General features: G+C 36.2%; 2 protein-coding genes across 4 annotated transcripts; one reads left to right on the top strand and one right to left on the bottom strand.

Annotated features, from left to right (window-relative positions):
* Positions 1–9,812: 9,812 nt before the first annotated feature.
* Positions 9,813–16,024, bottom strand: PHB2_1 (Prohibitin-2, subunit of the prohibitin complex (Phb1p-Phb2p)). 3 transcript variants are annotated; one of them, XM_051212217.1, is made up of 6 exons: positions 15,871–16,024; positions 15,752–15,833; positions 15,640–15,719; positions 14,333–14,643; positions 10,840–11,025; positions 9,813–10,795 (listed from the first exon to the last, which is right to left on the bottom strand). In XM_051212217.1, exons 1-6 carry the CDS (start codon positions 15,971–15,973, stop codon positions 10,787–10,789), a joined length of 771 nt encoding a protein of 256 aa, XP_051072370.1. In that variant the 5' UTR covers positions 15,974–16,024; the 3' UTR covers positions 9,813–10,786. The 3 variants fall into 3 exon arrangements, with proteins under 3 accessions (XP_051072370.1, XP_035586083.2, XP_051072369.1); XM_035732646.2 differs by having other exon boundaries at positions 9,813–10,147; positions 15,871–16,009; XM_051212216.1 differs by having other exon boundaries at positions 9,813–11,025.
* Positions 16,025–25,354: 9,330 nt separating this feature from the next.
* Positions 25,355–50,624, top strand: MS3_00004308 (uncharacterized protein). The gene is made up of 12 exons (XM_051212214.1): positions 25,355–25,620; positions 25,663–25,754; positions 26,032–26,259; positions 26,298–26,425; positions 32,034–32,396; positions 35,467–35,663; positions 37,606–37,876; positions 41,407–41,628; positions 43,588–43,814; positions 45,966–46,152; positions 47,180–47,497; positions 49,710–50,624. The coding sequence occupies exons 3-12, from the start codon at positions 26,112–26,114 to the stop codon at positions 49,935–49,937; spliced, it is 2,289 nt and encodes a 762-aa protein (XP_051072368.1). The 5' UTR covers positions 25,355–25,620; positions 25,663–25,754; positions 26,032–26,111; the 3' UTR covers positions 49,938–50,624.
* The last annotated feature ends 7,823 nt before the right edge of the window (positions 50,625–58,447 follow it).

Raw genomic sequence — 58,447 nt, 5'->3', positions numbered from 1 at the left:
TCTATTTATTCTGATTGAGTCACATTCTGACTTTGTCAATTGTTCGCTTATCAATCTTGACTCTTTTTATATTAGCGCGTAGGTGTGTGTACACATCTTATCCCATTACTCATCACATGTTTGTAATTTATTTTTGTATCCCTATAAATATTGATTAACGTTTGACTAAAGGGGAGTTGGCTTACCCGCCATCTCACCTACGCGTCATTTTATTTTGTTCTATTACATTGACTTTGCATATAAAAATATATGTATTCAAAGGCCATTCTCGTTAATTGACTTATCTAAATTCCGTTATTGACTAACGTGATTTAAGTCAATGATTATATACAAGGATAGGTGATAACAAACATTAATGAGATCTACTTGGAGTCAGATCTCGGGCCACTAAAGTGGAGATCCCTTAGACGAAAATCCCCCAATTTAAATGACAACAAAATAAAGGGTTCCTTAACGGGTACACAAGAGTTGTGAAGAAACCATTTCGTGTTTCTTCACAAGTGCAATAATACAAAAGTTTCAATAATGTTAGCATTAGATTTGTCATATTTGAAAAAGAGAGTAATGCTTACTAACTTACGCCTGTTACTCCCAATGGAGCATAGGTTGCCGACCAGCATTCTCCAACCCACTCTGTCCTAGGCCTTCTTTTCTAATTCCATCCAATTCCTGTCCATTTTTCTCATGTCTGTCTCCATTTCTCGGCGTAATGTGTTCTGTGGTCTTCCTCTTTTCCTTTGGCCTTGAGGATTCCATGTGAGGACTTGTCTTGTGACACAGTTGGGTGCTTTCCTCAATGTGTGTCCTATCCACTTCCAGCGCTTCTTCCTACTTTCTTCCTCTGCCGGAATCTGGTTTGTTCTCTCCCACAGTACGTCGTTGCTAATAGTGTCCGGCCAATGGATCTGAAGTATTTTGCGTAGACAATTGTTAATAAACACCTGTATCTTCTGGATTATGGCTTTCGTAGTTCTCCAGGTTTCTGCGCCAGTAAACAGTAGAACTGTCTTGACATTTGTATTGAAAATCCTGACCTTGGTGTTGGTTGACAGTTGCTTTGAGTTCCAGATGTTCCTCAGTTGTAAATATGCTGCTCTTACTTTGCCTATCCGCGCCTTCACATCTGCATCAGATCCATCATGTTCATCAATGATGCTGCCCAAATATGTGAAGGCTTTTTCATCTTTCAAGTCTTCTCCGTCATTTGTGATTGGATTGGTGCATGCTGTGTTGTATCGAAAAATCTTGCTTTTCCCTTTGTGTATATTGAGACCTACTGCTGCTGAGGTTGCTGCTACACTGTTCGTCTTTTCCTGCATTTGTTGCTGCGTTTGGTATAGAAGAGCCAGATCATCTGCGAAGTCTAGATCGTCCAACTGCATACTAGATGTCCATTGTATCCCGTGTTTCCCTTCAGATGTTGACGTCTTCATCCTACAGTCGATCACCAGGAGGAATAGAAAGGGTGAGAGTAAGCAACTATGCCTGACACCGGTCTTCACTTCGAACGACTTTGTCAACTGTCCTCCATGCACGATTCTGCAGTTTAACCCATCATCAGTCAGTCAGCTACAACTTAGGACCAGGCACATATATGCATCAGTCTAAGTTGCCATACCGCATTAGCACAGTAAGATGAAAACCGGATTCATAGGAGTGGTTAAGTCAATGGTGGTAATATATAAAAGAAAAATTGCATATAAGGATATAGTACAGGAAGAAAGAATTAGTTCGTTGAAATAAAGATATGAAGTTTAAGGAAAGACATAGAGTGTATACACCTACCCCATTGTAATCGATTCTGAGCCATGTCACACAGAGTCTCCAACCATTGGTTACGATAGTCACGTGGACTCCAACCAAGTGGTCTGCATCTACCAATATGGCTCAGACTAGAAAATAATGTCTTCAAGCACTGATGCCACGTTTTGGTTTGGCCGCCCCTGACTTTCTTCCAACCATCCCCAACACCGATTAGCATTACATCTCGTGGTAATCGGTGTTCATCATAGGAATTCTGTATGATATTGACTATCTTCTAAGGCACACCGTAGTGTCGAAGAAGCTTCCATAGTGTTGTTCTGTCCACGCTATCAAATGCTTTCTCTTAGTCAATGGACTTGACGTAGAGTGATGAATTCCATTCAATTGATTGTTCCACAATGATCCGTAGAGTTGAGATTTTGTCTGTACACGATCTATCCTTACGGAATCCTGCCTGTTGGTCTCGAAGTTGGGCATTTACGGAGTCCTTCATTTTGTTTAACAATACCCTGTTGAAGACTTTTCCCGGTATTGAGAGAAGAGTGATGCCCCTGTAGTTATCACACTTGCTGAGATCGCCTTTCTTCGGTATTTTGACCAGAAGTCCTTCTTTCCAGTCTGTTGGTACTTGTTCCTCACCCCAAATCTTGCTGAAGAGAATGTGGAGTATCCTTGCAGTTACCGCTACATCTGCTTTTAGTGCCTCTGCTGGAATGTTGTCTGGTCCTGCTGCTTTGCCACTCTTGATTTGTCTGATGGCCATGCTGATTTCTTCAACTGTTGGTGGGCCAACATTGATTGGGAGGTTCGTGAGTGCTACTTCGATGTTGGGTGGGTTCAGTGGAGCTGGTTCATTCGAGAGTTCTTTGAAGTGTTCTAACCACCTGTTTCGTTGTTCTTCAATGTTGGTGATAACGTTACCCTCCTTGCTTTTTACTAGTTGTTCTGGTTTGCAATAATTTCCAGCGGGTTTCTCTGTTGTGTCATACAGTTGTTTCATGTTCCCTTCTCTTGCAGCCTTTTCCGCGGTCATTGCTAAATCCTCCACATATTTACGTCTGTCGATTCTCATGCTCCTCCTCACTTGCTTGTCTACTTCTGTGTATTCAGCTTGTGCCTTGCCTTTCTCTGATCTTGTTCGACTGGTATTGATTGCTGCCTTTTTGTTCCTTCTTTCTTGAATCTTATCCAGTGTTGGTAGGCGCGTATCATTGGATGATGTTCATTGTAATGCCCTCTTTCTTTGTTTTGAACGAGGCTTTGATGATCCTTGGTCCATGAGATTCCCATCCTATAAGTGCATTTTGCGCTTGTTTGGACAGCATCAATGCAACTCCTTGTGTATGTGGGGCATTTTCTTCTTCATGGCCGGAGTATGACAGAAGCTCCCCTGAAGCTAGTCGTTGTTGTCCAATTTGCGTCCAATGTGTTTCACTGATCCTAAGCATTTCTAGGTTGTATCTCCTCGTTTCTGCAGCAATTCGGAAGACTCTCCCAGTCTCCCATATTGTACGAGCATTCCATGTACCCAAGTAAATGGTTGCTCTGGTTGTCAGAAGGGGCATCGGCCTCGTGACTCCCGGAGGAACTCGGCTTTGATCACGAGGCGTCATAACTCTTCTAAATGAAAACCTAACTCTCAGGACAGAGTTTAAATGGTTTTCTGGTTAGCGTTTTTTTAGCGATTTAGTTTTCTACGAGATGGGGTCGCTAACCCCATGCCCAACCCATCTCCTTTATCCGGACTTGGGACCGGCAGTAGCCCCCGGAGGGGCTCCAGGCGGAGTTGTGTAATTGAGAAGAATATTGAGTTGAGTTTAAAGAAGGAAACGGAAAAATAAGGGAATAGAAATAAAGGAGAATTTCACTATGGTGATATTTATTCACGATTATAAATTCACCCTATTGAAAATACTGTTATCTTCTTATGCTTTCTTATGTTGGTGTTTTGAAACTCTGCGTACCGTGTTCGTAGAGTGATTAATTTAAAATATAACTGAAGGTGATCAGATAAAGAAATGGAATCATAACGTGAAATCTTCAGACAGTAGTTTAAAAAGTGGTTAATCACTCGAACCTTTATTTATTTCTTCATGTGAAATGTGAGCTCTGTAGTCACGGTCTTGGATTAGCAAAATTTAGTGTATTTGGAAATAAAATCAGTAAATCTACAGTTCTTACTAAATTGGACTTAATATACCTCAGGATTCCACATTTATTTTATCTTCCGATTACATTAAAATGCTTTTTATTGTATTTTGGTGCTTTTAGTATGCTTTGGAGATCACTTGAGTAATAATTCTACTGAAGACCTTTCTTATATAAGGCATCCAACATATGTGCAACCAATATTATTCTATCACTTCAATCCACTGAATTCCACTTGGAGCCACTTTATTATCATAATTTCATTCATTTATGTAGTCACCTGTTTATGATTATCGTTTACGGTCTTTGTTTCGCTTGCTTCGTATAAATTTTCCACGTATATGAATCCAGTATTTTATCAACTACACTGTGTAACATTTTCTCCGTTTTGTCATAATTTGCTATCCAGTTTTAAACTTCAGCTTTAATTTTATGCACTAAATTATGTTAATTTTTTTGTTTCTTTTATTTAATATATATATCAGCTATTTTTAGCTGATGAAAATTCTTATGGCTTGTTGCTCTTACCTTGTTTGAAGTACTGGATATCACTTGCTGTTGACTACAACGTTTCCCACAAAATCAACATATTTGCCCCACTAAATTATTAGAAATCGATTTTTGTTTTATCCCATTCAGACCTATGAAATAGGCTGTAAGATGCTAGAAAAATAAACTAGGATAATCACCAACCCATATATAACTTTAGCTTTTAAAGTGATCTAACTTAAGATCTATGTATGTGTGCTTTATTTACAGAAACGTTTTTTCTTGAAGTTTTGTAAGCATAAAAATGGAACAAAGGTTAAGCGCTAAGTCGAATTTGTCAGTGAAATCTTAGAGCATACTTTAACAACCACTGGAATTACAAATGGTTTGTTTTCTACTTGTTTGGTAGGTTGATTGTATTTAGTTGTAAGTTAACTAAACAAACAAAAATTACGATTTCATTTGATGTATAAACTTATTCAAGTTAACATTACATACTAGTCATCGCAACATTAACAATTTTATGTTATTTTGCATGCAATCCCGAATTCATTATATGTGGAAATTATATTTGAAATAATCTCAGCTATTGAAATTTAAATAATTTCAACGTTTCGTCCAGCTAACTTGTCTGGACTTCTTCAGGTTAATAATCAAAATCATCCCGAATTCATCTGTTATAATTTCAAACGATGTATTTACTTCAAACCTGGACACTCTTTGCATTATTATTTGGAATGTGTAATTTTAGAACCTGAAGAGAATTTATTGCAGAGAATGTTCGTCGTTCATATATCTATGTTTTAATATATTGGGGACTTTTCAGTGATTAGAAGAAAATCTATTTGTCATTTGTTATCAAGACTAGTTTTTTATTGTTATACATTCAAGTTAATTTTATTGAAAATTTCTTAAATAGGTAATCATGTAAGTTTAGATATCACTGTTCCAAAACATTACATTTCGATAAAGAACGAAGAAATCAAAATAATCTCGATAACAGTGATGAAATACATGAAGTTTGTCGTAACAGCGGATTTCTATGAACGAGAAGTATATGTGTGCAGTAGTGTACTTCATGGGCGATAATCAATGTATCATACAAGAGAGATTGAGAAACCGGAAAGGAAGGTCAAAGGTCAATAACAGTAATCGTACAAATCATGAGAATAATAACAAAAACTAGTTACAAAATAACTATGTTAGCTATCCCCACATTACTCCCACCAGTGTCTGGAGGTAACACTGGTATATACAACAAGTGAGGAGGTAAAAGAATACATGCACACAAAAACAAAGTAAATGCAAAATAATTATGTAATGCTTTTTGTGGGGAAAAATTGCGCTAATAGATGTATGTATGTTACAAAATATGACATGCGTGTTAGTCCTGTGAAATATATTGGAGTACAGAGTTATGTGTATTTAGTTAAGCACTGTAGAAGCGGAAATATAATTGATAATGATGTCTTAGGTTGACAATGATAATAATACATTGAACTATTGGTATATTCACAAGAAAATATTTTTTAATTAATTAGTGAAAACAAATTGAAAATTTACCTGTTTATAATTAGGACAAAAATTTAAAATGTTGCCAGACGAGTACAAGTGTGACTAATTGTATATACATTGTGTGGTTTTTATTAGTAAAACAAATGGATTGAGTATTGTATAATATGCCATTTATTACAAATTTTTTAATTCACAAAATGAACATAGCATTTAGGCTTTCTCGCTGCTCTACCTGAACGCATTGAGCATGTGTGATTATTACTTAGTTTCTCGTCGTTCTCCGATTTCGTTCTAATTAACGGTGTAGGTTGTATATCTAAAATAGTTTGAATTATTTTTTCTGGTAAGCGTTTTTTTAGCGAGTTAGTTTTCTACGGGATGGGGACGCTAACCCCATGCCCAGCCCTCCTCCTTTACCCGGGCTTGGGACCGGCAGTAACTCTAGAAGAGCTACAGGCGGAGTTATCTAAAATAGTATTTTATTTTTATTTCTGGTCATCGTAAAAAGCAGGTTTTACTCTATCTATCGAGACAGTTTCCTTCTTTCCACTTTTGTTAATAATGAAGTGATTGGTTGCCCGTTTAACGACTCGGTATGGTCCTTCACATGGTTGCTTTAACGGTTTTCAAACGGCATGGACTTGAACAAAAATAAATTTACACGTTTCCAGATATTTGTTGAGCTGTGTCTAACGTCTATGTTCACGTTGAAGTATTGCTTTTTATGTGATCGTGTGTGCGTATATTGCCTACCCTATTCATCATATGTCTGTATCTTATCTTTGTTTGACTATAAATATCAATTTACGCTTGGTTAAATCTAGTTGATACACATACCATCTCCGATTAGTTTCTCTGTTTCCTCTCCTCTTCCTTTCCCTGATTATCTGTTCAGACCAACGATTGCATGAAATATGTGTACTCAAAATTTATTCTTGTGTTTGACTTATTTAATTTCATTAGTTACTATACGCAAGTTGATGAGTAAATACAAGGGTGCGCTGTATGAATATTTCAATAACAATCATCCAATATCGACCTAATTAGAGTCAGATATCGGGTCACTAAAAAAACAATATGATGGTTTGATGAAATTATGTTGATATTCTTAAATATTGACTCACTTTTAAATCTTTTCAAACACTAAATCTTACAGAACCTACTTCGAAAGTCCACATTCCAGAAACTAACTTCATGAGTTAACACAATATATCTTGATTAAATTACTGGAATTTTCTCTAATCTACATTTTTGATTGAGTTAGTTTATACACTGACAAAATCAGTTAGTAAATGTATCTTACCATTTAAATAACATCTACCAGTTACGAATTTAAATTACTAATATCTCGCTATTGTTACTAATGGTAATTTGGTAAATTACTATATATATATATATATATATATATATATATATATATATATATATATATATATATATATATATATGCTCAGATAGACATGAAGTAAAAATATTTCAGCAAAATAATATGAACTAATAAAAGCAACATTTTAAAGAGTTTATGTTGTTCATTGAACAGATGCCCCTGACTTATTCTTAAATGTATTAACCAGTTATGCAATAAATCATGTCTTCTAGGGATGAGATGTTATAAACTTTTACTACCAACAAATATATACATTCCGAATTGTTAAATGAAATGAGACACTCATACAGAATTCGCAAGTAACTTGTTTTCAAGTTTTGTATGTTTATGGAGGAGCGAAGATACTTTCTGCTCCATACATTCTACATGGTAGCTAAATACTTTTCCCTGGATTGGATTTCATTACAGTTACAGTGTTAGCTAAAATACCTCTCTGTTCTGTAAATTCTTGACTGACTGCTCAATTAGAAGTTCTATATAAGGAATATATGCATGTTCACCCATCATTTCACTATATTTAATCATAACTTGCGCAAACATTTAGATCTTGATATCCCCTAAACAATGTCAACACAATCAATGGTGATTGTGGAAAATGTCGTCATTTATAAAAGAAAATAATAATAGTTTTGATTGTATCAGTGCTTCAATGAAGAAACTCACAACATACACCCGAACCGAATCATTATGCCTTTTCAAAACGGTATGACTGAGAATTCAGCTAAATATGGTTGGGCTAACTGATGTTTCTTGGATACCCTTCTAAGGTCCGGGCAACTGAACATCAACTAGACCAGTTCCAATCACTTTAGATCAATAAAATTAATGAGCTTTTGCCCATGTCTTAACCATAATTACAGACTTCATATGTAGGTCTGAAACTTCCAAACTGAATAATGCGGGTGGAAAATAAGTTCAGAAAAGCAGAATAATATCGCATATACAAAGGTACTTGTTCATTAAGATGTTTATTTGAGCCTCATTGTCCCCGTAAATAATTCAAACCAAACAGTAGTTACAGCATAACATCATTCTAATTAAAACACAGCAACCAATGAACAATGTTGATACATACAACACTTGATGATAGTTTTCATATTCTACTACCTTTTTCTCCAAGTCTGATCTGTCCTACGAAAGTGAGACACTACATCCGCTGAATGCTTTTAACCTATTTACGCATCATTGAAGCCATTTAGTATAGCATCTACTAAAAAGTAGCAAAATACTTAGTTTAGTTACATTTATTAGTTAAACCAGCAAACCTGGTGATTCCGTGAACTGTATGCTTACACCAAGTTATTAACTAATTAGTTTTAACTAATCGCAGTTCGACACATTCAAATTTGTCTATTGACAGGGCATTTAAAATATATTTCCTTTTGTGTATTTTGGTGTCGTTGTGATCAGTGTTTAGTGCATAAACGAATTTTCATCTATAGCCTTACATTCTGCTTAGCATTGAGTCATTTCAATCTTGTTACACTGATCAAGTAGCAAATAGTAATTTATTCCGTAATCATAACAAACGGTTATACCAGCAGCGAAATCAACATTTTAACGAATCATTACAACGCCCAAAACTGACTTGTATTTAATGAGAAATACATAAATATTCCGTGATCTGAGCCACTTAGATAAGACGTTTTCTACAATATAACATGATCAACCTAGTAGTGGATCACTCCTTAAAATCCTGATCTTAATCGTTTTTCAAGAGCGTCGATCCAAGAATGATAGCAATTACAAATATGAAAATGTTACGAAACTAAACCCTACTTTTCAGCGTTAGCATAAACCCGGACATTGAAGTATTGATACCATATTATAATACGCAAACGAACCATCCGGGGAAAAAAGTCCCACTGACTTTACACAAATCAATATTTCATGAATCCCCTAATTTGCTTCGATTTTGATAAGTTCATTACAATCATATTTATTTGGTCTTGTATAATCTGCGATTACCACAAATGCAAGAATTTGACACTAACATGCATTATATCGCACACATTGATACGTTTTCAAGATCAAAACATAGTTCTGTTCTTGTTTGGTTGGGTATTGATAGTTTTTCTAAATTTGATGGATTTTCATGTACCAGGTGATACGTTTACAATCAGAATAGTAATGGTTTAAACCACACCATAAACGATATATTGTAAACCAGTTCGATATGCAACGCATGCACAAACAACTAGCTAAATTAATTTGGATAAACTCATTGATTAGTGATTAGAATACTAGGTTATGTAGCAAACTTAGTACAGTATCAATTTAAAATACTGGGTTTTTGACTTTTTGAATCTAATTGGAAATTACTTACCATCATTAATTGCCTACATACTTTCCCGTGCACAAACACATAAAGTGGTCAAGAGCTTTTGTTGAAGTACTTTATTTGGTATGTAATTAAATTAAAAAGCTGTTGTAGTAAATTTTAGTCACAACTACTGTGGGAGAGTTTATGAGACTACCTAGTTTCATAAACCCATAATAGATGAAGTGGGTTCTCAATTCCTAACGCAGTGATTGAAACTGAAAATTTAATTGTCAACAACGATAAATCAACAAAGGAAAAACTTCAAGATAAGATTTTTATTTTACTTGCTTGTACATCAATCGTATTCACAGAAATAGTGTTCAATTAAATTAAGGAACGTAACACAGTACAAAATACATTCGGAAATGCTAGTCTAAGACTTTTTTAAAGATGTTAATACTATCCAACACTTCAATTTATTTTTTCTTCAAAACATCCAGACCAGCGTCGAATTTAGGATCAGCAACATTGAGGATTAAAGAGCCAGAATGTAGAAATGCACGGTTTTGAGACTGAGCAACCTAAAAAAGGAAAATTTAACTCTATTGTCACAATTGCAAACCTTTAGTTTGAACACATTTGACCAGAAATATGAAAATTAATTACTATTAACTACATTATACAGCTTTAAATGAAAAAGGACAGACAATTAACAAGTTTATTATCATGGCTATATATACATAAGTTATGATCCGGAAAATATGTTGAACAAACCTAAGCAGGACTTGTTTGACTGAAATAACAGATTAGTTTCCAGACATTTAAAATGATCCTAAGTTGTGTGTATGTGGCAATCAGTAGATCACATCGTCATAATTAGAATCATGAGTAGTTAAAGTGCTGCGAAACTTTGGACAATAATAATAAAGGAATGAAAAAAACACCTTACGTTGTTCTCAAAATAGCACAGTGTTTTCAGAAGATAGTTAGAAAAAACACGAAAGGTGTCTACTGCCTCAATGTTCTCAGTTAAGATTCGTGAATACGTCTCCAAATTAATTCAGTTCAAAAAACAGTAATTTTGCATACATTTCAAAAGCTAGTAACTTCTAACGTTGGAGAAGAGATTATGATAATGGGTTGCGTAAAACTCAAAATACGGAATTTGAGTTATCTTTGATATGTTGATTTCATGAGTTTACTTTCTAGGAACTTACTGGTTAAGAAGACTGAATAAGTGGGACATGAGAAGCTAATTTAAAGTAGGTCTTACCGTTCGAGCAATTTGCGTAGCCGCTTTTATTTTCCGAAGCTTAAGATATCCGGGATTTTGAGAAAGGGCATCACCAATCAGTTTTGCCGCCTGAGCTTCACCTTCAGCAGTAACTATCTTCTGCTGACGTTCTTGTTTCGCACGTTCTACGAGGAACTGCGCACGCTGTGCTTCTTGTAAAGCAATCTGACAAATGAAGTTATAACAATATACGGATATTTAAAAAATAGGATATGAAATATTTATGAATGACTAAATAGATCCGGACAATAAAAAGTGGATGGCCTATTCATTGGAATCGGAATAAAAAGGTACTAGACAGTACATCTTAGTTAGAACACCGAATTACAAATAACGTGCTAAGAATAGGTTGATGTCTAAGCTTAGTGTGAACTGTTGATCATGCTGCAGAGATAATTTGGCCCCTGTTGTATTGTCATGTGCAACATAGAACCTGGCACATGGATTTTTATTTTATTTGAACACACAAATATTGGTACAAATGGGCACCGAAAACATATGCGCTACACAAGCCACTTGATTTATGTGTGAGCGGTGATAATGCCAGGGTGCCCAGACCGAAGCAGGTGGTCTTAGGGGGTCACACCCGGAGCCCTCGACCTAAAGGCCTGATCCACAAGGCAGTGGAGCAACGCCGGGAGATGCAGTACCATGGTAGCCGGCGATCAACGATTGGTTGGTACGCCATTTGTTCCTCCAGGATACTGGAGCCATTGGTTTGGAATCAGGATTTTCCAACTCCGCTCGGTGGACCCTCCATGCACATGGATGCAGTCGTTCAATTTGCCATATCTCGTTAGCACAGCAAGATGAAATTGTTAGGGCGAATCCCAGAGTAGCAAAGGTAGCAACAATATGAGTGATAACAGAAAAGACTAAATATCAAGGATGCGAGTTGAGAAAATAAGGAAAAGTAATTTAGGAACTTTGGATCTATGAGAAGACAAAGAAGGAATTCACTTGTGCCATCCCAAAAGATTTCAAGTATCTAGCTATTATCATCACTGTGCACATCCCAACCAAGTAGTCTGGACCTACTTGAATGACTCTGTAAGTGCCTCGATAAACTGGTTCTGTTTTGATTTGGCCAACTCTATCTCCCTTACAACTTACTCCTACACTACCCATCATCGCCCGTCAAGGTAGGTGGTAGTTAGGGGCACGTAGCATATCTCTCAACCACCTAGGTTGATGAATATTTACTACCTTATCAATCGATTTGCCATTCTTAGTACTTTGAGTCTAACCTTAGGATTGCTGACTTGATGGTCCCTTAATATACGAGCAATGGTCCGAAGACACCTATGATCGAGCTCTGCTGACCTACGAATATCCTCCATTATCAATGGCCATGTTCCATATCCATGAGGTAGAATGGAACGAACTGCCGGTCGTTAAAACTGTTCTTCAATTGGCAGACGGATATTACGCCTAAGACAATAGTGAGGAAATTTTGCAAACGTTGGTCGAGATTTCTGAATTCCAGCCAACATTCCGTGAGACAAATTACGCCTAGCGAGACTCGGAAATACGTGGAGTGATAGGTAAGGTTGACTACTTCACCCTCTATCATAAGTCCAGGCGTTAATGCAGACCAATCTTGAAGTAACACTGCATTTGGAAGAAAAGAAAAGCATGCAAAATATGCTTTAATTGTCAGAAGACTCCATTTTGTCGACGTCTTTATTGAACAGAATTATATCATCTGCATGTTTCAAGTCAACAAGTGAATTCCCTGGTACAAGATAAAGTACTGAAAATTAAAACGATGTGTTACCTCTAAAAACATGTCTATGACAAAGTTGGAGGAGAGGACAACCCTGAAGAGCACCACATAAAGTTATCGATTTTGAAAGTTTCTTAGAATACCAAAAATCTCCATATTGTGGACAAGAACATATATTAGCGGAAAATATTGCTTTCAATTAGACCCTCGTCACGGTTTACTTTAACATGCAGTAATATTTACATGTACATACGGAAATATTAAACCAATTGAAGCAGTTTATCAGTCAATGATAACAATCGAATAGATTGCATGAGTAAAAAGTACAAGTAGGTAGTGTGATGTCAGGTGTACTAGTAGGGAAAAGAATGAAGGCTTGAACCAATGTTTCATAATACGAGTAGGTCAATGACTTGGGAAAATAGACATTGAAATAACATTCATTAAGAATCACTAGGTTACGTAATAAGAAGTGTTTAGGTAACTAGACAGTGAAGCATATGCCTGAAATCCAATCACTTTTGTGGAGCATACATATTTTGGTACTCCTTTGTGCCAATATTTGTGTCAAAATAAGCAATTAGACTTCAAATTAGTGTCAAAAGTACAAATGCTGAGGTTCATAAGGTGTAACATTATATTACACGAAATGAATAAAAACAGTTGAAGTTGCATAAGAGATATACAGGACTATTTGATGTGCTGTTTCAAGTGAGCCACTGAAATACTTTATGGGCATAATCTCAAAACTTTAAAGTCACGATTCGAAACAAACTTTTGTCAAACTATGGTGGAAAGTTTATTTAGAAAAAGCACAGAAAGTAAATACCATAATACAACGTGTATTGCAATATCCACAGTTTTGAGACCCCAAGAACTTTGAAGATGTCACAAATCAGCGACAAAATTGAGCTTCGATAACTAGTCACAAATAAAATGTGCTAAAAAACGTGTATTGGCTTAAAATGTCAACTGGACACCAGAACAGTGAAACAAGAAACCAATAAAATGGAAAGATAATTGGTGGCATTATTTTTTGCATTGAAAAGTCGAACATACGGAATGTAGCCTGAGAGGAAGGAGCTGGATCTGAGGATTAAAAGGATGAAATATCAAACTGGAAACTTAGACGACGAGTGAATACAACTGTGCATGTTTTTGTATAATGTCACCTAGTGCATTGGTTCAATTCGAGCTTACAAACTCAGAAAACAATGAGTTTATGGATTAACATTTTAGCTTAAGAGCCTTGCAACGTTCAGAAATAAATGTTCAGAGATTTATCAACTTAGTTACCGTTCTGTTTTAAACGATGCGCTTAGCTTTCACATCACTCGCTTGTTAGGTACCATGATGAATGAGCAATTCTTCAATGATACCTACTACTTAATACTTGAGCTTTATAAGATGTTATTTTACCTAACAAAATGAGTAAATCAGAGGCTCGTGTATTTTACGAATATTGTTCATATGGTCACCGTCACTGATAGTACTTACACAGAAAAGAACAAGAAGCTTTTAAAAAGGGGACGTAAAGTAGTCGAAAACCTTACAGTCAAAGTACACTAGGTGGGAACAATTTCCGATAAACCAATGAATTAAGGTGAGTTTACCACTTGTTGTATAGAAATGTCTACGAGATTGCGTTAACTTTACTAGCCCCTCTTTTATGATGACTACAAAAGTTGAACTTGTATTTACCTTGTTGAAAAAGAGGATAACCAAAAATCAAGTAAATAAACAAACCTGTTTTGCTTCAACAGCAGCAGAGTAAACTTGTGAAAAAGTTAAATCAGTGATGGAGACATCATCAACAATTATATGGAAATCACTGGCTCTTTCGACAAGCTGTTTGCGAATCAGCAATGATACTTGCTGACGCTGAGTAATTAACTGACTAGCATTAAATTTAGCAACAACTGCCTTTAGAACCTCATTGACTATGGATGGTAAAACCCGTTCATCATAATCAGTCCCCAGAGTACGATAGATGTGTGGAAGCTGTGACACTTCAGGTCGAGACAATACGCGCAATGTGAGGTTAACCGTTTGAAGATCTAAAAAAAGAACAATGAATGAATGGATAGAAATGCAACAAAATAGTAGAAGCAAGACGAATACGTTACAAACTAGAACAGGATGAGTTAATAAAAGCAGACACAACAAGAACTGATTTTGGTTTGTTCTGGAACTGGAAATAAATTTATTAAGTTCACCTATAGTAATTGTCAAAGTAAATAGGAAATGAATAAGCTAACCTAAGAGGCCACTGTTAAACTTATTATCTGGATCAAGATGTGGTGAAAAGTTGCTGAAACTTTCGTTTGACGGTCCTAACGAACAAAATACCCGGGCTTCTACAAGTAATTATCAACCCGGGAATATTGGTAGGGAATTATGAAATTTGCAATGTCTCAGATGGACTTTACACTTAAAGTAGTCGAGAATCGGGCTTTCCGCCTAACGTTGAGGTTGTCAGACACTTCTTAAGCCTAATATCATTGAAAGTAAGTAACGACCCAGCTTTTATTTGCTGAAGAGGGTCATTTATGTAAATTAGAAAGAAAGCTTCTGGTATCGAGCTCTGTGAGACTAGGTCTGAGAAAACCAGTAACCTGCACAGATCCTAGAAAAGTAAATTAATGAGTTTAACAGTGAAGACTGTGTACTTAGTAACTTAAGTTTATTGATAGGGCACATGTACTCAAATCTATCGAAAGCTTTTAAAAAATTGTGGCGTATTATGCCACTTCTATCCTTACGGTCACATGAGATGGTTCATCAACCGCACTCAACGGGTCCATTATGCGTAAGTGGATCTTCCTAAAACCGTGCTGACGGGGTGAAGCAAAGCTAATTGACATTAAACAGCTGCACATAACATCGTAAAGTGAGGGACCTCATGATATTAGAGTATATTACAAGTGCTGCCAGTCGACAGTTTAATTTGAGCGAAAATGTCCACCTCAAAGGATAAAAATTGTCGGTTGAACTTGTATATAACTTATATATATATATATATATATAACAAATTAATGGCCTTGGTCACTAACCTTTGCTACCAGTTGGTGACGTTATTTTTCGTGGTCGAGATCTAATATCATATATAATAGGGTACTGAAACCACGGGATTCTAGAATAATTTATTTAAGTCAACCAAAATACCTGAAGTGTAAGCCTTCGGTAAATATTTCATCTTGCACTCCACCAATACGACTAAACATGATTGCTCGATGGCCTCCATCCACTATTTGACTAAACTGTGTTTATTTTGTCCAACGTACCTGTATATAATGACTGAGACAAGCCTAAAGTAAGAGCTGCAGCAGCACCAATGAAACCTCCACCTATGATACCGACATTTGCGATATTTCTTAGACTGTTCATTTTAAACGCATGCGTACCGCAGTTTTCGACTTCTCGCTCTTTTCAATACATCAACCAATTTTACTGAAACGACCACAAATATCCCTTGGTAAATATGAAATACCGAATAGATCACAATAATATTTGTAGTACATGATGAAAAAAGAATAATCCTCGCCTTCGATGTTTCAAAGGAAGTTGTTATTACAGTGTGGATAGTTTCAACAAGTTATGTTTAGCTGTGTGTAAAGAACCTATCGATGAAATCTCTTCTATCTTTGTTCCCTCATTTTACGGTGACATACTTTCTTATCATCACTTTTGGTTTGGAAGATCATGTAAACCTCGAGGACCAAAGCGTAGTCCATCGTAAAACAATCTGGCAAAACGTACACTCTCAATCCAGAATAAAGAGTGGAAAGATATATATCCTCCGGTCCTTCTGCGCAAAAAGGTTGGAAAGTTCTTTTTTTATTTTAGTCTGTGACCTTTAAATTTATTCCTGTATAGCTGCTCCAAATTTCAAACACGGGTTTAATGTTCAGATTTCGAAATTGGTTTTATACATGACGGTTGTGTATCTGAAAGATGACCCCATTTCAGTTCCAAAAGGAATGCAGAAGCCTTCGGAAAGCACGTGATCGTTTAATCTCTGTGACATTGCAGCTGAGTAGCATCATGAGCATAGAATTGTTGACGTATGATTGCTGGTATGATGAGTCGTGATAATAACGATAATGCTAGTTTTTATACGTTTTAGTTTGCTTGAGAAATATGACTCTGTGCCTAATTTGAATCCACTGGCTAATTTCTGTATAATGTCTTTTAGGCTCCTCGTGTAAGTTTGTGTGTTTTAACTGGAATTTTTAGGAGTATCCTGTTTCTCTAGGAGTGATAAGAGTAATTATGTCAGACAAAGACATCCGTGAGGAGATAAGATTAATATCACCAACTCGCAAATGTTATGATTCTGCGGTGAGACAGAGTGTTTCGGGTGTCCAAGTAAATAAACCCACCAGACAATTTATTGAAATTAGTCTTTGACATTGATTCTGGTCTAAATAGTATTACTATACACTATGCTGCGGAAGAAACTCAAATTACTCAAATGACCATTAACTTGTAGTGACTCACATTTATCACGAGAACACGACTGGTTTAATAAAAACAATTATTATTATAACCAACCGTACCAGTGTTTGTTTTAATGTGCTTTTGTTTGACTGTGCTAATGACAGCTATATTGTGCTCCCATTTTTATTCACACACTTTGATTGTGACTTTGCGCGAATTCGGTTACGTTCTGTAACCAAGCTTGTATCCTGGCACGATCTCGGTATCCTTTCGATACCAAGAGATCGCCAGCAAATATATCTCAATTTGGTCTATTAACTGCCTTCTGATATTTGGCTTCTCGGGGATTTTATGGATTTATTTGGTTACGTTCAACCTTCGCCTTCTGATTTACTTGGCACGTGTTTTTTGGTAGCGGTGTTCATAGTCAATCTCGACTCGACGCCACGCTACAAACTGTTATCTTGAATGTTATTATTTTAACCAGGTTTGAGATACACTCATCTATTCAAACTTTGGACTTGTTAGTTTATAATGTTGACCTTAGATATCTCGTTTTCATATCATTTTGGTTAGGTACCTTGGAAATTTTGCTCTTGAAGTTTAAAAACGGAGGGTTTGTTGTGAAAATTTCTCATAATAATCAACTCGATTACTTTCAACTTACGGAAGCACCGTGGCACCAGAATCGGGATTCAGTTTTCTTGTTATTTTAGCCGTATATTGCTGTTTTAACGATTGACCGTACTTCGAGGACGGACCAGAAGATAATTCACTCGTGATGCACATCTCCAATTCATAATAAATATACTGTTCTGTCTCAAGCCTAAGATTGTTCTACATCATGTATTGGTGATTGTTACGATATGACGAGTTGGTGTAGACGATAGTATGACTTCTACGTAAGATCTTATAGATTAGGCAGTTATATCATGGCAAGTCTACGATTTTAGAACTAGGTCTATTATTAGAGCAGTACTAATAACGAAGTAGACCATGATTCTACAGATTTACGATTATGTGACTACCTAATTTATATGGTCTTACGTGCTAGCCACATCATTGTCTATACCAAATTATCCTATCGTGATAATCAGCAGTATACTGATTGGAACTCCTGAAAAACCGTTTAGGTTATGGACAGAATAATATCTTTAGTAATGATGTTATCTAGGTTATGATTAAGACTCCGTGTGAAATATATTGTTCATATCCACGCTATCAACTAATCAGGAAAGTTAATTTATGAAGATGAGCTTCTTTCAGTTAATCGTTAAACAAAGATCCGTAGTGTCACGATTTGGTCTGAGCAAAATTTAACCTTACGGAATCCGGCCTATTGAGTTGGGTGTCTACTGAATCTTTCGTTCGGTTTAGCGACACTCTTTAGAAAAGTTTTTATATTGCCGATAGTAGTGTGATGCCTCTTCAGTTCTCACACGAACTCAGATCTCATTTCTTTAGCATCCTGATGAATCATCCTTCTTCTTTGCAGTTTGTCTGCACGCGTTCTTCTCACAAATCTTTCTGAATAGAACATGGAACATGATTGCAGTGGCTTTTATGTTTGACTTTAGTGGTTCGGCTAGTATATTGTCAGGTAGTTCTGCTTTATCACATTCTGTTGGCCATCCTGATGTAGGATATAATTTATCCTACAAATACTCTAATAGAATGGTAAACACAATATTGGCGACCTCAAAGTCTATGTGGCTTCAAACTTTATGTTTCTAAATTTGAAAACAACAACCTAATTAGTACAATAATTAAAGGATTTATGGTCATTAAGTGGAACACACGAACATACCGAACAGTGTTGTACGTCTTATCAGAATGAATAAAAATTATCAGTCACACTAATATGATGGGATAATAATGTCCCTCAATTGGCAGATCACATGCAAGAGGGATGGTCTTGAGACACATCAGACCAGATCGACTTGGTGGGAACCTAAGAAACGAAGTGATTATTTATTTATAGACATAACCAGCCATTGATTCTTTAGAACGTTTGTGGAATGACATCTATAGGGTAGTATTTGTGTACTACTTCGATGTACGGTGGACTCAATGGATCTGACCTATTCAAGAGGTCTTCAAAGTGTTCTACCCATCTGTTACTCTGTTCTTAAATCTCAGTGATTATCTCACCTTTATCCTTGACTAGTCTATCTGGTTTGCTATGTTTCCCTGCTAGTTTCTTCGTTATGTCATATAAGTGTCTCATACTTCCTTCTCTTGAAGCATTTTCCGCTATCGTTGCTAGCTGTTCCACGTACCTCTGCTTGATGACTCTAATGTTGTTCTCTACTTGCTTGTTTACTTCTGTGTATTCAACTTGTGCCTTGACTTTCCCTGCACTTGTTCGGCTGTTATTAATTGTTATCTTCTTGTTCTTACTTTCTTGAACCTTGTTCATGGTTCCCATAGAGATCCATTTCTTATGATTATGCTTGTTGTAACCCATCACCTCCTGAAACGTTGAAGTTAGTGCTTCTTTGGTCCATTTCTAGTTGTACTCCGTTGCAGACGCATTCGACTCAGCAATCGGAAGAGTCTTACAACAATGGGTTAACAACTCATGGCAACCTTTGGCATCTTTCTCTAGACGGTTGCTAGACACTGAATCGAGGTACAGCACATTCGGTAGAGAACTCCTAGCTATGTATTGTGCTGTATGACATTTTCAACACTATATCGAAGGCCGTTAACTTACCCTTTTCACTGACCATAAACCTCTTACCTTCTCTTTAAGCTCCTCTCCAGACAAGTACTCACCTCGTGAGTCTCGACAACTGGACTACATTTCGCAGTTTACTTCAAACATCCAGCACATTCCTGGTGTAGAATCCAAACTACGGTTTGGATAGAAGAATAGCCGACCGTGGACTTTAGACACACGCCCTTTCCCGTCGAAATCAAAACAAGTAATCGGATAAATAGCGGTTCTACAATTCATCATAAATTTAAGTGTAAATCGTTACGTAAACAAATAATACCACCCGGCTATTCAACCAATAATTGTTCAACCAATCAAATCTAAATTACAATAAATTAAGAAGTTGCTAAAAGATGAGGAACAATTACCAGTCACAACAAATGAACGTTATTCTATCCTGACTGGATAGAACGCACACAAAAGGAGGAGCAAAGCAATATGGCTACCGCCAGGAACAAGTGTCAAGTAAAACAACACAGATGCAGTTCGGGAAGAAACACAAACTTAGTGAAGGCGTAAGAAAGACAAAAACTATAATAAAAAACACAAGTATTAACAATTCAAACGTAATCAAAAGACAACGATGTACAACTAAGGGGATCCATAGGAACAAAGTACAAGTATATAAATGGAGGGATTTTCACCAACACACAAAACATTCAAAATGGATCTTACATCTGGAGCAAGTAATGTAGTCGCAGATGCCTTTTCTCGAATAACTTCCTTGAACAGTTTCCAAGGAATCGGCTTTCTGAAGCTCGCTCTGCTTCAAAAAGAAGACACTGATCTTCGGCACAAGTTATCGTCTACAACCCTCAAGCTACACATCAGACAGATGGGAACAGGTAAGGAAACCTTACCTTGTGACACATCTACAGGTAGGGATCGCCCAATCGTACCAAAACGTTATCGATGCAACGTCTTCAATACGTTGCACAAACTTTCTCATCCAGGTGTTCATGCAACCATCAAGCTTATAGCAGAACGGTTTTGCTGACCTGTCATGAATAAAGACGTGAGGGAGTGGGCACGCTCCTGTGTAAGCTGCCAAAAATCCAAGGTTATCAGACACAATAAATGTCCCTTAGGCTCATTTAAAACTCCCGACGCTCGTTTCGAACATGTTCATCTGGATTTGGTAGGGCGTTTGCCGGATTCAAATGGATACTCCTATCTCTTAACGTGCGCAGACCGTTTCACTCGATGACCAGAGGCAGTACCCACCAAGGACATCACTGCTGAAACAGTGTCCCGTGCCTTCGTCGAACGATGAGTAGCAAGCTTCGGCTGCCCTTCAACCATCACTACAGACCGCGGACGTCAGTTTGAATCCGAACTTTTCCGTTGTCTGACTGCACGATTAGGAATCACTCGCTTCCGAACGACCGCCTACCACCCGCAAGCAAACGAGTTGGTAGAACGCTTTACCGACAACTAAAAGCCTCACTATCAGCAGCAAACATTTCTCAGTGGACCGACGCTCTTCCACTCGTCTTACTAGGTATTTGCAATGCAGTGAAAGCTGACATTGGATACACTGCGGCTCAACTGGTTTATGGAACAACACTTCGACTTCCAGGAGAATTCGTGGATCCTTCATCCTCTTCAATGAACACGGATCTAACCCCCTACACGAACAGAGTTACAAACGCAATGCGTTCAGTTAAACCTGTTTCCACTCGACCGCAATCAACTGATGTTTTCGTTCAACCTGACTTACGATATAGTACACACGTCTTCCTACGTCGAGACCCGCATCGACGACCTTTCAAATCAGCATACGAAGGACCTTTCAAAGTTCTTAAACGCGAAGCGAAGTACTATTTAATCGATAAGAACGGAACCAAAGATAGTATCAGCATCGATTGCCTCAAAGCAGCGTATTTAGGAGGAAATCCTATCCATGTCGATTTTCCTTCAGTACAATCGAACGGCACGACTACGACATTTATAATACCCCATCCGACGGCCAACACGCACGATGATGCTTTGACAGTATCTGAAAATAAACTTAAAACAACGCGTTCTAGTAGAAGAGTTAGATTTCCAGAACATTTAAACGACTATTGCACGTAAGTTACTAGTTGATATTTTATATCATCTCGATTTCTCTTTGTACTATATGTAGTATAAAAAAACCTATTTTAATATGCTTATATATTTATAGTTTTATTTCAAAAAAAGAACAAGACAAGAAAACCATATTATGAAAATCCTTTTTCGCGCTACTAAGTATGCTTGAGTTTTTTCCCTTTTTTCGCCCAATTTATGTCTTAAAGCGCGTACGAGTTTATTTCGACATGCACTTACATACTCTTTTTTTTTCCAGGACGGCTGGAAAAGACGATAAAAAGAACGATGACGTTCACGAGGAACCAAAATTTTCATTGTACATTATTTTCTTACTATATTGTATTTCATGGTCCCTTATAGTAAGGAAAGATGACCAGACGCTGCTAAACCTAGCAAGCCATCAGAAGAGTGTTTACCAACGACAAACTCATTGAGTTTAAGCTTCTGGCTGGCCACGTCTTAGGGTCATCACCACCCCACTACGGGTGTAGTGATCTGTAGCGGTTAATAAATCCCAAAAATAAATAGATCTGTAAGTTTTCGACATTGGATGCCGACCATATTAGTTTTAATGAACTCACCTAGCTGAAGGAGCTCGGTCATGCATCCGCACCAGATCACGATTGGGAACACCGTGCTCAACATCTACTGCAATCGCTGGCTAGATTAGATCAAACGATCCTCGATATATTGATAACCTATCAAATATATCTGCGAACCTCCTCGATTCTATCTTTTGATTTCTCTTAGTGGGTACGATTCATATTAGAAGGTGTTACTGGTTAAAGCGTTGTCAAACACTGAATACCTGTGCCTTCTTCAGGGTAAGCTTCAACTTCTTTCAGTTTATAGAACGTCCCGTTTGGTTCCCCGCGGGTTCAGCATTGGGACATTCCCTCTTCTTGATTTATATAAACGATCTTCCACAGCAGGTATTGCCACATTTATTACTTTTCACTGATGATGTGAAACTTTGGAGAGAAGTATGCAACCAATTGGATAAACTGGCACTTCAGAAGGATTTGACTCGACCCCAAAGTTGGGGAGATAACAACGGACCTGCATTTAACATTTTGAAGTGTGAAGCAGTCCATCTGAGACACATTGCAAACTACGAATACAACTTAGGTAACCCCCTTCTAGAGGTATCCGAAGTTGAAAAGATCTGCGATCGTTGACACCTTATAATCTGAATTCTTACACCAACTGCTAGAAAATGTGTTCCGAGAAAACCTTGCATTAGTAACGTTGAAGCGCATTTTCGGACAGTTCAACGGAAGGACTTTTCACATAATCTTCAAAGGTTTTGTTAGTCCCCTTGTTAGAGTACGGAAACAGAGTACCCACTCAATCCAAAAAGATAAGGACACTCTGATATGTATCCAATGGTGAGTCACGAAATCAGTTCAAGGAGTCAAATTCAAGTCTTATGAAGAGCACATCCAATTACTGAACATTTACCCATTAGAATACAGACATTTTAAATGGGACTTTTTAATGACCCGCAGTATCCTTAACACTTCTGGACATCTCCTTAAATACCTGCTTCAGATTAGTCCCAACACAAAACTTCAGGGTAACACCCAGAAACTGGAGACACAACATAGCAGAACGGACTGTAGATACACCTTCTTCACCCTAAGAGTAGTCAAATGTTGAAATTCGCTGCCAGCTGAGCTAGTTTAAATGACTTCTCATGAGTTCTTTGAGAGAGAACTTGACATATTCCTAAAGATTAAGGGTAGTACCTCACTATGATGTACCAACCTTTTTTTCTTTTTCCTCTTTTATCGATAATATACCTAGGTTCCTCCCTTTAGGTATCGGTGATCCACTGCTACTAGATACGGAAGTCCTTTAAGTGGTAGCTTCTTCTATTCCACTCAGAACCATTCGTTGACAATCCTGACCTTCCTCTCAGTCTGCAGGACAAAAATGACAGGATGCTCTGGGGTGAATTGAACAAGAAGCTCGAACTTCCTAGAATAGAGCCTTTGACGGTCACCCGGCTCACTCGAGGAAAGGATTCTAAGCATCTAAATCACCCGAGGCTTCTCCGAGTAACACTTAAGAATGCTACCGACGTAGAGGACGTCTTGCTAGCAAGTCACTTGCTGAAATCCGATGGTAACGTAAGAATATTGCCCGACATACCGTACTCTGAGCGCAATATCATACGGAACACCCCTAAAGAATCTCGCGAGAAGTTTTTCCGCGGAAGAAACATAATTGTGCAAGGTATACCGGAAAATGCAGACCCTACTCAATCAAATTCTGACATCAGGGAATGGAAATTAATCAAACAGTCCTTGAGGCTTAAACACATACTGACTCAGCATGTGACGAGACTAGCCAAGAAGGACGGTGATCTTAGACCCCGTCTAATGAAGATAACCTTTCCATCTTCCCACATGGCGGCTACAGTTCTGGGAGCATTTCGTGCCAACAGACGTCGATTGCCACCTGGAATCCACATGCACCCGGATAGGCCATACGAAGCTAGGACCAAACACAAAGGCACGTTGGAGCTGACCACTCCACTTGTGGACTGTCTAAATGAAAAAAAACGTGTAAAGGACAGGGCATACCACCTCGGCAAACATCATATAGGTGGGCTACCTGTCCATTCACATAAGGCTCATACAGAAAAACAGGACGAAGCTCACGCGTTCCAAATTGAAAGCTCCCCCAGGGCTCATTACTAGGGCCTCTTCTTTTCTTGATCTACATAAACGATCTTCCTCAACAGGTAACGTCAGACTTATTACTTTTTGCCGACGACGTGAAACTTTGGAGAGAGATACGCAACCAAGGAGGATCTGACTCGACTTCAAAGTTGGGCAGACGATAACGGACTTACCTTTAACACTTCAAAGTGTAGAGTAGTCCATCTGCGACACGTCGCAAACTACAGTTACAACTTAGGAAACTCCTCTCTAGTAGTATCCCAAGTCGAAAAAGACTTAGGAGTCCTGGTGCCCCATGATTTAAGGTCTTACGCTGTGACAAAAATGCCTTCCGAGAAAACCTTGCACTGGTAACGTTGAAGCGCATTTTTGGACAGTTTGACGGACGAACTTTCCATACAATCTTCAATAGTTTCATCCGTCCCCATTTAAAGTACGGAAACATAGTACTCCCCCCTCACGCCAAAAGGACAAGGTCACTTTGGAGCGTATCCAACGGCGAGCCACGAAATCAGTTCGAGGACTCAAATCTAAACCTTATGAAGAGCGCCTCCATTCACTAGACCTTTACCCATTAGAGTATAGGCGTCTTAGAGGTGATCTTCTGATGGCTTATAGCATCCTTAACACTTCTGGACATCCTCTTAAACACCTACTTCAGCTTAGTTCGAATAATAACCTAAGGGGTAACACCCAGAAACTGGAGACACAACATAGCAAAACGGAATGCAGACATAACTTCTACTCCTTAAGAGTTGTCAAAAGCTGGAATTCGCTGCCTGCCGAGCTAGTCCAAGCGACTTCTCAGGAGTCCTTCAAGAGGCAACTTGTCCTATCCTTATGGACCAAGGACAGTATCACACTATGATTTACCAATTTCGTTCCCTCTTTTATTGTTAACATACCTAGGTTCCTGCCTGAAAGACTTGGTGATCCCCTGCTACTAGACACGGAAGCCTGTTAAGCGAAAGCTTCTTCTATTCCGTCCACAACCATTTGAACCATCTGAAACCAAGGTCTGCGCACTTTTCGATGGTCACGTTACCAATGCACATTTATCACCAGATGTAGGTATCGAGACCTAGCCAAAAGTTTAGTGAATCCCGGGATGACTGGTAATCTGCCATGCGAGTGGTTTGTTTCAGTAACTCTTTTAGGTTCTTCACGTTTACGAAAACCAATATCACCATCTTGATGCAAACCAGTAATGCTTGTTGGCAATGATTTATAATTTCGAACTTTTCCTACTGTAAGTTAAGACTTAGCACACCAACTCTCAATGTGTTACTAAGTTGCACCATCGCTTTGCATTCTCCCATTTTAGTGTGCATGACATGTACATAATTTATTCTAGTAGGAGCCAAGTCTTATCGGGCTCATTAATTTCTCTGGTTACATATATATAGTTGATTCAGTGTAAGTATGCGAGTTTCATCTTAGAATCACACTCAGTAGTTTAAGTGAAATGTCTTTCATGAGAATACACGTTTGTTCTAAATTGTTTTTTTCTTCCTCATTGATTTTAGTTACTATTCTCTCTCTGCGATATAAACTTAGTGTCCGATTTCATTGCCCTGCATAGAGTCATTCCGTTTGTAACTGCTTCATGGTTTGGTTTCACCTACCGTTATTTCGAAGTTTCAATTACGTTAATCGGAAATTGCTCTCTACGCGTGTTAAATTGAGTCCATTAGCCGATGCTTTTAATTACCATAGTTTAAAAACAAAGGATGAACATTTAAGCAAAAGGACAGGTATCTTTTGCATAATATCAATATTTTTAATCATATAGGACTTTTTGGCCACCCGGTTTTGACGTCTCCTCATAGTTTTCAAAGTCTGGTTGAGTCTACTATCGGAGAGTGTCATGTGTTGTGTGATGAAGCTACTTCTCAGACAAGAGTTAGGAAAATAGTCCAGGTTAGTCTCGTGTTATCTATACTTCAACTTTGTTACATTTTTACAGCCACTTAGAACTGCTTTTCATGCTATTAACGCTTACTAGATACTGTCGTTTATGAGCAGGTTATTTATTTACAAGAATCAAATACGTAGAAAAAACTTTATAATATAGTGAGATTGTGCTATGTCAACTCATTTTTCTCTAAACCACTTACACGGCTTCTCGCATATTACATGGATCTGGATGTTTAAACATGCATAAAGCGCTCTAACTTCATCGGTTGATAAAAAAACCGTAGATTCAGCGAACGACTGACTACCTTCAAATAGTACTCATGTGTAAAATCACTGCTCCCTCTATGGCTTCAATATATATGAGGTATAGTTAGTAGGAATCTGTTGAGAAAAACATAGAATCTGCGCTTGTATGTGTATTCACTAGCCACATTTCTCACTTTTAAAGTAATGAAAAATGACCTGTTCATTATACTCCTTGCTTGATAAGAAGTCAGATATTTCGTTTGGTTCGTAGATAGTGCGACCAACAAATTCCCCAGTCACTAGCCTTTACAGGTTAACAAAACTTAAGAAAAATGATGTTAAGCATGTTCAGACACTTGATTCCTCAAAGTTAAATTGCCTGATATTCCCGATCAATCATGAACCAACATTTTTCAAGGAAAACGTAATGATTACATTTATTACACAGTTCGAAGCTGTTTCAGTATTTGGGGACATAACTTTTGTTATCGTCTTATAATTTTGTAGAAACAAACGTTTGTATGGGAGACTTGTCGATGACTTACGTAATGAAAAGTTTCGGATCGACGATATCCTCGAATATTTTAAGAAGTCAGATCCATCACTCCGATTTATAGTGGAGCAGGAATGTGAGTGAAAACTTCCTTCCTTGATGTCCTATTTATCAAAAGAAATGGTGGATCACTAAAAACATCTATGTACAATAAACCTTGGAACGGAAAATTGATATATTTTCACTCTTAGTTCTCAATAATTAGGAAATGAAGTCTCGGTAACTGCCTATGCTCACGATATCGTAAAATTTCTTCACCAGACCATCTAAAGAATGAAATTTCCAGTTCATAATCTGCTTTTCTAGAGAATGGGTATTCGTCAAGATATATGGAGAGAAATCCGAAGATACAGCCTTTACAAATCAAGTCTACTGGTCAAAAAGTTACTGTTTATAAACCTGATAAAGTATTGTTGGTGATATACTAAAAGACCACCTGCAGAGTAAACGACATAAAAAGACATTTAACGCGTCAAATTTTCATATAAACTGCTATGATTATTCTCTTATGTGTCCGTTTGTGAAAGAAAAGTTACCAAGGCTGACTAACTGAATGTTCGTATACCAGTTCACCTGCTCATGTAGAGCTAGGTATGTAGGTCGTTCATCAAGGCCGTTTCTTTGCATTTGGAAACACTGGACATTCGTTTTGTCCCCGTATGGTATTCTTCAGAAACACGTACCAACGGCCCCACAACTTGGAACCTCAGTTTAGCCAATTAAGCGTTTAAGCTCTAGACCACTCAGCGGTCAACATTAAGGTGACAACTATTTGCTTGCGGTGGTTTTTCTTGTGGCCCAGAACCTCATGACATGTTGAAGTGATTACCTCTTTGATCGCTTCCAGTTGCTCTCCATAGTAGTTCCCTCTCCATTGAGTAGATCATGAAAGGCCTGGAACTTATTGCTGAGGATTATCTTGAATTTGTTTAGTTTGTCAGTATCCCGAAGAAAAGCCGTACTAAACTTTTGTGATGTTGTCCACTCCGTTTTCCAGTGCTTCTGAAGTTTCAATTTCATCCTGGCGACCAGCAAGTGATGATCTGATGCTATATCAGCTCCTCCCCTGGTTCTCACATCCTCCATCGTCCTCCCGAACTTTTTGTTGATGCAGATGTGGTCGATTTGGTTTTGCGTAGTGTGGTCCGGTGAAGTCCATGTGGTTTTGTGAATGCGTTTATGTGGGAATATGGTGCCGCCTATGACCAGTTTATTGAAGGCACATAGGTTTGCAAATCTCTCACCATTTTCGTTCCTTTCTTCCAGTCCGTGTCGTCCCATGATTTCTTCATATCCAGTGTTGTCCGTTCCAACCTTGGCATTGAAATCTCCCATCAGAATGGTCAGGTCCTTTGTTGGGCGCTTCCCGATGATTGACTGCAGCCTATTGTAGAATTGATCTTTAGCGTCTTCATTGTAGTCGTTGGTAGGCGCATAGCATTGGATGATGTTCATTGAAATACCCTCTTTCTTTGTTTTGAACGAGGCTTTGATGATCCTTGGTCCATGAGATTCCCATCCTATAAGTGCATTTTATGCTTGTTTGGACAGCATCAATGCAACTCCTTGTGTATGTGGTGCATTTTCTTCTTCATGGCCGGAGTATAACAGGAGCTCTCCTGTAGTTAGTCGTTGTTGTCCAACTTGTGTCCAATGTGTTTCACTGATCCCAAGTACCTCTAGGTTGTATCTCCTCGTTTCTGCAGCAATTCGGAAGACTCTCCCAGTCTCCCATATTGTACGAGCATTCCATGTACCCAAGTAAATGGTTGCTCTGGTTGTCAGAAGGGGCATCGGCCTCGTGACTCCTGGAGGAACTCGGCTTTGATCACGAGGCGTCATAACTCTTCTAAATGAAGACCTTCTGATTCCCAGGATAGAGTTTAAATGCTTTGAACAGTTTTTTCTGGTTGGCGTTTTTAGCGAGTTATTTTTTTACGGGATGGAGCCGCTAACCCCATGTCCAACCCTCCTTCTTAATCCGGACTTGGGACCGGCAGTAGCCCCCGGAGGGACTCCAGGCGGAGTTCATTGTTCAATAACAGTACCTTTAAAACACTTAATTGCATGTATAAAATGTTCAAGACGAATAGTTAAGTGTAGTAACCATCGCTCTATTCAACTCTTTTTGTTCAATACATTAAACAACACTCAGGGTAAAATATTTTAACAAGGTTTCTCTATTCTCCCAGCAAATATCTATGTACGTAATGAAAATTAAAAAGTCACTAGAAATATTTACAATACTGATCATCAAATGCTTATTTCTATCCACTAAGGTTTCTGATTGGTTTTAATTTTACGACGTTTTCATTACATAGTGTAGGCTAAATAAGGGATTGCAAAGCTTTTACATTTCTTTTTACGAGTATGGATTCTTATTTGATTATGTATCCTGTCATACAATAGACAACATTGTACATGTAACTGATGGTTTTTATTTGTTAAAATATTGTTCGCAAGGTTTCTAATGACTATTTGTAATCATAATGTAATCAAAAGATACGATAATAGCTCTCCTAGCAGCTTTCAAGGTTTTACACAACTTACAATCATTTCTCAAAAGTCCTGGAAAAACTAAAGGACAATGTAAGGGATTAGATACTAAGCAAAAGCAAATGTCAATTCATGGCGAAATGGTCTCATCACTTAATAAATTTGACGAAAACCACTTGTTGGTGTTGTCAAAAGTACGGGATAAGTTAGAGAATCCCAAAGGAAGACCGAAATAAATAACATTTGACATAATTTTTATAACGCTTTCGTCAAAAATATAGTAGTTGTCACTCGGGCTATGTTTAGGTACTTTCTGTGTCAAATAGCAAATCTAACATCCAAACATTTGGAGATGATGTCTCACTGTGTGATGATCTTCAGGTCATACTTACTTACGCCTGTTACCCTTCATGGAGGAACGTGGGTTGCCCACCAGCGTTCTTCACCAAACTCTGTCCTGGTCAGTTGTTTCCAGTTGCCGTTCATTCTTTTTATATCTGCTTCCAATTTTTGACTCAGTGTGTTCTTTGGTCTTTCTCTTTTCCGTTTCCAAATTTCTTTTTCTCGTTAGCGTTTTTCTAGAAAGGTTGTTTTCTACGGGGTGGGGTTACTGACTTCATGTCCAACCCTCCTCCTTTGTGTGGGATTGGGACCGACAGTAACCTAGAAGAACTACAGGCGGAGTTTTCAGGCCATACAGTCCACACTTAATCAGTTTCTAACCAGTGTCCATAGGTATGGGACCTTCCGGGTGCAAAGCACCTTTAAAAGACTCTCAAGAGCCTGTTCATGCATTCGCTCTTGGTGGTGAGCAGTTTGAAGTAATCGAGTTTGTGTGTCTGGGTAGTTGTATAAGGGCTGTTGGTGGAGTGAGTGATTAAATCAATTTACTTACAGTGAAAGTTAGAGTGGCTTATGCTAATTTAGGCCATCTGTGGTGCCTTCTTGATGTTAGTCAGGCTGTAAAAGTTTGGTGAAAACAGATTTGCTATGTGTTTTTTAAACCTGACCTTTCCGAGTTAATGGTGTCAAGCGAATCTCTGAGTTTGATTTTCGTTGTCTCAGAAGGATTGCTGACATTCAGTGATAGCACGTTGTTGGTAATCCGAAGATCCAGCAACGTGAGTTCGATTTCAGTGTCAATAATTCAGCTGGTGTCACGATCCTGGAATACCAACTTTGGTGTCTTGGGCATGTAACTAGGAAGCCAGTAACAGTCCTTCTGTAGTTTTCTTTTCATAAATGTGAGAGGAACTTCCTTAACTCGAAGAATTCTTTCTGTTTGTATTTTATCAACTAAACTTTCTACCACAACTAACTACTTGCATTCACTTATTTTTATTCATTCATTGTCTCCGGCTAAGAGACTAAGCATTATGTTATAATTTGAAACAACTATAGCACTCAAAATACTCATTGGAAGTTTGTGAGTAAACTTATACGGATTATTATGGTCCTTTAATGAAAACTGGAGTATAAGTAATTGCTCCCCCTTTCTTTAGAAGAATTTACATGGTCGAGATATTCACTGCATTTATTGAATCACATCAAACCCTGATGTCTGTTGTTAATCAAAATAGAATAAAATAGAGAGGATTTTTGAACATAAACACTAAAAAACGACACTAATTTCCAAAGTTCATATGTATATGTTCTTCATTATATTTTCAACCTTAAACAGATATTGATTATTTATTTAGTTCTTGCACTTTTCTGACCTTTTCGTTCAAATAAATGTTTTCTGCTCTTGTGAAATTCCTCTTCCATACTATCTCAAATTGTCGTTAATTAGGTTAATCAATTCTTTGTTTTATGTTAATTGACCAATGCCTAGGTGTATCAGACATTGTTCAATTCAAGCCTCTAAGTACATACTTCACCGTATTTTTCCTGTGTTTGCGTCTATTTGAATATTATTTTCCTAATTATTCAAAAAGATTCACATGTGCAATGTAGTGAACGAAAACCTTGGGGAAAACCAGTCTATGGTTTAATTCAAAATTACAGAGTGCCTTCGTAAAATATAAAAAGCATACATTAAATACATCATTTTCACATCTTCCATCAGTTGTCCTTTACGTATTTCATGATTCTTTCAATTCCGTTGTCACTCCAATTGCTTCCTGTTACCCTTCCTGTTCTCTTCAATTTAATCTTTTAGCAGGCGTTCTACTTCCGATTGCCGCTACATACTACTTATATCTGTCAGCAGAAGTAGGATGCGCCACAAGTATACTATTATACCCCACTCATTCATGTATTACTATTGCTAGACCTTATTTCAATACTTTAACTTAATTCATCTATTTATCACAGATATTAGACGATCTATCCGATACATTGTGTCGAGTTGCTGATTTATCTGATTGTATACGAATGCTTCATCCAGATCAAGCATATCGCTATTCTGCACTGAAAGCATGTCAGTTAATTGGTCAACTTGTTGAAGAATTGAATACTAATTCAAACTTATATAATGCCTCTGTTCGTGCAAGTAGTTCATCTCAAGTGGATAAATTAATTCCAGATACACATATGGATAATGTTGATAGGCGTGTACTCGATTTATTTGTAGCTGATTTTGAACTATCTGGTGTACAACTACAGGATCCCTGTCGACACGAACAATTTGTGCATGCTGCTTCATTTGCCTTAAATTGTGGTGCTAAATTTATTGAAGTAAGCGATATATTTGTTTCTTGACTGAATATTTTTTTCAGAGGGAGAGGATTGAGTTAATTCTGAAATTATTAATTTTGCCGACTCTCTTGGTCTTTGCACCTATATTCACAGCGATTACTTTTTTAGAAACAAAAATACTTCCTACCACTTATGAACTTGGATTCAATATTTTTTCAAGTTTAATGTAAATGTTAGATAAAACGTATAGAATACAAAAGTTGATTAACTATCTACTATTACCCAGATATTTCACGTTTATCTAGCTGAAGATAGTTCATAATTCTCTTTGTACCATAAAATATATATCCCTTAAAAATAAACTGCCGTACTTGTTAATAGTGCTTTACTGAAATTGTTGTCAATACTACCATGATTATTAATTTTCATTGTAATGTTGTAGCCAATTTATTCAGGTATTCCACCTGTGAGTTACAGTTTTTAAAATTGATTCGCTTACTGAGTAGCACTCATTGGTCAGTATACTTGTTCTGACTTATGGCCCTGTCTAATATCACGTGACAAACCACCACTCAGAGTATCGATTTCTGTGACCTTGTCCCTGAGCTAACCGACGTCACGTCAATCAGCACTAGTAACCTTGAGTCAACTTCAAACCCTTATTGGTCCTCAATACAGTAGCTTTCCTCCTTGCTCTCCTCCTTAAGAACACAACAATCAGCCTCCTCTATACGAACAATATATTTCAAGCATATGTAGATTATATTCAGTGATACCCAACCACATAGCACCATAAAATGGGAAATGGAAATTATACAAGATCAAGTCAAAAGTGTCTGTGATTAAGGGAGACTGTAGATGTTAGCGGGTTAAATATTATACTTGCGTTGTTCCTTTGTACGATTGAAACTTGGATTAATTTTGATTTGGTTATTTATTCTCTGAACAAGTGGCTTACACTGAGTCACGAAACGTCAGAAAATCTAATTTTTCTACTCATTGAGATATTACAAATATATTAATTTATTTATAACAATCTACCCAATGCTCAGTTTATTCGAAATTATCAAGTCAAACCTTGGTAATTATGCCTACAAATTCGTATAATAATAGTTAATGGGTCAAATAAAAGCTTATGATGAAAGGATATATTTATCTATATAATAGTCTATAAATAATTCCTGGAAGTTACCATTCACCTAGTCTTCTTGAGATATAACACTGCTGGTCAAAGTTCGTAGTGCAGCACATAAAACTGGACGTAGTTGTTGAGATATATATTTTTATGATAGCTGAATAACTGTTATAATTCCTAATACTTTTATCAAAAACGTTTGTGGTTAGACAGTTTTTCTAGTTTTATGTTATACGAATTAGTAGTTTTATGAGATATTCTCCTGATATTTAATCCTTTAGAAACACTTAGAAGCGTTATTGGCGTATCGCGGATCCACCGAGTGAGTTTTTCTGAGGTTTGGTTAACAATGATCGGCAAAGAAAAACTCAAATTCGTAAATGAGACTGTAGACTTTTATTGACTGAAGTGGTTAGGACATGGGTTTCGGATGTTTAACTACTCCGTACCTTGACATCCAATGTTTCTCTTACATGGGAGTATATGATAAATAGTTAGGAGTGGCCCAATTAAAGCATATCCTAGGTCTATGAAGTCATTGACTGTCGGTATGAACCATGTCGTGAGATAAATTATTCCTCGTTGTAACCTACAGAATACCCGTTAGCATTGGCTTGCGGCGTAGGTGATAGTGCGAAATCATTCGGAGTAGCAAAAGGGTATTCATGCTGAATGTTTTAGATTTCCGGTTAATTATCATTCATACGTTCCTATTTTCCGATTGTATTTGTACTCCTTATTTTTAGATTTTGACTACTTTCGATATTATTTCTATCCTATCCTCATCTTGTTCATTTCCTCTCGCTTTGAATCAATGTACACTTGTACCAAGTGCATTGTCGATAGAGGCTGACTGACTGAGTATTAATTGAAGTGTTTTTATTTATCATTTGATTGATATTCAGGGCTGAATTGATGTCCCCGCTAGCTTATGATTTCCTTAATTGGATGACTTGATATTGATTGCATTTAAAGTTGTTTATTTTATATATTTGTTTAAACACACAAACATTGGTACAAAGAAGCACCAAATATATATGCGCCACAGAAATCATTCGATTTGTGTGAGGTCTGTGATACTGCTCGGGTGCCCAGACCGAAGCAGGTAATTTTCTTAGGGGGCCACACCCCGAGCCTTTGACCTAAAGGTCTGATCCACAAAACAGTGGAACAACATAAGGAGATGCAGTCTCATAGTAAACGGTGATCAACAATAGGTTCATACGCCATTTGTTTCCTTAGGACCCTAGAGCCCTATGCCTCATTGGTTTGGAATTAGGGTTTTTCAACTTCCCTAGGTAGATCCTCCATATCCACGGAGCCGGTTAAAGTGCCGGACATTTGCTTTTCGTTCTCTCAATTTCGTAGACAACAACCCCACTATGAGAAGGCAGTGAGTAGGACTTCCCTGGTAGTGGCTGTATACGCGGGGCCATGTGAGAGCAGACTGTCTTCACTCTCGTCCGTACCAGGGCATTTCAGATAATGAATGTCGATAAAATATAGTAGACACATTTCATTATTTTCCTGGCTAGTTAGCCCGATGTACCTGTATCGCATTGTTGGTATTCCTAATACCCACCCCTTCATATGTGATATTATCCAGCGGATTATTGAGTCTCGATAGTCACCATTGTATAATCGGTATGGTAATATATATATATATATATATATATATATATATATATATATACCAAAGGTATTTTAACTATATTGAACTCGAACAAATTATTTGTCTGTGCAATCCTATAGTTAACTGGTGTTATGATAAACTTTTCAACTGGGGATGAATATACTAAGTTCGACTTCAATACGTTCAGTTCTAAAATTAGTTTACATGTATTATAGTGTAGTGTGATGTGGCATTATTACCCTTGAATTTATATATATTTCTTTGTATATATAATAAATATTTCTTTTGTATTTAAATTCTACTTGTCTCTTTTTCTTATTACATTATTACACGTTACCTAGGGTTGCCATAGTACAGTAACTTATCCATCGAAGTATTCAGCAAATAGTTATTCAAATTCAATTGAACTTGTTCATCCACTTAGTGATCATCCAGATCCTTCTATCCGTTTATCCACCTATTGTGCATATTATGCACCCATTCAAGGCCAAGAAAAGTGTCTAGAACAACTTTTGAGTGCACGACATGAAATGGCACAGTAAGTTTTTTATTAAAGTAATATAGTATTTGCAAATTCAAAAATTTCCATCTCTTCAAAATGTCACGGATTTTAACGGAATGAGAGAAGGGATGAAGAATTGTAAACAATCTCCACAACCCTATACTGGTAATTGTGAGCAAATTTACTATAACTGGGTTAATATCAATTTTATTATTTAGATCAATCTAGATTTGGTCTATAGAGAACAATGTCTTGAATGTATTAACCTTCCTGTCCTCTGTTGAAATCCCTGTACACGGGAAAAGTAGAAATATACACTTTCTAATTATGTGACAATATTATAATTATAATTATTGTGTAAAAAATTTCTTGCTACTGTCGATTGTATTTCTATCGGGTTTGAAATCTTATTGTTTTAAAGAGGGTTTGCTATCCACAGTAAATCGTTGTTACGTAGCATTTTTAATGGTGCATTCCCCACAGATGATGACTCTTCTCTTTGAAAATTAAATTGAGGTACTTAAGTTTCATAACTTCGGTTATGTAATAAAACAACTGGCTTATTACAAAAGTTGGCTTTAATCATCTACTTTATGAAATGTGTTTTTGAAATACTAGTTAGAGAAATTAGACAAAAGCTATCACTAACAACGTTTTCTTTAATAAAATATTTGAATATCACATCTGCCAGATGTAAAGGTTCTTCGCTGTCTATCGTTGATAAAAACGGTACTTTGTATTGACCACCGACCTAACTGAAATAATTCTATTTTTAGAAAAACTCCAATCCATTCAGTTGTTATACAGCATCAGCCTTAAAAATAATGAACAAAATAAGTGTAAAAATATTGCCTTTACATATCCATTTTGTATTTTTCTGTCTAATTTCACTTGTAAGTACTGATCATCTACACATTTAGACTTGTCTTTGAAAAATAATAACTGCTTAAACTTCCAGTTCGATTGTTCCACTATTTAATCACAAACGAATTACGTCAAAATGTTAGGTAGTTGAAGGTAGTCTGCAGGAAACCCTTTACCTAGGTTTCGCGCTAGTTTTCACTCGCAAGCGAGGAGTCTTTGTGATTTTCAGGGGACTGATACTTTCACGTGGATTCAAGACTGACTCATTCAGTTTCATAATCTGTAAAGCTACCAGTAAGCTATACAGGCCTCAACTGATCTGTAAAATCGAGATATTTAAAATTGATCTATCACTAATGACCAACTTCACGTTGATCTCTAATCCATTAGTGCTGACCCAATTTTGTCGATCAAATTGTAATGTGGGCATGAATGTGACTATATATTACGTTCATTGTGTTGAGATGTCATGTGGTTGTAGGTAGTCAGCAAGAAACCCCGGACCTAGGTTTTGTGTTATCTGACACTCGTCAGCTAACCATACCTAAGATCGTCGGGCGACTGACAAACTGAATGATGTGTGGTAGTGAAAGTAAATCTAAGTGTGGACAAATGCGCACTCAACTTACTATCAAATATATGACTTCCGTTCATCTTATTGATTTCTACTCCGAACTCACTGAGAGTGATTGCTTGTAATTGTGTGGAATAAAGTATTGTCTAGCATTTACTTTGGTCCTCTGTTTCGGTCGTGAATCATGTGTCTGATATAACGCGATCTCTGGTCTGTGTGTAGCGAATCTTTCAAGTATCCAGTCTAACGGTATTATAAATTTGAATACCCAGACCAACCTCATTATTTTATCATTTTATTCGTTTAGTATAACGCAGAAAGTGAGGAAACTATCTTAAGTCATCCTCTATATCACTAAAGGACTAAACTAGGATGATTTTGACCATTGCTTAGTTATCGATCAGTTGAGAATACAAGATCTCTTCTGTTATAGTCATTCTCAATGGTAATCACCTCAAGAATATCAAATTTCTGTAGCATTACGATTATTCATAAAATCATTAACTTATATCCCTTCTTTTTACTGTTATTTCTTTTCAGAGCAGCTGGCTTTCAAAATTATGCTAAACGTGCCACGCTCTATAGTTTAGCTGAAACACCTGAGAATGTAGACGAATTCCTTCAGCATGTTTGTAAGAAACTTCGTCCTATTTCAACTGAAGTAGCAAGAAAACAGTTATTACCAATCATAAAAAACTCTTATCGGAAAACGAAGATGCACAACTTGCAAACGGATTGTAATGTAAATTTAATTTGGCCTAGTGATTTACCCTTTGCACTTGGTGTTAAACGCCAGGCATTATGTAGTCGTGTAAGTTATAATTCAAAATAACTTTTATTAGCAATATTAATCATTATTAATATTTCAACCAAAATGTATTGTTTGGTATGAATTCGTATTATTCCTAATTTAATCGTACATCTACAACAACTAAATATATTTTCTGTGCACATTTCAATTACAGTTAATCTTTCCTAGGAAAACTTACCATTGTTAATTGATCAACCGGTTTCAGGTCCATTTACTTGACTTTGAATCACACTAAGTGTGAGGGGTAGCGGTACTATCCTGTTGCCTGAACAGGAGTAGGTGGGAGTCCAATTCTACGAATTATTAGCTACAAGTCAAAAGCCTTAACTGCTAAAACACCGCTCTACTTCTTAGCTTTAATTTTACATTTAAAGTAGTGACTTAGGGGTGAGAGTACTTGTCTTTCAATCGACATTTCCCAGGTCCCAGCCTTCTTGACTTAATTCTGCTTCGAAAACCTGCAAAGAAGTGGAATGTGTAATTATCGGTCATTTTGCAACCCTTTTGTCCTTAACTAGCCTTTGTCAGCTAACAGGTAGCTTACGATCATGCCCGACCGTAGCTGTTACCTTGACGTGATGATCGGCCTTGCCTGTCGTGTTGACTCAACTGAGCCATATTAGCTTGAACACATGTCCTTTTAGGTACTACCTTACCGGACAGATCGGTTGGAGGGCGGTAAGACTAACATCAGCAACTTATGGTCTGAGGGCTAGGTCGTACTGCTGACTGTAGATGAGTGTGATAGCAGCAAGGTATTCCTCTTGAACAGCCGGCATCTGCAGCGTTTCTGCCTTCTCACAACGGAAGAAAGGGATTGGAAAAGGTTGACTCTAAAAATTTCACACTCTATTTTACCCCACAGATTTCCGCCTTTGATGGTAAGGCCTTTTAAAATACGGAGCGAACTCATCAAAAACTTCTCATGAAAGGCCATTTGCGACGGACGTCAAGCAGTTGTCCCATGGGCTCTGCGGCCACACTCCCAGGTCTCTAATACCACCACTGATTCAGTTTCTTTTTCTTGTCTCTCAAGAAGAAATATCCTTCTATGTCGTGAGCAGTTGGGAAGTTCTAACCCACCTCGTATCTGTAACAACACTCAAGATCATCTCGTTGACGATCAAATCCCTCCTTCACCGCTTAATAATTCTATCACCACGAATAACCCTTCTCGTATATCTTTATCACCAAGTGGTACCAATGCTAATGATTCGAGTTCACGAAATGTTATTTGTGGTCTACTAAAACTACATTTTAACCTAAATGTCGGAGTTCTCAATATTTGAACCATGTGTCAGGCAGGACAACAGGCTTCATTAGATAGTACACCAGAATCTCGCGCCATCGACGTTTGCTGCGTCTCCGAAACGTGCATACAGGATCCAAATACAGCCATCCATTTGACCTCACCTTGTCAATATAAAGAACTGGCACTATCTACCCTTCGTGTATTTGGAGATCCCATTGCTAATTCCCTTCGTCTCACTAGTGTAGGTATGATGTTAAGTTCAAAAGCACAACAGGTTGTGCTTGACCGGATTCCAATAGAAAATCACGTATGCATTGTCCAGCTAAACAGTACAGTAAGAACTCAGAAAGACAACTGCCTTTGTGTCTTCGTTTTCTTTGTCTGCGCTCCCACTGACTGCAGCTCGGATGAAGTTACATATGAATTTTATGGGAAGCTACTTAGCCTCCTTCAAAAAGCTGAACTCTTATGTAGTAATAGTGACAGGTGGTTTTAATGCTTAAGTTGGTAAACTAAACCAAACCGAAAGGCACTTAGGCAGATCTTACGGTGTTGCGGTACAACGAACTGAAAATGGTGACTGTCTGTTGCCACTATGCTCAGATAACCGTCTATTTCTGGCAAACACCAACTTTAATCATAAGAAGAAACATCGTATGACGTGACGACCTCCACGGTTGCTTCATCGACGGACTCAAATAGATCACATTGTCATTAGCCATCGTTGGAGGAGCTCAAATGAAAACTGTCGCACATTCTGGAGCACATGTTTAGACTCGCATCATTCTCTAGTTTAAGGCACGTATTTTTCTGTGTTACTATACTTAAAAAAGTCACAACCAGAAAACTCTTTAGAGTTCAACTTAATGATGAAAAAAAATAAGAATGTATTTCAGGAAGAACAAGAGGAGCAGTTAGTCAACCATAAAAGTAATATTTACCCTGAGGTATCTTGATATGATATCCGAAAAGCTGTGGAAACAGCAGTGATACGTACTAGTAACTTCAATCAAAACGTTAGGAAAAACCATTGGATTTCAGTGGCGCCTACTGAACTGGTAGATGCTTGAGATCCCATCCCGTCTGACTCAAAGCACAAGGAGGAGCGAAGGCAGCTTAAACATGGACTGAAAAAAGTCTACTCAATGATCCTGAGCAGTGATGGGTAGCGAAAGCAAAAGAGATGGAAAAGGCAGCTGCAATATGTAACAGTAGACAACTGTTCAGACTTATCAAGGAAACGGGTATTACAAATCCTTTTGTTAGTGAGAATATCTCGGAAAAGGATCGGACTGTCATTCACCATCGATCCAGGTGGTGGGGCTGATGGCCAGAACACTTTAGAGAACCGAGTAGCTGATAGTCAGCCACACTTCAATTATCCACTTTCTCCAAGCAACCTGAATGGCAAACTGATATAAGTCCTTAGACTCTTAATGAGGTTGAAAAGGCTATAAGTAATCCAAAACGAGAGAGAGCAACACGGTCTGATGAACTAAGCACTGAGATTTTCAAGGATGGTGGTCCAGTTTTAGCAGTTAGATTGACTAAAATCCTAGCTGAAATCTGGAAACTGGATGTAATCCCATCTGACTAGTCTCGGACGCTGATCATTACAGTCTATAAGAACAAAAATTCATTCTTCGTCTTCCCCCAGATCATAAGCTTCTGAATTCCTCAAAAAATTTTATTTCACTGGTTTATATTTTCTTAAATCTTATCTTTGATGCCTGATCTTTCCTACTACCAATAATACTGTTGCTACCTCTAGTACTCTGAGGTTTGCCCTAACAATTTCATTTCGAGTCGGCGTACATGTGTACCAGGTTTTACTTTACGACTGACTGACTAATGGTCATGTCATTTTGGTCAAATATTGTTTTGTATATAAATAGTAACTTTAATTTCCTAATATTTATTCAAATTGTCAACCAGTTGGTTGATGGTTCTGTCCTTTGAAATCCATTGATTTGATAATATGAATCTCAGCTACATGGATAAATTCTCATTCCACATATGCCTTAGTGTTATTCCTATATTTTATGACATCCGTTGCGTAATCGTATAACACCCATGCTACAACAGCTAATAACCATTTTGGATCTGAAAAATCGAATAGGAACTTAAAGTTTTCTTAACTCACACTTTTTCTCTTTTTTGTTGAGAGGTTATAACCTTTTATTTTATCATAATCCCTTGTATCTGTCTTTGTCGTTTATTGCAACACATACATAAGTAAGTTATTGATTCATATTTCCTCTACTTTTTTGTTTTATAGCATTTGACAGATTATTTTTCATTGGGTGCATGTATGGAAGGTGTAAGTCAATTGGCCAATTGTCTATTTGGATTACGTCTAGAAGTTGTACCGGTACGACCTGGAGAAGTATGGCATCCATCTGTTATCAAAGTTCATGTCTATTCGAATAAGAATAATTCAACGGAACCAATTGGAATAGTCTATTGTGATCTGCTTGATCGTCCTGGTAAACCTGCCCAAGTAATTTTATTTCATTTTAAAATGTTTCTTATCAAGTATTAAAACCTTTTACTCTTATATCATTCGTAATCGTGTTTATTTCAGTTCTGACTTCGATTTACTACCATGGTTTACTCCATGTTTTGATCATTACCTATGGGGAACAATTCAAGGAATAACAAACGATTCATAATTGATGTGTGGCTAGTAGAATTAAGACGTGTTTAGCTACTGAGTGTGGACAGACAGACACTGCTTACTGGCTATCAATTATGTGATTTTCCTATTATTGAATTCTACTCTGGACTCACTGAATGTAGATTGTCCAAAATTGTGTTAAATAGAGTCTTGTCTAGTCTATACTCGGGTTCTTTACTCATGAACTTGGATCGTGTGTCTAGTATTACGTGATCAAGTCTGCGCTTAGCGTATGGTTCGTGTAATCAGTTTAGTGGTAATGTAACCTCGGTCACTGGCCCTATCATCGTATAGTAGCAGTATATCGCGGGGTACAGAAAATATTTTTATTCTACCATTATGTCAATAATATATATGAATTAGACTGACTTGAATGTTTTAATGGTTCAAACAAGCGCTGGCACACGTCGAAAACATCCTGTGGAGTTATTTCCTCCATAAGTTACGTATACAAAACTGATGACAGCAAAAATGGAGCTGTGGAAATCAATAAAGAGAGGACAGTATCATTTTATTCATCCATCAAACAACAAAGAAGAGGGTCTCTCAAAAGCATTACCCAGAAACCTGTGATTATGACTTACTGATCTTCTACGTTTGAAAAGATTACGATATCACTTAAAACCGGCTGACGGAACGAAAGTCAGCAACACAACAACAGGTCAAGCTAAACTATTTCACTGTGCCCCAGCCCTGCTAACTGGAGGGAGAAGACCAGATTCAGCCGAAGGAAACATATATTCCACAAGCAGTCAGAGGCACGAACAAACAAGCACACGACTCATGCGTATATATATAGTACAAAAATGTCCTTGGAAAACATCACAAAATATCGTACTAAAAGAGAAAACGAACTAATGACATTTAAGGTCCTCCTAAGTGGGAAATACAAATTAAAGGTAAAAGTGGGTGCTTTTGGCACGAAGATGAGAAATCCGAATTTCCAAAAATAAAATTACAAAAATAAGACGTTTACCAAGTGATTTCTGGGGGATCTGGGATTCCTAACATGATCATTTTGTTACTTTGTAAAAGCCTGCTAACCAAGCAAATACATTCACGTCTACAACCTATAGGTTGTCTTTACCACTAGATATGAAACCAACCTTAGTGTTACTTGAGAAGTTGTCGGTCTCTGTGGCTGATCTTTCATTCTGCACATATACTTCATATACAAATAATTTGAACCTCTATAACTGTCTTTTATTATCCAACGAGAGTTTCACTTTTACAAGCTTTTGATTACCTCATGAATTCTAATTCTATCGGGAATTTTGCACCAAAAAAACCTTTGCTTAAAATCGTGGCAGTCTGACTATTTTTGGTAGATATAGGAGATACAATTGATGACGGCTATTATAGTTTTGATACAGAAAATTCAAAATCACTGCTTTTATGGTTCCAAAAGTGGGAATCTTATTAGCCGTCTAGGACTGAGTTTTTATTTTGTGAAAGGTAAATGTGAGAGGATTAGAACGCCTCACATAATCGTGACATATTATTCCAGTAGGATCCATGATGCTCCCATCAAACGGTTTCGCCATTCGATAGAATCGTTTTAATTTGATTTTAAATCAAGCACCTAAATCTTTGCTGTCCTCCGTTCACAGTTATCTGGTTCAAAAGTAAAGTAGAAAAGATCTGATGTAAACTTTTTATGATAGCAACTATTTAACCGACAGCGTACTTTCATTCACTTTTGTTACATATTTAGAATATTAATATTAACAGTCCTATCCTGATTGTATCTTACACTTCTCTTTTTGTTTCTTCATTTATCAGGATTGTCATTACACTATACGTGGTGGTCGATGCCTAGATAATGGTTCTAGTAATCGATCATATCAATCTCCAATTATAACACTTCAATTGACGGTATCTCCGCCTGAATCGAATTCTAAACCACCACTTCTTAGTATAGGACAAGTTGAAAATTTATTTCATGAATGGGGACATGCATTACATTCTATGCTTGCACGTACACGATATCAACATGTTACTGGGACACGGTAAGTATATATATATATATATATATATATATATATATCCTCTTTACAGATTATCTATATCTATCCATATTGTTAATGGATCATGCTGTCACTTAAATGAACATTGAAAAATCAATTGAGGTGGTCGGGACATGTGTTATATATACCCAACTACCACCTACCTCGACGGGGAATGTTGTCTGGTATAGGAGTAGACTGATAGAATACTAATAAGTAGCTAAACCAAAACATGACACCAATCCATAAAGTCAATGGTAATCGAACTGAGCTATTTTAATAGATGTAGACACTGTGGTTGAAGTTTGGGTGATTATTATAGCCAGTGGTTAGAGTCTTTGAATGAAATGACTCAAAATTATTCGCAGTGGTGCAGGCGCATTCATTTTTTATCTTCACTTATAACCTGAATGCCAAAATGTCTTTGTATTTCTTTTCCCATTATTATTGTTACTATTATTAATTCTACCATTCTAGGAATTTTATTTTAAAATAACTCACTGTGTTAATATCATGTGGGAATTTGAACTGATGCACAAATGTGTCAAGTTCTACGTTGTATATAACTAACTGACATGTATATTTTGTATTTTATTCAGAATTTTAAAACAATATATAAATAAATTCATTATGAGACAAACATTCAATAAGTAAACGAGAAGATAAACTATGTTACTACTGTTACAATTAGATATGAATTCATTTAGCAATTTTATACTATAGTTTAATCGTATTATTAGTCAACTTCAGAAATGTTTCATATTCAATAATTATACATTAAAACTACTGTACAATTTCAACTTTACTATTAATAATATTCTACATAAACTACATGGTATCCAATAATTGTACTAGTCAAGTGTTACACTATTTAATTGTCTAAATTTGACGATTAAACCTTAGATATTTTAGTCAGTTCTATAGATTAATAATATCTTTTCCTATTTGATGGAATTATTATCTGTCGTGATAGTGTTTAATAGTGGTTCTTATTCGAGATAGATGAATAAAATTTTGATTTGATCTATTAGTTCACATAACTAAGATACTCTTAGCTTGACAATGCGATACTATCGTATTGATATGGAAATTCCGAAAATATTTAAACTAATAAATCGTTAGGGAAAATACTGACTACTTATCTGGTTTGGTTAGATTCTTAGAATCACTAAATCTAATGATTGTTTAGTGTAATTGATTGAACCGTGTTAAACGAAAGCATTTCATTCTATTGCTTTATCTCGTTTGAATTCATAGAATCTGGAAGGTAGTAATTTATTACCGTTGTTAACATGTTGACGTGTGAATAACAGTTGCTTATTTTCAAAGGTTTTCGTATTAGTATTCCATAGAAACAACTCTGTGTAAGCCTGCTTATACATGATAAAACTAAAAAAGAATATAAGTAGAGATAAACGGTGGCCAGCAGCGAAATTCAAGACGCGTGTTTCTTTCCATTTGGGACACTTCAACTATATGTGCCTGCATCCCAGAGTTGATGTTCACTCCGGAACTCTAGTCCAGTACCGTTCGCATATATCCACATATGCCAAAAAGAGTCTGGTCAAATATAGTCCTAAACATCAATGGCAATATTCAAACAACCGATACAAGTGAATCTAAGAATGAATAGATTATAAAATTCGACCAATCAGCATTTAATTCTATGAATCATCATCAAACACAGATTATAATAAGAACACATCAATGGATTATAATACAATACGTTTGTGTTAAATTTTACAAATGAATCAGTAGGTAAACCCGAGATACTTTCAGATTGCTCGATAAATCCATGTTCTTTCCTTTTTACTACTTAAATGTACAACCGTTAACAACAATCCTTACTAATTATGTAATGCATCAAACATTACTATGTGCTAAGTTTTCCACAAAACTCATACACATGTAAATAAAATAATTCCTCGTTTTTCAACGGGTACATCATTTTCATATTTCGTGAGTAATTTTGTCAGTGATTCGGGAACAAATGAAAATAATATCAAATTTTCACTAAGATAAATATTTAATCAAAAAAGTAAGCGAACTTTATCATCCTGACAATCTGATTTCCTATTGAAATAATAATCGTAATATGCTAATTAATCAATAAATTATACTACATTCATTGTTATTATTATTATTATATTAAAGGTGTAGTACTGATTTAGCTGAATTACCATCAACTTTATTTGAACACTTTGCATTAGATCCGCGTGTAGTATCAGAATATGCCCGACATTGGAAAACGGGTCAGAAACCAGATCCTAATGAAATAATTGCATTACAACGATTATCCATTGGTCTAGGACTTGGTCAAAGTTTAGAAGTTAGTCAACAGGTATACACTTGTAATATATATTTATATATGATATACTTGATTTGAATATTTTATGACTCACAACATCCGATTTACACATACAGATGATTTCGGTATGCTTAACCAAACGAGTTTGCAAGTAAGAATATTGGGAAATGACTAATAATAATCGGTAGTTATTGGAGTTCATGATCTTCAGAAAAAAACTGCTTTAATTATGTCATACAATCCTCGCAGGACATTTCAAGTTCGAGTTAATTCCTGAAGTTCCAGTGAGAAATGGTGGAGTTCAACCACGTTGAGAGTGAAACTGATATCGTCGGTAACATTGAATAATAGTTGAAAATATTGATCGTTGAATTCTGACTTACCGGTTTAGCGGTAACACTCTCATCCCAAGACATGAATATCCTGATTTTGGCTATGAACGTGTGTTGGTGATGGGTTTAATATCAAAGTGTTCAGTGCTTTTAACTTTCCAATGGTCCTTAAATGGAGACCAATCTATGATGTAAACTGCTTCAAAAAGTTACCTTATCGTTGAATATACGAATACAGCTAGTGACCATATGAGTTTATTTCTAAAGTATACTCATATTATCAATACATATCCAGTGACTATAAATTTCACGACGGTAAATTAAGTAGAATTTGATGATCAGGTGATGTCTAATCTCTTGTGGTATAAATTTTGTAGGACAGCAGATATTACCAGATACCATTACATTAAGAAAGGAGTAAAGGTAGATAAACGTGGATTAGTTTTAAGTGGAAATGAGGATGACAATTAAGTAGAAAACAGAGTTTGTAAGTTGTAATACGTACAAACAAAAACTTATAGTAATCAGTGGGTGAGCACAAAATACAAAAACAATTCTTGTGTGTTATCTAAACAATGAGACTGTTCGTTTAAGGGTCTTTTCGAAATTCCATGATCCCCTTTTTTCAAATTGTTTACTAAATGAAGCGTAGAAAGATTAATATTTTATGACTAAGTCAGTCACTTTTTAGTAACAGTTGAATTTCTTTCATTTATACAATTCTTCAGGCTACCTATGCTATTCTGGATCAAGTTTTACACTCAGGTCCTATTGAAAATACTTTACTGCCTTATGCAAAATCAACTCACGAATCAGATGGGTTATGGCCTGCATCCTCTAAATTATTATCAGATATTCAATGTAAAGTTGGACTATCTGATTGGTCTAGTTGTTCACCAGCTCATCTAGGCGCATGGCCTCATCGTTTTACTCATTTAGTCAATTACGGTGGACGCTATTATGCTTATTTGATGGCAAAAGCTGGAGCTAATCTTGTTTGGAGACGTTATTTTTCCAAAGATCCTTGGTGTTCCTCAAGTGGACAGGTAAATTTCTGTGAATTATTTAATTTGACAAGTTTCTACATCATTGTATCATTTGACCAAACTAAGACTAATGAATGTGGCAGAATAATATGAGTTCACCATATTTCGCGGTTTTATTACCAGCTACTGACGAACTCTAAACATAGTGGAACTAAGCATCACATCACACTTTTAGGAATAAACTGTTTACTGAATATTAGCAATTAGTATAAATCAATACACAGAAAACAAGTTAAGTGAGGAGAGAATACGGACAGAAAATGTAAACAAACTTCACAGCATGTAAGGTGATTTTGAATGGTTAATACTATTACATTTGGGATTCGTAATTAGCTGATGAGAAATCGTATTATTCTATTACGTTCATTGTTCTTGCTTTAGTCAAATTTATAGATGGGAAAGATTGTATGAAATTTTTGTATCAGTTATAAATACATCTATTAATTTTTTGTCAAAAGTATATATTATATCACTGTAATTATATGCAATCGTCAGTTTTTTTAAAACCTTTCAAAAGTATAAAAGTTAGGATATTACTCTATTTTCATATTGATTTGTCAACTAGTATCAATTAGTATCCGTTCGGTATTAGTTGTTCAGATAGAGGAGTGTAACTGAGGCACCTTTCTGAACCACATTTAAATCGCAATAAATTACAGCTTTACAACCCTTAATACTATCCTGTTTAAGTTGATTTCGTATAAAGTGGTTTCTTTTCTGCTCTTTATTTTTTTCTGTCACATCACACTACTCATGTATGTTACCACCTATAATTTAGGAATCTGTAACTCATAAAAATTCTCAATTTTAATGCACTACATGTTTATGCGATATTTTAATCTATTTTCTTCATTCTCATAATATTTCGTTCTCCCCCCCTAGTTTATTTATTTATTTAATCCTTTTTGTCTGTGTTCTTTGTTGAATGTTTGTTTATTCAGAACATCTTGTCCACTATAAATACATGGTTCTCAACTTATCTTCGCTACTAATTTGTATCTGTTTGACAAAGTTGTACTCTCTTTTTAATTTATAGCATTTTTTATAATATGATTCTTGTTGATTGACATTTCGACACGTTATCGATGCCTGTATACCTTTCAATACGAGGTTGTTAAACTGGACTGTTCATTTTGTATTCTTTAGTACTATATCGTATCTCATATAGACTTTCGTTTCACATGTCACTTGATGGTTGGTTTGAAATAGTTGAATGTATTTTACACTGAGTCTTAACTCATTATAATAAATAAAATGTGTGTACGATTAGTTGTCGTAACACATTCTATGATACATCTCTTTTATACCATTAGTTTTTGTTGTAATGACTGTGATGTGTACTTTTTAAAAGTGTTAATTTGTTTACAGTATAAAATACACTTAAATAGTTATTATCCTGAACATTGGCTTTTTCCCTTTCCTTGTTTGTATATTAATTTGAATTGAGTGTAATAGTCTGCCAATCCAATTACATTTCAACCACTGGGATAACTTTATATATGAGTCTTAGGTGTTGATAAAAAAGGGAATTGTTCCACATCGTTATCTTCATCATTACTGGTATATTTAAAGGTTTTTGTTAAACTGGATCTGCATCATAACAGCATAACTCAGAACATCGATTCCCTCAAGACTTCAAGTATATCTTGCTGATGAATTCCAAAAGATATGAAACTGAGATCCAGTATTTTCTACTGACTACCTCCAACCACTTAACATCTCAACACAATGCTTCGCTCACGATTCACTTATATTAGAACCACATTACAAATTCGTCACTATAAAGGAATAAACAGACATGACATTGGTGAACACATAGTGGTCAGTCAGTTATAGCTATACATCCATTTGTATTTCTAGATAACATAGTTAATTGAAAATTATTCCTAGCTGGTTAATGTCGCATAACTAAATAAGTAGTTGCGGTGAAATTTTACACTTCTCATTTCGAGTTGAGGATACTTCAAGTGTTTTTTTAGATTTATTTATCTCCATTCACTGGACATATCTAATTAAACGTTAAAAAACTATTCAGCTTGGTATAGTGTTGTTTAGGACCATGTAGGTCTCAGTTTATAAATCACTTTTGACTAATGTTATAAGTAGATTTTAACTACTTATATAATCCAGTAGTATGTTTTACGATAAAATCTGTCTGTTCAATCCCATTCTATTAATAACTTGTATTCTTTTTTTACATTTTTCATCCTAGCTTTATATGGAAAAATTATTATGTCATGGTGGCGAGTATCCTCCAGCTATCCTACTTTCGGACCTTTTGAATTGTGATGATGAGATTAACAGTCAAAATGTACTATTATCTCCTAAAAAGTTAGCTGAAGGTTTAACTGATCAATTGGAAGAAATGGAAATGGCTTCAACTTCTTTACTGAACCGTATTGAATCACCGAGTTTATTCAGACCAGAATCATACCATTAGTAGCAAGAGAGAAGAGAACTTAATAATTGTGACATATCTTGTTGGTGATGATACCTTGTAAAATACATCAGCTAATTATTTTCCTAAATGCTCATATATTAATTTGTTGGTTTTGTCAAATAATTTAGAACATGCAATAAATAGAAGCTTTCGTTTTTGATATAACATAATTCACTTCTCGCACCTTGGCCATATCATCTCGAACGTGAATAACTGTGCTCTTTCCTGTGACACTCACTTACTTAAGCCTGTTACCCCTCTTGGAGCATAGGCGGTCGACTCCTAATCTCCAATCTACTCTGTCCTAGGCTCTTTTTTCCATTTGTTGCCAAGTTCTATCCTTCCTTGTAATGTCTGCTTCCAATTACAGACACAGTGTTTTTTTATTTGCTCCTTTCTTTTGATGTGTGAATTCCACGTTGGAGCATGTTTTTTGATACAGTTTGATGATTTCCTCAGTATGTCTTATTTCACCTTCAGGATCTTTTCCTGATCTACTCTTCAACGAGAAGCTGATTTGTTCTCTGTCACAGTAGATTGTTGCTGATGGTGACTTGCCAACGGATATTGAGTATCTTGCGTAGACAACTACTTATAAATGCCTATACCTTTTTGATGATGATGGTTGTAGTAGTCCTGAAAGTTTCAGCTCTGTACAACCAAACTGTCTTGATGTTTGTATTGAAGATTCTGAATTTGTTGTTGTTTGACAGCTGTTTTGAGTTTCAGATGTTCTTTAATTGTAAGAATCCTGCCCTTACTTCTTCAATCCATGTCTTTTTTGTGCTCTATTGATTTGAGTTCAACTTGGAATATACATCCCGGCTACCGTCGTGTATAATTATCGACTTGATTCTCCTTAAAAAATAACGGAATAAATACGAAAATGAATATTGGATACGTATATTTCATGCACTAGTTGGTCCAGACAGACAATCAGAAAAACAAAGCGGAGAAGGCAACCGTGCCAATTCCATTTGATCAAGCTTGACTCTATTTATAACTAGAAAGAAATAAGCTCTAAACGTACGATGAATAGTGTAGGCAATACTCACACACGCTCATATAAAAACAGTCAGGGTTAGTAAACGAATAATTTACAAAGTCAAAATGTGACTCAGGATGGATAAATAAACTGGTCTCTCCCGAAGCTAGAATAACCTATGTGGGGTTGATGCAGCACCAGACACTACACTTTCACATCTGCATCAGATCCCCATCGTTTATCAGTCATATATCCTAGTTAAGCACGTAAACGTTTCCACCACTTCTAGAGCATAAAATGTTATTGGGTTGGTGCTCTGTGTTATATTTTAGGGTCTTGCTTTTTCCCTTGTGTATGTTGAGGCCTACTACTGCTACGCTGGCTATTTTCACCTGTATTTGTTGGTGAGTATTGGATAAAAGAGTTAGGTCATCTGCGAAGTCCGAATCGTCTAGTTGCATTCAAGCTATCCATTGTATTCCGTGCTTTCCCTCAGATGCAAAGGTCTTCATAATCCAATCAACCACCAGAAGAAAGAGAAAGGGTGAAAGTAAGCGGCCATGTCTGACACTGGTCTTCACTTGAAGTGCATATGTCAGCTGTATTCCATGCACGACTTTACAATGTAGTCCGTCGTATGAATCCCGGATGGTGTTGGTGATTTTCTCACGTACACCATGGTGTCGAAGAAGATTCCATACGGTCCTTATATCCACACTCAAAAGCTTTCTCATAGTCAAGGAAGTTGATGTATAGTGACGAGTTCCATTCAAATGGTTTTTCAACGATGATCCGTAGTTTGGCGATTTGGTCTGTTTACTACCGATCCTTACGGAATCCGGTCTGTTGATCTGGAAGTTGAACATCTGCTGAACCCTTCATTTGGTTCAGCAACACTGTCGAAAACGTTTCCTGTTACTGACAGTAGTGTGATTCCTCTGTAATTCTCACATTTGCTCAGATCTCCTTTCTTTGGAGTCTTGATGAGGTATCTTTCTTTCTAGTCCGTCGGTGGCATTTGTTCTTCCTCCCGAATCTTCCTGAATAAACTGTGAAGCATGCTTGCAGTTACTTCTACGTCTGACTTCAGAGCTTCAGGTGGTATATTACCCGGTCCTACTGCTTTCCAACTATTGATTCGTCTGATGACCATCCTGATTTCGTCGGTCGTTGGTGGAGTGACATCTATAGGGCAGTATTTGTGTGCTACTTCGATGTACGGTGGACTCAATGGATCTGACCTATTCAAGAGGTCTTCAAAGTGTTCTACCCATCTGTTACTCTGTTCTTAAATCTCAGTGATTATCTCACCTTTATCCTTGACTAGTCTATCTGGTTTGCTATGTTTCCCTGCTAGTTTCTTCGTTATGTCATATAAGTGTCTCACATTTCCTTCTCTTGAAGCATTTTTCACTATCGTTGCTAGCTGTTCCACGAATTTCTGCTTGATGACTCTAATGTTGTTCTCTACTTGCTTGTTTACTTCTGTGTATTCGGCTTGTGCCTTGACTTTCTCTGCACTTGTTCGGCTGTTGTTAATTGTTATCTTCTTGTTCTTCCTTTCTTGAATCTTGTTCATGGTTCCCATAGAGATCCATTCCTTATGATTATGCTTGTTGTAACCCATCACCTCCTGAAACGTCGTAGTTAGTGCTTTTTTGATCCATTTCCAGTTGTACTCCATCGTAGTTTCTTCTTCTTTGATCAGATCTTGTAAGGCTTGGAACCTGTTGTTAAGAGCTATCTTGAATTGGTTGATTTTGTCAGTATGTCGAAAGAACGCTGTATTTAACCTTTGTCATGCCGTTTCTCCAGTTAATCACTGCTTCTCTAGATTTAGTTTTTTTACTAATGTAAATGTGATCGATCTGGTCCTCTGTAGTGTGGTTCTGTAAAGCTGATTTAACTTTGTATGGGGTCGTAGATGAATACTGCTGAGAGTCCTGCGCTAGGACCGAAGGGATCGCCCAGTGCTTCCAGATTCTCGATGGTGGTCGAACACTAATCATTTCACGATCCCAATAAAAGTGAATAATTGTTATTTAATGTTGTTAAGCTGTGATCTGAAGATTTGTCTTACAACCAGTTAGTTACAATTTTAAAAATCGTTTCACCTATTACTTGATTACCTGAACAAGGATGTTATCTTCAATAAGATTGTTGAGGACACCTCTGTTAAGAGACCTAGCTATCTATTCATAAAACTTGGCATTTTGTTAAAAGTAAAGGGATACCTCCAACATTTTATTAACATAATGTGAACATTTACAAAGGTATGATATTAAAATGAATTTGTATATAAAAGGTTTGAATATGGAGACTGATCATTTAGTCTTTAGTATCAATAATGGTGAGATTCAAACTGTTTTATGTAACTTCATATCTGTTGAACAAGCTTATGGTTAACTGAACTCAGAAGCTTAATATAGAGTGGTTTTTCGTTTAAAACATTTTAGGTTATAAAGTTCGAGTCTCAATGTGAACAATGACAAGTTGGGCAAAATCAGATATATCTCATACCTATACTCATATATGCCATTTCAGTAGCACATAATATTGATCATGATGGAAGTTATGGCTTACTGTGATTCTAATTATCAGTAGACGTTAGCGAGATACTATGACTAAATACCCAAATAGCATTAGTTCTCTTCGTAACTATATAAGTGACTAAACAACTAGCGTTAAAAAAAGATTCCGTCTAATATTATTGTATATTATATCCCCCGTTTTCTATACTACAAATGCATTCCACACAATCTAATAACCACAGGTATGAATAAACGGTTAAAGTTTTTGCAGATCTATTCTTTCGAATGGCTGTATTATGAGTACTCCGTTATTAAAATTAATTTTAAGAATTGGAATTTGATAACTGTTCTTAACGTGAAAGACTCAACTAATCAAACAGCATTTCAAATAATTTGCTATCAACTATATGATTATTTTTGTAGATTATGGAACGTACACTTAGACACAGATTAAGTCTTTTTCCTCAGGAAATGGATAACAGTTAATAATCTCGTATTACTTAATTGTAGGATAGACACGCTCGAGTACTCACTGCTACATAAAGCCTGGAAATGACTATAAATAACTCAAACTACTTGTTAATAACAAGTAGTATTCCGTCGAACAAAAAAATGGAGTGCAAAGGAATCTCGTCACGAATGTTCACGTTTTGTATTTTATTGAAGAGCTAATGTTAAGATATTGCTCAGTTTTAAAGTAATTTTCATCACGAAATAACTCGGGCTGGAGATTCATTGAAATAGTTAAGAAACTCTAGGTAACTGTTTCTATTTGTTGAGATTGTTTAGTACAAATATTTGATAACAATTAGGATCAAACCCACGAACTTAGAAGTACTCTCCTCAATGATCCCTCGTCTAAAAAACATTTTATCTTATTAGTTATTTGTTTAAGTAGGATTTAGTCGATATACTCAACATAAATCAAATTTTCGAGAAAAAGTGAGTCCAAACCAGTTCATCTTAAAGATTACTGCTCTGATTCATGTGTTGATAAAGCTATGATACCAAGTTACATATCTGTTTTGTCATAACTGAGGGGTATGCTGTTAGTGGCTTTTCAAAGTGATAAGATTGTGCTGGTCAGGTTTATCATTCTAAATATTCTTATCATATTACACTTCTCATTTAATAGATGATGACTATAAATTGCGAGCACAGTTTGATTCTAATAAGTACCAATCCACTAATTTAGGGGGTATCAATTCAAGTTAAAAATTTTATTGAAAATATTGAGTTGCTAGTTGTTACATTTCTCTTATTTAATACGGTTATTAATTAATTAAAATGATGAAAATCACTTTCAATAACTATAATGCTTTACTGAATGAGTAACTCTATATCCATCTTTTACGAACGCGGTTACTGAAGACAAGACAACTTTTTCGTACAACAGAAATACGGATAAATATAGTTAGTTGGTCACTATAAAGAAAATAAAAATGTGACATACTTTTCCTCAATAAAACGAATAAATAGAAACTTGGTGATAATATGAAAATACTACGGAATTAAATTATATTTAATAACCGCTTTTTGTAGTCAGATTATTACATCACTGAACCAACAATATGTAAATTCACAGATATTTGGTCTGATTCCAAATGTATCGTTAAGCTTAGGTCGTTTATTTTATATAAATTCCTTTTGGTATAAATATATATATCATTACTAAATATTTGATGACGTAATCAAATGTCATCAATCCAAATTCAGTTCTAACTTTATCTTGATTACTGACTTTCCAGTTTGAATAATATTGTCCGACCGGCCATTTTTAAAAAAAGAAAAACCCCACCCCATAAAAAAAATTTTCCACCCCCAAATTACAATATTTTTCATCCCGTGTTTCGTCCAATGAAATGGCTAGTTTCAAAAGTTAGATTTAATTGGTTAGTTATGTCTTGAAAATTGTTATAAATTATCAGTACTTGTCGACGAAGCACAATCTCAATCGTCATTATGGAGCAGAGTAACGTGCCGAGTACAAGCGCTGGTGTTTCTCACGTAACGGAAATGGAGGAAGTCTTTTTGACTACCTTGTTTCTGGTTGCGTTTCCATCGGTTGAAGCGTTAAAGACCACAATCACAAATTTTGAAAGATCGAGTTACAGTCATTATGTAGTGAGAGATTCCCATATTGGCAGAGATCAAAAATCGTACATTAAATTTGTGCGTTGGCGAAATGGGCGTATAAGATCTAGCGGTTCGTCACAACGTATTAGACGGAGGAGGTAATTTGGTAAATTGTTTTATAACTATTTTAACGAAGGGCTTCTATGAACACCCAATGTCCAGCATTTGTGTTTTGTAAGATTATAGACGGCTATTGGACTGTTGTACGTGGGAATGTACATCACAATCACGAGTGCAATTCCCTGAGGTACCAGGGTAATTCATGGGTGCGCAGGTTAACGGATGGGGAGTTTGAAACTGTGAGACCGCTGCTGATTTCCGGTACCGCTGCATTCCACATAAAGAATTTTGCTTACCAATCTTATGGGAAATGTCTGACCGCTCAAGATGTCTGCAATATGCGGTACAAAGTGTTCTCACACGCGAACCTTCCTGGTACGGAATTTGCCAATTTATAATGTACACTATAGGTGATTACGGGAAATTGAAAGCTCACATAACATCCTTGGGTGGGCTTTGCGAATACGAATTGGACGATGAGAACTGTCTATCGTATTTCTTCTTCATGACTGCTGAGCAAGTGAATTTGGCCGGTCACTTTTGTGACGTAATTGGTTTTGACGGGACGTACAAAACGAATAACGAGAACGTCCATTTATATCAAGTCGTTGCCCTGGATATGAATTTTAAGGCAATACCCATGTGCATTGCCTTTTTAAGTCGCGAAACGTCAACATTCATTTCTGCCTTCCTGCGTTTTTTCCAACGGTGTACCAACAGTCGACAACTGGTAGGCATTGTGACCGATGATTCACATTTTAATAGGAATATTTTAAATTAGTGAAAATCGTAATTTTGTCGTTAGGTCAATAAATTTATGATGACATTTATTAGTGAATATTATTACAAAGATGAATATGATTAAAGCTCATAGAGAAGTAAACACAATGAAGAAAATTATCTTCTTTATGAATAAAATAATGACATTATAAAACAAGTTGAAACCATCATCATTGAAATGATTCATGTGATAAAAGGTCATATAGTAAGTGTAAAAAGAAATAAGAATATTAGCTGTTTCATGAATACAAAATGCAAGAATTTCATATTCCGGTTTTATATTAAAAGTACCAGAACTATGCGTACGTAAGAAGTACGTCTGATCGTAAATTAAGCCTTCATTGTTATTCATAACTACTGATTATATCACCGTATTCATTTGCACACCTCTTCAACTATTTATTACTGGTACAATCACATTGTACCAGTTAAAAATTCTCATAAAATATTCAAAAATAAAAAATAATTCAGCGAACAATCGTTTTCATTAGCTTCATCATCACACTATACAGTTATAAGTCCATAATTTTAATATTTTATAAAGTCCAAAAATAAGGCATGACATTTATGAATTTGACAATGTAATGTGTTAACAATGGTTAACGTTTACATCTGTAACGATATATATATATATATATATATATATATATATATATATATATATATATATATTTACAAATTACAAAGGTCATTCATTAAAGGTCGGGATGATTTGGGAGTAAAGTGTTCAGTCACAATAAGTGACTAAGCATTATAGGAAAATTGAAACTGCAAAAAATTTTGTGTCAATGAAATACATGGTACAAGAATTGAATCTTGTCAATTGACATAATAATAATAATAATAATAGTAATAATAATGATCATAAGGAAAATAGATAATAATAACATTGTAAATGTTCATTGATACAGTTGACCTTATTCATATTTATACGTTTAATGTCGATAGATATTTGTTGAGTCAGTCACACGACGTAGGCTTGTTCATTTACACTTTATGAAACTGATATTGCAAATGCTTGTCAAAAATGGTTACATTCATAATGTCTAGATATAGTTCAGGTTTCATATTACGGCGGTTAACAATATTCACACATGACTGATTAAACAAACTAGTATTTATAACGACCAAAAAATTAATTTTAAAATACAGAACTACAAATAATTTACAAGTGAAAATAATGAACCGTTTCAATGGACTTTTAAAATTAACCTCATTGAAATCTAACGTTTTCTAATTCTCATTATGAATGACCATTTACAAAATAATCGTTTACTAAATATTAAGTGTCTATTTCGGAAAATTTATTACTACTTTCATATACTGTCAAAGTCAGTTCATTAAATGATGGTTTAAGGTTGCTTCACCTGAATTATAAATATTGCAACCAGTAAGTTATCATAATGATTTATTGATATGTTGATTTCTTTTTCCCATTAACACACCGTGTGTTACAAAAAAACCTATGCACACACTTTGGTGATAATTTGTTTATTAATTTGGTATTAAAGATTTGACTACCGACCTCATTCAGTAATCACTATTATCAAATATTCAAACCGGTTTTCAGTTGCTTTTTCCCAAAAACTTTCTTTTACTGAGATACATATAATTATTCGTGTTAAGATAACTAACGACTTCAATTCAAGGTATACTTGATCGGAAAACAAAAATTTATCCTAATACACATTCACTAACAGTAGGATTGCACGGTAATGCAATTAAGTTGGTGTCTTTTTCTTCAAAAGTCTAAATTTTTTTCAAGACTAAGATTACACAAAAAAAATTATTCATTATCATTAAATTTCAAATGTAAAAAATGAAAATTCTGACATCCAATCACAGCTCCAGATGCGATTTCGATTTCAACTAGTCAGATTACAAAGATGAACAGTTTACGACCAATTACAAAATGATTAAAGGTAACAAAATGTTTGTTCATTATCACTTGAGCACACACTTGCAAAACAAGTCCACCAATCAACGATACCTAAATTTTTCATTCACACCCCACAATT

This window comes from Schistosoma haematobium, chromosome ZW (assembly GCF_000699445.3).
Source record: "Schistosoma haematobium chromosome ZW, whole genome shotgun sequence".
Taxonomy (NCBI): domain Eukaryota; kingdom Metazoa; phylum Platyhelminthes; class Trematoda; order Strigeidida; family Schistosomatidae; genus Schistosoma; species Schistosoma haematobium.
The sequence above is the reverse complement of the archived record's forward strand: the minus strand, read 5'-3'. Positions and strand labels throughout refer to the sequence as shown.

Coding starts and splice junctions, on each gene's coding strand:
- PHB2_1 (XM_035732646.2), bottom strand. CDS start 15,973: ATGAACAGTCTAAGAAATATCGCAAATGTCGGTATCATAGGTGGAGGT. Junction 15,834..15,870: donor GTCTCAGTCATTATATACAG/GTACGTTGGACA, acceptor TTAGTCAAATAG/TGGATGGAGGCCATCGAGCA. Junction 10,148..10,839: donor CTACGCAAATTGCTCGAACG/GTAAGACCTACT, acceptor TTCCTTTTTTAG/GTTGCTCAGTCTCAAAACCG.
- MS3_00004308 (XM_051212214.1), top strand. CDS start 26,112: ATGGTTTGGTTTCACCTACCGTTATTTCGAAGTTTCAATTACGTTAAT. Junction 35,664..37,605: donor GCACGACATGAAATGGCACA/GTAAGTTTTTTA, acceptor ATTTCTTTTCAG/AGCAGCTGGCTTTCAAAATT. Junction 46,153..47,179: donor GTTTAGAAGTTAGTCAACAG/GTATACACTTGT, acceptor ACAATTCTTCAG/GCTACCTATGCTATTCTGGA.